This window comes from Sminthopsis crassicaudata, chromosome 4, assembly GCF_048593235.1.
Source record: "Sminthopsis crassicaudata isolate SCR6 chromosome 4, ASM4859323v1, whole genome shotgun sequence".
Lineage (NCBI taxonomy): Eukaryota > Metazoa > Chordata > Mammalia > Dasyuromorphia > Dasyuridae > Sminthopsis > Sminthopsis crassicaudata.
Genome location: NC_133620.1, coordinates 231,169,329 through 231,241,417, shown reverse-complemented (window position 1 = coordinate 231,241,417; position 72,089 = coordinate 231,169,329). Strand labels below are relative to the sequence as shown.

The 72,089-nt window shown below is 34.5% G+C and overlaps 1 pseudogene; it reads right to left on the bottom strand.

The window, feature by feature from the left end:
• Positions 1-47,712: 47,712 nt before the first annotated feature.
• Positions 47,713-48,874, bottom strand: LOC141541239 (nuclear migration protein nudC pseudogene; annotated as a pseudogene).
• Between the last annotated feature and the right edge of the window lie 23,215 nt (positions 48,875-72,089).

Here is a 72,089-nt window from a genome sequence, read left to right as displayed (position 1 = left end):
CTCTATAGGTAAGATCTTTGTGTTTATCAAACTACATTTCTGTGTTCATTTGTTTCTATATATTCAGTATCATTTTGTTTTACTCCTCAACCTCTCTACCTATTACCCAATTTCAAATTATTTTAATGGTACTATGCTACAAATTGTTTTGTAGTATATTTTATAATCTATGGCTATTTTAGTAAACTATTATTCCCACTTTAATAGATTTCTCTGATATTCTTAACCTTTTGTTCCTCTAGATGAATTTTGATTATTTTGGTTCTCTATTTGTCTAGTAAGAAGTTATTAGTAAGTTCACTGATATGTTACTGAAAAAGAAAATTAATTTAAATGGCAATATAAACATTAATATATTGGTTCAGCCTATCCATGATCAATTATATTTTCCAACTATTTTTATCTGTCTTTATCTGTATGAATTTTTTTCATATAAGTTGCTTTGTGTCTTAGAAGGTAGAGTGACAATTATTATTTTATTTTAAATTGAATTTTTCTTTATATAAAGACAGAAATTCTGCTGATTTTTGTGGATTTATTTTATATTTTTTTCTGAAGCTGTTAATTTTTTATTGTGTTTTTTATTGATTAGAATTTTAAAGTAATCTAATTCTGCAAAGAGTGATTTTTTTCATTGTCTGTTTCATCAATATATTTTTCTTGTTATTGTTTTAAATAGTATTTCTAAAAATATTATATAATAATATAATAAGGGGCATTATTGATCTTCTAGGTTACTCCTATTAAAGTATTGCTTGCTCTTGGTTTTTAATAGATATTATTTCAAGGAAACATTGTTATTTCAATGGTTTCTAAGTTTTTTTTTAAATAAGACTGAGCATATTTTGTCAAAAACTGTTTCTACATCTGTTGAAATAATCATATGATCTCATTTTTCCTGATATAATCACTTATACTTCTAATTATCCTAATATTGAAACAGACCTGCATTGCTAGTATAAATGCATCCAGGTCATAGGAAATGACTTTTGTAATACAGTGTTGTAAACTCTGAACTAATACTTTATATTATTTAGACAATTATTCACCTATTATTAAACTATAGCTATAGGTTAAAGTTGTTACCTATTATTTGGATTAAGCTCTTTTTTGTGATCTTTATTTGAAAATTTAAAACATTTGTATTTAAAGTTTTAAATTTCAAATTTTGTTTCTTCCCCTTCAGCATCCAACATTTTCCTCATTTTTAAAGATTAGCCACTTTGATAAGTGTGAGGTGGGCAGGTCTCTTTTTTAGCTACATGTTATTGATTGCATCAGCACCAATGTGTCAATCAATCATAAATATTTGTTAATCTCCCATTATGTATCAGGCACAATGCTAAAAGTTGAGAATATAATAACAGTCCTTGCTGTTGAGTTGATCACAATCTAATAGTACAGACAACATGTAAACATATATGTACAAGCAAAATACAAATATATACACATATATAATTGAAAAATAGTAGATAATAACATTAAGAAAAAATATGAAAGAATTTATATAAAAAGGTACATAAGACTTCTGGAAGAAAACTGGAAAGGAAGAAAGTAAAGGATTATGAATATCTTTGAATAGCAAATATAGGATTTTTTATTTTATCTTGTAAGTTATAAGGAGCTATTGGAGTTTATCAATCATGAATAAATGAGTAGCATATTTGAACCCATATTGGAGAAGAAAGAGGTTGTAATTGAAAGATTTGGTAAAGTGAAAGCAGCAGGCCTTGGAAATGGATTAAGTATGAGGAATGAAAAATAATGAAGAATTAATGATGACAACATGACTGCTAGCCTAGGACACAGGAGGACACTGACATTGTTTCAATGGTAGCGAAGTTTGGAAAGGAGAAGGAGTTTTAGGAGAAATATAATGAATTCCATTTTTGAAAATTTTAGTTTAAATATACAATATATCTTAGAAATATATGACAAGTAGTTGAAGATGCAAAACTGGATGTCAGTAAAAAGGTCACTAAAAATTAGGTCTAGATGAATATATCTGGTATTCATCAGAATACAGATGATAATTGAATCTATGGGATCTGATGAGATCACTAAATGATATACTATAGAGGGGAAAGAGGGCCAAGGGCATAGCCTTGTGGGAGACCCAAAGTTCATGACAACAAACTGCAAGGATTAGAGGAAGTAAACATATGAATCTAATAAGACTATTAAAATCATGTATCTTCATCCAAGAGCACATCTTAGTGATGAATCATATATTCCAAACCAAGGCTACATTTTAAGGTTTTTGTCATAATCCTTCACATGTTGGAGTGAGTCTTATTTCATGGTATTGCCTCAAGTCCCCATTCTTGTGGACATGTGTTTTTCTCCCACAGTTATCTGTCAATGAATAATACCAAATTTCATTTGAGTAATTAACACTAATGAGATTTTACAAAAGCATATTTACTAGAAATATATAATAAAAACACATATAGGAACACTTTTGCTCAACCTCTCGGGGAACAATTTTTCTTATAGAATCAGGTATATATGCTCAGACTGAACACAGTTTTCACTTAGCCTTAGTCTGACAAGCTCATTGGCACCATTGACAATAGATTGATGAGTTGAAATCTCTGCCCTTGCTGGAATGGGTGGATTTTGTGGCTAAGAACTTCACTTCTCACCAATTAGTTCCCAGAAACTTTGACTACAGACTCTAGGTTTCATATTTCTGACATACTGCTCTTCTAATTTGAAAAATATTAGGTCCTTTCGAGTGTCCACCTAAAAGTAAAAGAGAAGAGATAACAGACAAAAGCAACAATAGATGTATGTATTATAAACTTCATGCTTGTTTAGAATGAAAGAGTCCCTGAGTCCTCTCTCACTGGAGATCCATTGCAGCTCATCTTGACTAAGAAATATAGAATGTATTTCTACAGTCATGGAAAATGACTCATTATCCCATGTGGTTAACAGAATAGGAATTAGTCAGAAAATGTATGGGTATGCTCCAAAATAGGGAGTAGGTATCTTCATTGAATGCTATCATATGAGTTATATTTGCTCACTAACTTCATTATACTGATTTCAACTTGCATTCCTGATCTCATTTTATTTTATGTATTTTGAAACAGGAAACATTCATCATGCCTTATATTTCTCTCATTTTCAATCTCTCCCACTCATTTTGCTCCTTTCATGGCACTTGCATGCATGTTTGGGTTTCTTTCATCATAAAAATTTTTCTTTACCTTTCCATTCCCTTAAACTATCAATCTATATCTCCTCTCTCATTCCAAGGCAATTCCATTGAAAAGGTTATCTAAATTTGCCAGGTTCTTAAAATTTGTTCTCTCTCCATGAAACCAGTACTAACAGAATATTGGAGTCTGTTTTTTTATGAACCAAGATAAATAGCAAGGTGGAAGGACCCCTCGTGTCTTCCAGGAAAACTTTCCAGAATGCTCTGACTATACTTCTGGGCTTATCATGATTGAGGGGCTATTTACCATGCCAACATAAGTCCTTTTTTTTTTTTTTTAATATATTACAGTATAATTTAGATACAATATATGTGTGTAGAACCGAATTTTTTGTTGCACAGGAAAAATTGGATTCAGAAGGTAAAAATAACAGTTTACATTCATTTCCCAGTGTTCCTTTTCTGGATGTAGCTGTTTCTGTCCATCATTAATCAATTGGAATTGGATTAGCTCTTCTCTATGTTGAAGAAATCCACCTCCATCAGCATACATCCTCGTACAGTATCATTGTTGAAGTGTATAATGATCTTCTGGTTCTGCTCGTTTCACTCAGCATCAGTTGATGTAAGTCTCTCCAAGCCTCTCTGTATTTCTCCTGTTGGTCATTTCTTATAGAACAATAATATTCCATAACATTTATATACCATAGTTTAACCAACCATTCTCCAATTGATGGACATCCATTCATCTTCCAGCTTCTAGCCACTATGAAAAGGGCTGCCACAACCATTTTGGCACATACAGGACCCTTTCCCCTTCTCTAGTAGCTCCTTGGGGTATAAGCCCAGTAGTAGTATGGCTGGGTCAAAGGGTATGCACATTTTGATAACTTTTTGGGCATAATTCCAGATTGCTCTCCAGAATGGTTGGATTCTTTCACAACTCCACCAACAATGAATCAGTGTCCCAGTTTTCCCACAGCCCCTCCAACATTCATCGTTATTTGTTCCTGTCATCTTAGCCAATCTGACAGGTGTGTAATGATACCTCAGAGTTGTCTTAATTTGCATTTCTCTGATCAATAGTGATTTGGAACACTCTTTCATATGAGTGGAAATAGTTTTAATTTCATCATCTGAAAATTGTCTGTTCATATCCTTTGACCATTTATCAATTGGAGAATGGCTTGGTTTCTTATAAATTAAAGTCAATTCTCTGTATATTTTGGAGATGAGGCCTTTATCAGAAACTTTAACTGTAAAAATTTTTTCCCAATTTGTTACTTCCCTTCTAATCTTGTTTGCATTAGTTTTGTTTGTGCAGAAACTTTTTAATTTGGTGTAATCAAAATGTTCTATTTTGTGATCAATAATGGTCTCTAGTTCTCCCTTGGACACAAACTCCTTCCTCCTCCACAAGTCTGAGAGGTAAACTATCCCATGTTCCTCCAATTTATTTATGATTTCGTTCTTTATGCCTAAATCTTGGACCCATTTTGATCTAATCTTAGTATGTGGTGTTAAATGTGGGTCCATGCCAACATAAGTCCTTATGTTGGCCTTCTACATAGGATAAAATATATGGACATTTTTTAAACCATTAAAGAGAGGAAAACTCAATTTTGTCAGCTACTTTTTCTCTTCTTCACTCACTGTCAAATAAGCCATGGTAGATAAGGCAGGTGCCTATTAAAATATTTAATCATGCCTAATTGAATTAAAAATTCAAAATAAAATTGATTATAACTTTTCCTGGAAGAACGAGTATATATGGAAATAAAACATTAATTATTACTTTAAATATTACTTTCAAACACCTTTATTTCATATATATCTAATATTTGCAAAATGTTTCCTCATATCAAATGAATAAACCCTGTCAGTATTGTTATTCTTAAATCCTTTCAGTCATGTTTAACTCTGTTCCCATTTGGGATTTTCTTGGCAAAGATACTAGAGTGGCTTGCCATTTCCTCCTTCAGTAACTTATATAGATAAGAAAAATGAGGCAGACAGGGCTAAGTGCCTAGTGTCTGAGGCTGGATTTCAGTTTCAGTTTAGGCCTGATTCCAGGCCTGGTACTCTACCTACTGTGCCACAGTTTTAATTAGAGGAAACACAGTATAGTATATAAAGAACTTGTGAGGGAAACCTGGTTTCAATTCTTATCTTTGACACACACTAATTATATATTGATTTATAGATGAGTTGCATAACTTCCCAGTGATCTAAGTAGTTATCTAATTTCATAAATTGTAGATAAAATATCAATCTGCATTCATGGAGAGTTTTTTATCACCTGGAAGTTTCTGACCATGAAATTAGACTCCTATAGTTTTACTGTTTAGAAAACTGAGATTCTGATAAATTACATAATTTGTTCAGACTCATGAAGCTACTAATTCACAGAAGATGGCATTAAGAACAATCTTCTAAATCCTGTCAGGATTGATCTTTTGCCCCCCCCCCAAATCCTAAAATAACTAGTTCTGAGATTTTCATCATAACCTGAAAGAGAGGAATTTTCCCTCAGTACTGCACAGCCAGTATTCCTACTTCCTGGTTGAGAGACAGCCAAATGTTCCTCATTCTTCTTCAAAACATCATACATAGTTTGTAGGACATGCTGTCTACTCTTATTTATTAGTGACATGACATACAGATATAATTTTCCAGGCCATACACCCTGTACATCAATAGTCCTTTCATAGCTCATCCATTATGATTGTGGTCCATTTTCATATTGTTTTGGCAGCAGGAAATGCAGTGGTACCATTTCTGGCAATGCTTCCAGAAGTAATTTAGCCAGTACATAGATTTTTTAAAGAGTTATCATATTTGTAAATTTAGGTTAATGTCTCATGTGTTATAAAGTTTTTTCCTCCTGTATTTTGTTGAAGAAGATTCCAGTATTTTTGGGTTGAAAGTAGGGGCATTTCTCAGATAATGTGTATCTTACAACTCTACAAAGTACATTTCCTAGCAAGCATGAATAATTCTTTTCTAAATGACTTTATTTCTTTGCAATTAAAGTTTCTGTCTGAGACAATAATCAAGATTTATATGTGAAATTATTATTAATAGCAGAAGTAATTTTGGGAGGCATAAGTGGAAATTGATATCTTTAAATCATTAATGTAAACACATTATCTTTATAGAGAGTATTTTTGAAGATTCTGATCATTTAATTGTAGCAAAGACATGTCAGTGGAAATTTAGGAAATGAAAGCACTGTATGTTGCTCCCAGGATTTGGAAAAAGTGAGTAAGAAGTAAAGATAGGAAGTCTTATAAAATCATCATTTGGAAATATTCACTTCTCTATTATCAATTTTCAAAATGGAAATGTGGATATGAATAAGAAGTAATAATCTCTGGCTAAAGATGTCAATTTTAATGTCTTTCTCCATGAAAGTTCAGACTGGATGCATATATGTCCAATCCAACGTAATCTAAAACATTTGTTAAGCAATTGTGATATGCAATGCTTTATGTTAGGAACCAAGGAGACAAATACAAAATGAAAATCATTCTTGTCCTCTAATTCTTTAGGGTAAAATTCAGTGGGCAAGAAGTTGTGTGCAGATGAATACACAGACACACTCAGATTCCTACTCAATAACACTTATGGATACATTTGGTGGTGATATCCATTCTGTTAGTTGTAGACTTTTAAAAATCCTTTCTAGCTTTTTTTCAATCCAGAGACAGTTTTACTTTTATCCCTGAGGCTTCTGCACCTCGTCCAGTGCATAACACAGAGCAGGAACTTGATTATTTTTGTTATTTTGTTGTTCATCTTTCATTCTTGCAGATGACCATGACATCAGGGAGATGATACCATGATATGCAAGTGAATTGGATTTGAGTGAGGAAGTTTTGTGCACAGTCACCTACATCACTTTCCCTTCCAGAGTATCCTGGGTCCAGTGACCAGATATAGATGAGACATATCCAGGCTCAAACCCCTATTTACTGTGCTGTAAAGTCAAAATTCATAGATGCAAATACAAAAGAATTAATAGATGAAGAAATCTATATGTCTATACATGCTCAATCATAACTTAGCTACTTCCAAAGGAATTTGTATCATTTTTTTAAAAAAAAGAATCATTTTCCTGAAACCCAAAGTACATGGAAGACCTATATAAAAAATTAAAGATCTTTGTTATAAACACTATCCCTTTCTTCAAAAACAATATGTGTAACTTGGGAAAAATCATTGAATTTTTAGTTAGAGTGTTCTGCCACTTATTATTTGTCTGATTTTGGCTATATTCCCTAATCCTTCATGACCTCCATTATTCACTAAAGTAATGGGAATAGACTAGGTCAATTCCTTGATCTTTTCTCTGATACTTTGGTTTTATTCTAAATAATGCATGCACATATCCAAACACACACAATACAACACATCACACATCAAAGTTACACCAATGTTAATCCTGGCCAAGTTACTCATTCTTTACATTCATTTCTCCAGTAGTAAAATTGAGATAATAATATGACGTAACTCCAAATTCTCTTGTGAAAATCTAAAACACAAAAATAAAGCATGTTTGAAATCTTACTGTGTTTATAAGGACTAATTGTTATTGCTATTTCTAGTAGATTTCAAGCTTATGATTACATTTAATGATAAATCATACCTTTATTTTTTATATTTTTTATATTTAAATTTTATTAAAGCTTTTTTTATTTTAAAACATATGCATGGATAATTTTCAACATTGATCCTTGCAAAACCTTGAGTCCCAATTTTTTTCTCTACATTCCCCCCCATTCTCTCTCTTAGATGGGCCAAGTCATTCAATATATGTTAAACATATGAAATTCTTCTATACATATTTACACAATAATAGTAATGCAAAAGGAAAATCAGATCAAAAAGGAAAAAAAATAGAAAAAGAGTGAAAATACTATGTTGATATTCACACCACAGTTCTCTTTTTCACTGCAGATAGCTCTCTTCATCACAAGACTATTGGAATTGGCCTGAATAATCCCATTGTTGAAAAGAGCCATGTCCATCAGATTTCATCATTGTATAATCTTCTTGTAGCCATGCATAATGATCTCCAGGCTCTTCTCACTTAACTGAACAGTATTTCATGTAAGTCTCTCCAGGTTTCTCTGAAATCATCCTGCTGATCGTTTCTTCTTTTATTATTATTATTATTATTATTATTATTATTATTATTATTATTATTATAGCTATTTTATTTACAAGATATATGCATGGGAAATTTTTCAACATTGACAATTACAAAACCTTTTGTTCCAATTTTTCCCTCCTTTCCCCTACCTTCCCCCCTCAGATGGTAGGTTGACCAATACAAGTTAACTATGTTAAAGAATAAGTTAAATACAATATATGTATACATGTCCATACAGTTATTTTGCTGTACAAAAAGAATCAGACTTTGAAATAGTGTACAATTAACCTGTGAAGGAATTAAAAAATGCAGGTGGACAAAAATAGAGGGATTGGGAATTCTATGTACTGGTTCATAATCATCTCCCAGAGTTCTTTCACTGGTTCACTTCATTACTGCTCTGTTGGAACTGATGTGGTTCATCTCATTGTTGAAGAGGGCCATGTCCATCAGAATTGATCATCATATCATTGTTGTTGAAGTATATAATGATATTCTGGTCTTGCTCATTTCATTCAGCATTAGTTCATGTAAGTCTCTGCAGGCCTTTCTGAAATCATCCTACTGGTCATTTCTTACAGAACAATAATATTCCATAATTTCCAATATTTCCAGAACAATAATATACCACAATTTATTGAGCAATTCTCCAATTGATGGGCGTCCACTCTGTTTCCAGTTTCTGGCCACTACAAAGAGGGCTGCCACAAACATTCTTGCATATACGGATCCCTTTTCCTTCTTTAAAATCTCTTTGGGATATAAGCCCAGTAGTAACACTTCTGGATCAAAAGGTATGAACAGTTTGATAACTTTGTGAGCATAGTTCCAAATCACTCTCCAGAATGGCTGGATTTATTCACAATCCCACCAACAATGTATCAGTGTCCCAGTTTTCCCACATCCCCTCCAACATTCCACATTATCTTTCCCTATCATTCTAGCCAATCTGACAGGTGTGGAGTGGTATCCCAGAGTTGTCTTAATTTGCATATCTCTGATTAATAATGACTTGGACCATCTTTTCATATGGCTAGAGATAGTTTCAATTTTTTCATCATAGAATTGTCTCTTCATATCCTTTGTCCATTTGTCAATTGAAGAATGACTAGATTTCTTATAAATTAGAGTCAATTCTCTATATATTTTGGAAATGAGGCCTTTATGAGAACCTTTGACTGTAAAAAATGTTATCCCAGTTTATTGCTTCCCTTCTAATTTTGTCTGCATTAGTTTTGTTTGTACAAAAACTTTTTAATTGGATATAATCAAATTTTTCTAGTTTGTGATCAATAATGATCTCTAGTTCTTCTTGGTCATAGATTCCTTCCTCTTCCACAGGTCTGAGAGGTAAAGTATCCTATGTTCTTCTAATTTATTTATAGTCTCATTCTTTATGCCTAGGTCATGAACCCATTTTGACCTTATCTTGGTGTATGGTGTTAAGTGTGGGTCAATCCCTCAGTCTAAAGCCTGCTGTAGATATTAGCAGTTGCCCAGCAAATAGCCCTGCATGGCACCCGAAGTATCTCTGCCCAGGGAGCACAGTCGCACTGGGGAAGAGTGCCCTGGCTCAGTGCCCTGGTATAGCCAGATCCTGTTAAGTTCTGGCATTTTTTAGCCTCTAACTTTGGCTTTAATTTCTTAGCTGGTCTACGGCTTTGCAACCAAAGCATAGCAGTCAGCCTATGACAGAATCCTCTCTGTAAATTTCCTAACCACAGAGGCTGCCCCTGCCTGGTCTGCTCGATATGCTAGCCTCTGGTTCTATTCCTGCTTGTGCTGGTCTGTTCCCACCGCTCAAGACAAACCTTTTCTGGTGATCTTTCAGAATATCTTCAGCTGGTAAGTTGTTGGTGAATTTTACCAGTCAAGCGCTATTTTTGAGGCTGAATTTAATAATTAGTAGCGAAGGTATGAGAGAGGCTCAGAAAGTCTTGTGTGCCTTCTCCTCCATCTTGGCTCATCAGAACAATAGGTTATTAATAAAAGGAAGATTCTTTGACCATCTTTCTAAGAACAAAGACCACTGTGATGGCAGAGTCATAATTTATGTATCATTTCATAGAGTAGATTGTCCTTCAAACAGCAATTGGATCTAATTAACATGATTGAGGATAATATATATATATATATATTTGGCTTTTAATTTATAGATCCCTTGGTACATTCTTTTTAAAAATTATTAAGTACTTTATTTTCCTCCAGATACATGTAAAAACAATTGTTAACATTTGTTTTTAAAACTTTGATTTCCAAATTTTTTTCTTTTCTCCATTTTGCTCTCCCACCCCCTCATTGAGAAGGCAGCAATTAGATATTGGTTATACATATGTAATCATGCAAAACATTTCCTTAATAGTCATGTAAAATAAAACATACTCACACACATCTTTAAAAATAAAAAAACAGCAAGAACAACAACAAAATATGCTTTAATCTATATTCACACATCATCAGTTTTTTTTTTTTTTTTTTTTTTTTTCCCTCTGGGATTGGATATAACATTTTTTCATCATAACTCCATTATAGTTGCTTGGGGTCATTGTATTGCTGAGAATAGTAGTCACTCACAGTTGATAATCTTACAATATTGTTGTTATTTTGTAAACAGTATATTTCACTTTGAATCAGCTCATGGAAGTCTCTCCAGGTTTTTCTAAGAGCATCCTGCTGATCATTTCTTACAGCACAATAGTATTTCATTATAATCACATAACACAATTTGTTCAGCTATTATCCACTTGATAGGCATAACCCAATTCTTTGCAAATAAAAAAGCTGCTTTAAATAATTTTGTATATATAGGTCCTTTTCCTTTTTAAAAAAAATCTGTTTTGTAACAGAACCCTATTAGGGTATTGCTAATGAAAAGTTATAAATAGTTCTATAGCCCTTTTTTCCCAAAGAGCATAGAGCATTTTTCCAAATTCCTCTACTGGTTGAGGAATGGTTGAATAAGTTCGCAAACACCACCAATACATTAATGTTTCATTTTTTCCTCAAATTCTCTCCAACATTTCCCATTATTCTTCTCTGTCCCATTAGCCAATCTAAAAGATATGAAGTAGTACCTCAGAATTGTTTTAATTTGCATTTCTCTAATCAATAGTAAGTTAGAGCATCTTTTCCTATGAGTATAAATAACTTTGGTTAGTTCATCTGAAAATTGTTCATTTCTTTTGAATAATTATTGATGCTGGTGTAGCCCCCTTTAAGATTCTTTTTCTGATCTACAACTTCCTCTGGGACTGACCTTTGATTTACAAGATCTGCTCAAAATCACCCTTTTGTATTCTAAGGGGAAAGATCCGTATCTGAGCCAGTTTGGGCTTGTACCCAGCCCCCACCGGATCTGAGTTGGCTTGGATTTTCTCAACCCCCACCTGGTGGGTTCTGGCTATTAGGAATCAACCTGGGCTCCACCCTGGGCTCCTTCAAGCAAATAAAAGAGCCAAGGTGGAATCATCCCTAGGTGAAGAGTTGAAAGATGCCAGCATCACAGACTCTCTGTCCCGCTGCTTTGGTGTATTTCTTCCTCTATCTAATGACTTTTACTAACCAGACTTTAGCCTTACTTTCAAACCCTGTAATAAACTTTTTTTAAATCAATCTAGGTTTTCGAGCCTGTAAATTTATTTACAGGGGACTCTCGCTGCAGCTAGACCTCATTTAACTTTGTATCCTTGTGCCGAATCCAAAGGGGATGCAGGGGAGCTCCATTTGACTCCCTGTACCCCAATCCTGCCACTAGACCTCAATTAATCCTAATTTTATTGAGGTATAGACCTCATCATTAGGTATATACCCCATCATTATGAATTGGGAAATGGCTCTTATTTTTATAAATTAGACTCAGTTCTCAGTTTGAGAAATGAGGACATTTTCAGAAAAACTTGCTTCAATATTTTTTTACAGTTACTACTCGATATTTCTATCTTATTCTCCTCCCTGTTTATTCTATTCTCTCTTGCCTTTTGCTTTTGACTACCCCCTCTTCTAATCTGTTATTCATTTTTCACTGCTACTTTTTCTTATCTCCTTTAAATCCTAATTTCTAAGCATATATGAGTGTGTATATATTCTCTCTTTGATCAAGTTCTGATGAGAACAAGGTTCCCTCACTTCCTCTTAATTGCCCCTTATTTCTCTCTACTGTAAGTCTTTCCTTGCCTCTTTTATGTGTGACAATTTACTCCATTCTACTTCTCCCTTTCCCTTTCTCCCAGTACTTTCCTCTCTCATCCCATAATTTTATTTTAATATATTATTCCTTCATATTCAACATATACCTCTTTGCTTTATATATGCTCATTATAATTGCCTTAATAATGAGAAAGTTCTTGTGAATTACAAAGATGATCTTTCAATATAGGAACTTAAACAATTTAGCCTCATTTAAGTCCTTCAGGATTTCCCTTTCCTGTTTACCTTTTCATGTTTCTTTTCAGGCTTGTATTTGAAAGTCATATTTTCTATTCTATTCTATTTGTTCCTCCTTCCCCTTATCAAGAATGTTTAGAAGTTCTCTATTTCATTCAATCAATATCCTTTTTCCCTGAAGAATTATTTTTTCCCCAGAAGTTTTACTAAAAAGCAATTATTGGTTGTAATCCTGAGTGGGCTGTATAAAAATTAAGGACTGAGTATCTCTAGAATGGGGAATGTATCTCCATACCAGAATATTCCTAGCTTTAGGCTGTCAGTTCAAAGACTGAATACCTCATTCAAATTTCAGCAGAATACAGTGACTTTCCCATCCTAAATTAAATTCCTTGCAAGACTGCCTGGGGTCTGACAAAGATGAGGAGAATCATTGAAATCTCATTATTATCAATAATGTCTTTCAAGAAAAAAATAGAACTAATGTCAGTACTTTGTGAGAAGTGGGGAATCTGTTAATCTCCTCAAGATATGCATCATAAATATTTTTTTCTCACAGTTAGGTGGTACAGAATGAAGAGGGTTCTGGATTAGGAGTAATAGCACATGAATTTCAAAGGCAGTTCAGCCATTTATCAACTCTATTATCTTTATAAGATCATTTCACATATCTGGTCTCAGTTTCCTTATCTGTAAAGTTAGAAGATTTAATTTGATGAACTTTAGATAAATTTAGATCCTTTCTAGCTCTTAATCAATTGTCCTGTTATGAAAACAACTTTTTGAGGTACAGGGTAAACTCAAAGAAAAGAACTGGATTCAAGTCTGTCTCTGATTAATACTAATTGAAAGACTATGATAAATCCCTGCCTCACAACTACAAAGGTAACTTTCTATGAAGATTGAAATTTGTTTTGTAGTAAAAGAGTTTGAATACCTGTTTCTATGAGAAAAGTCTTCATTTAGGATATTTTTATATAGATGAAATCACAATAATGGATAAAGACAAGTTTTAAGTAACTGTCTGAATGACTTGTCTAATTTTTTTTTTTACTACTTTCAGATGTTTTATGGTATCTTTTCAATTCAACTTCTATTGGGAAATGACTCTCAAGTATTCTGTAATGTATATATATATATATATATATATATATATATATAACAAAATATTAGACATTTTAAATTTCTCATTTCAGGAAAGCTTCAGCATGGTTAACTTGCACTAACAATTCAGAGGTTTTTAAAACTCTTTCTATAATCTGTATCTGTTTTAACTGTGCTGCACATAGTTAGAGTTACAGTTTCTATTTGGAGTCCTCTGTGTTTTTTACATGAATCAATCAGTTGTTAACTGGACCTAAGTGGAAACAGGTTTCATTTTTCTTTTAAGTGTGTTGTGTTTGTGAATTCTTTGACTGCCACCCAATGTATACTGGACCTGAGAACCCTTGAAATGCTTCTTGATTAGAATCCTTTTGGGACCTATAGAAATCAAACCATCTGTTCTTTCAATGAATCCTATTCATTAAAATTCTTCATGCTTGCCACTAATGGCCAACATTTCATTTATATGGGTACCCTTTCCACTGACAAAGATTATGACTCCTCAGTAAATGACATTATAAATAAGTGGTCATGGTAAAATTAAAAAAAAATACCATCTGATAAAAATTTCAAAAAAATTATATATCACCCGATAAAATACCACTTGATAAAAATACAATCAATAATGAACTTATTATACTATTTATAGTCATACTTGATTGCCATAGAGTTCATCATTCCATTCACAAAGTTTTCTGCCTTGATAGATCAGGTAGAGTTTGGATTCATTTACTGCCTAACCACTAAAAACGTGAGTTCACCTCAGTGTACAATGAAACATCAAAGTGGGGATAGTAAGAAGATTCATTGTAAATCATATCCATCTATAAACATAAGTAAATAGGAAAATTGAAGGTGAATTGACTGGTAGTCCCATTGAATATTGTAGACACTTTTGGGAGTGTTACATATATTGGATTTTCCAGAAGCAAAAGCAGAGTGTGTCAGCAACTTTATGATAGCCCCCACAAGCTAATCAGCCAGCCAAAAATTAGAAATATATGATTATATTGTAGGTACAAATTACATTGCAGAAAAAGCAATATTATTTTTCTCAGTCAACTTCATTTCTTTTGGGCATTTCTTTCTGATGAAAATTAGTACTTTTCAAGGGCAAAAACTACAGGAGAATCTATCATTTTATCCAGCTTGCAAAACCCATTAGTTTGTTGTCAATGTGAAATATATGAACGTGAAAACTTTTGGTTTCTCCAAGTCCAGCTATGGTTTGCAAATATGCAATCACCTTCAAACAACCATTATTGTAGAATTTGGTATTCAACAAATAAAATTAAAATAGGATACATGATATAATCGAATGAGCTTGAAAACCCCATACTGAGTCATAGATTTATCCTTTACCATCTGAGTGTTTTAAGGCAATGATTGCCATCAGTTATCTGCTTATACATCAACATCTATCTCTCCAGGTTGCTATGTAAAGCAAACAAGTTAATGTATTGTGATAAGTTTAAATTGTAAAGCTTCTTAAAGTCCATATAAATGCAATTATTATTAAAAAGAGGAAAAGTAAAATAAGTGTAAAATCATATGCCAGTTATTTAACTTTTGTTATAGACTCATAAATTGATCATCTGCAGTTTTTCTTTGCATTGGGAGCAATTTCAAAATCTCTTGCTTTCTATTATACAATGAAGATTCATAGAAAGCCTTTTCATAATATTACTCAATAATAATATTGAGAATGCTTCTTAACTTTCACTTAATTTTGTTAACTTTATTACAGGATTTTTAATAAAAAGAAAAAAATAAAAACATAAAATAAAAAATAAATTTCCAAACATCTATATAAATACCCATTGTTATATATATATATATATATGTGTGTGTGTATGTGTGTATATGTATACATATGTGTATAATTAGCTATCATATGAATGAATCTCTTCACAGTTATCTTCAATTGACATCATCAACTTCACTTATTTCTCTTTTCCTCTTTTTTTCACATTTCCCCTTTTATTTTTCATTCCTCCTCATCTCCTCCTTTTAATTTCTTTTTTTTTTCAGTTTAAGGGAAAATATAGAATGAATTATTTCAGAGATTTTTAGATTTTTCTCTCTTTAAAAGTATTCCAACACAGAATGGATAAATACTTATCAGGTAAGTTATAGAGTGGATTGAAATAGATAACTGCAAATATCCTTTCCAATTCAGATTCGTGGTTCTACAATGAATAAATTCATTGATAGAAAATTAAGTAAGAAAGAAAAAGACATGATTTATATCTTTTATGGGTTTCACAGTGAAAACCATTAAGTTTTAGGTCTGAAGCAAAAGATAAAGAAAACAATAACTCCATCTATATGATATTTTTTGAAAAAGTGCAAATGCTGAATCTGTCCAATATCAGCACAAGTTTGTAACTTTTCAGTATCTTTTCTCTCAAAAAACATTTTTAATTGTGTTCTTGCAATGTATGAGGTATCATTTTTTACAATAATAGTCTTTTACTTTTCTAAATACACACAAAAAAAGCTTTTAAGATTTCCTTTTGCAAAACTTTCGTGCCAGGTTCTTCTACCTCCCTTCTACTCCTAGATAACAAACAAACAATCTGTATAAGCTAAACATGTGCAATTTTCTAAGAATTTTTCCACATTCTTCATGATGTACAAGAAAAATCAGATCAAATGGGCAAAAAGAAAAATTAACAAATAAGAACAATATCAAAAAGTGAAAAGGTGCTTTGATGCACATTCAATCCCCATAGTTCTCTCCCTGGATGCAGATGGTTCTTTCCATCACAAATCTATTGCAATTGCCTTGAATTGTTGCATTGTTGAAAAGAGCCAGGTCCATCACGGTGGATCTTCTTGTTGTGTAAAATGTTGTATACTCACTACATTTAGCATCAATCCATATAAATTTTCCAGGCTTTTCTGAAATTAGCCTGCTCATCATTTCTTATAAAATAATAATATTCAATTATATTCATATGCCATGATTTACTCAGCCATTCCCCAACTGATAGGCTTCTATTGTGTTTGTAATTCCTTGCTGTTACAAAAAGGGATGCTACAACAATTTTTGCATTTGAGTCTTTTTCTCTTTTTTATGATCTCTTTGGGATACTGACACATCATAGATACTGCTAGATCAATGAGTATGCATAATTTTATAGATTTTTGGGAATAGTTACAAACAGCTCTCCAGAATGGTTGGGTCAATTTACAACTCCACCAACAATTCCTCCTATAGTTAGACCACTTTTGCAGGAATTTTTTTCATTAATTCCCTTTAAATTCTTGACCTTTTGTCCTTTCAAATTAATTTTCTAATTATTTTTCTAGTTCTATAAAGTAATTTCTTGACAGTTTGATTGGCATGGTATTGAATAAGTAGATTAATTTGTGTATAGGGGGACAGAGCCAAGATGGCAGAGAAGACACATGCTACATTCTGAGCTCCCTTCTACCCTCACTTACTAATTACCTAATTCAGCCTCAGGAATAGTGCTTGACTGGTAAAATCCACGAATATTGGTTGTATAGCAAATTACCAACTGAAGATAACTTGGAAGATCACCAGAAAAGTTCTGTGTTGATTGGTTGGGAGGAGGCCAGTGCAAGCAGGGAGGCAGAACACAGAGGCTAGCCCAAGCTGAGCAGACTGGAAGCAAGATGCAGTCACCACGGGTGGAGAATTTTCAGGGAGGACTCTTATCACAGGTTGGCTGCTCTGCTTTAATGGCAAAGCAGTAGATCAGCAGAAAAGTTACACAAATGCCAAAGGTAGAGTATACCCCAAAACCCCAAAATTTAACAGGACCTGGCCACACCCAGCCAGCACTGAGAGTGACTCAGCATAATCACAGTGTTGCTGTGCAGCCACAGTCAGAAGCTGAAGGACTCTGCCCAGGACAGTGATGTAAAGGGATGAAACTATGAAAAGGTGTACTTGAATCAGAAAACAAAGAATTTAAGTCTTATTACCTATTAGATATGAGACAATGACTCTTTTAGCATATGTTTGGAAAAATGGCTCTTCTCACTGTTTGGTGCAGCCTCAATGTTTGATGTTAAGATAATCACAGGCAAGGATTAGAAGGTAGGATGAGAAAGGTGAAAACTCACTTTGCAGCAGAATGAGGAGGAGAGAAGTTGGTGGTTAGCTTTGTGGCAGTTTGTCTGTCTCCTTCACTTCTTCCTCTAAAGACCAAGGACTTTAATTTATCCTGACTCTGGTTGATCCTAAGGCCTTCAGAGAGCTAGGTTGGACTTAACATTTTGGCATCCCACATGGACTAAGGACCCTAATTTCACTGAAGAAGTCCCAGTGACTAGGAAAGAGGGTGAGTGTTTTAATAGACAAACAGGGAATTTACTTTGTTAAGAACTAAACTAGTAACTTTCATTTTCTAGCTGAAATGAGACAGATATTAGGAAAAGATACTCCCACACTCCCAACCACAACCCCATCCCTACCCCAAGGGAAATCTACAAGAAGCATACTCAGATAAAGGGGCAAGGTTTGATTGGAACTTGGGAGCATATTGATGGACTCATGGATACATTAGAATGCACATCCCCTTGGTTCTTCAAGGAAGAAGAAATAGAGACAGATAATTTAAAACTAGTAGGAGATCAACTATGTGAATATTATAATGATAATAGGCCTGATTCAATTTCTAAGGAAACATTCTATAAGTACAACATAATACAATTGGCCTTAAAGAATCCCACAAGTTATGGGGGGGGGGAGAAGAAGTTTTAAAAACAGCCACAAAAGGAAGTGTGAGGAGAAAGAGGAAGAGAAAGGAGAGATTAATAAAAATATCACTAGAGGGCATGAGGAGTTAAGTGAACTTGAAAGGCCTGGTGATTCTCACTCTAACAGTTCAGCTTCAACTCCACTTACATCCAAGCAGACTCTTTATGCTTCCCCATCAAATTCACCTTCCTGGATGAAGGGAGGAAGAGGAGTGGGAGGGGCAGTGATACCACCAGGACCTCCCCCCCCCCCCAGCAATCACTTCCTCCTATAACACAATTACAAAAGGCACTACTTAAAGCCAAAGAAAAAGGGAAGAATACAGCTGATTTAAGAATAGAATAGAAATGTGTCCTGTGATTGAATAGCTTAACTCTTCAGGTCAAGAAAATAGAAGATACACTCCTTTTATATAGAAATAATCAAAGACCTGAAAAAGGCTTGCACTCTTTATGGGGTTAAATCATCTTATGTTAAAATGTTATTAGATTCCATCAATGAAGAGAAAATTAGAGAAATAATAAGGAGTTACTTTGCCCAACTTAATGCCAAAAAATTTGATAACCTAAGTGAAATGGATGACTACCTTAAAAAAGATAAGCTTCCCAGATTAAGAGAGGAAGCAAATTGCTTAAATAGTCCCATTTCAGAAAAAGAAATAGAACAAGCTATTCATCAACTCCCCAGGAAAAAATCCCCAGGACCAGAAGGATTTACATGTGAATTCTACCAAACATTTAAAGAACAACTAGCCCCAATGTTATATAAACTATTTGAAAAAATAGGGAATGAAGGAGTCCTACCAAATTCCTTTTATGGCACAGACATGGTACTGATATCCAAACCAGCTAGGTTGAAACGGAGAAAGAAAACTATAGACCAATCCCCTAATGAATATTGATGATAAAATCTTAAATAAAATATTAGCAAAAAGACTACAGAAAATCATCCCCAGGATAATACATCATGATCAAGTAGGATTTATACCAGGAATGCAGGACTGGTTCAATATTAGGAAAACTATCAGTACAATTGGCCATATTAATAACCAAATTAACAAAAACCAAATGATCACTTCAAATAGATGCAGAAAAAGCTTTTGATAAAATCCAATGTCCATTCCTATTAAAAAAAAAAAAAAAAAAAAAAAAAAAAAAAAAAAACATTTGATGGTATAGGAATAAATGGACTTTTCCTTAAAATAATCAGTAGCATCTATTAAAAACCATTAGTAAGCATCATATATAATGGGGATAAACTGCAACCATTCCCAGTAAGATCAGGAGTGAAACAAGGTTGTCCACTATCACCATTACTATTCAATATTGTATTAGAAATGTTAGCTTTGGCAATAAGAGTGGAGAAAGAGATTAAAGGAATTAGAGTAGGTAATGAGGAAACCAAATCATCACTCTTTTCTAATGATATGATGGTACACATAGAGAAGCCCAAAGATTCTACTAAAAAGCTATTAGAAATAATCCACACCTTTAGCAAAGTTGCAGGATACAAAATAAACCCACATAAATCATCAGCATTCTTATAAGTCATTAACAAAATCCAACAGTTAGAGTTACAAAGAGAAATTACATTTAAAGTAACTACCAATAGTATAAAATATTTAGGAATCTATCTGCCAAGGGAAAATCAGGAACTATATGAGCAAAACTACAAAACACTTTCCACACAAATTAAGTCTGATCTAACCAACTGGAAAAATATTAAATGCTCTTGGATAGGGCGAACAAATATAATAAAGATGACAATATTATCTAAACTGGTCTATTTATTTAGCCCTATACTAATCAGATTCCCAAAAAATTAATGACCTAGAAAAAATAACAACAAAGTTCATATGGAAAAACAATAGATCAAGAATTTCAAGGGAATTAATGAAAAAAAAAAAAGATCTAATGAAGGTGGCCTCGCTGTACCAGATGTAAAATTATATTATAAAGCAGCAATTACCAAAACCATTTGGTATCTGCTGAGAAATAGACTAGTTGATCAATGGAATAGGTTATGTCCAAAGGACACAATAATCAATAACTTTAATAATCTAGTGTTTGACAAACCCAAGGACCCCAGCTTTTGGGATAAGAACTCAATGTTTGGCAAAAATTGCTGGGAAAACTGGAAATTAATATGGCAGAAACTAGGCATTGACCCACACTTAACACCATACACCAAAATCAGGTCAAAATGGGTTCATGACCTGGGCATGAAGAATGAGATTATAAATAAATTGGAGGAACATAAGATAGTTTACCTCTCAGACCTGTGGAAGAGGAATAAATTTATGTCCAAAGAAGAACTAGAATTCATTATTGATCACAAAGTAGAAAACTTTGATTATATCAAATGGAAGTTTTCATACAAACAAAACTAATGCAAATAAGATTAGAAGGGAAAAATAAACTGGGAAAACATTTTTACAGTCAAAGTTTCTGATAAAGGCCTCATTTCCAAAATATATAGAAAATTGACTCTAAGTTATAAAAAATCAAGCCACTCTCCAGTCAAGTCAAAGGATATAAATAGACAATTCTCAGATGAAGAAATTGAAACTATTTCTAGCCTTATGAAAAGATGCTGCAAGTCATTATTAATCAGAAAATGCAAATTAAGACAACTCTGAGATACCACTCCACACCTGTCAGATTGGCTAGAATGACAGGGAAGATAATGCGTAATATTGGAGGGGATGTGGGAAAACAGGGATACCTGTAGCGAGCTGTCGTCTCTAGAAGCTGCCGGATCACTCTCTGGGAAGAGATCTGCTGTGTCTTCTACTCAAATCTCTCAGACAGATTCTTCTTCCTGTAGTGTACCGTTGTCTCCAGGCAGTTGCTGTTAACTCTTGTCCAGAGAAGTGACTTCCCTTCCTGCAGAGAGCCCCGTCAAGCCTGATGCAATGCAGAGTCTTCTTCTATCTCTGGGAGTCCTCTCTTTTATTCTCCCAGAGAATGGGCGTGGGATAATGCAAGGGCTTCTGGGAAGAACCACCTCAGCCAATGAGCCTGCTCCTTCCATCAAGTCAACCTGAGTTTTCACCTTGTAATTGTCCAACCTGAATTCTCACCTTGTCACTATCCAGACAACCCGAGTTCTCACCTAGTAATCCCAACATCTCCCCCTTTCTTTTGATTTAGAACATAGGACAGTCATGATCTTGAAACATAAATCCATCAATATGGGAAGTATTACACATAATTACATAAATTACATAAGCACATAGTAACATAGTAACATAATACATGCTAGAAGTATATGACAAATAACATAATCAAATAATCATAAATTGAAAATTTATAAATGTCCATAAGTCCATTAGTCTCATCTTGTGTGAGGAAGTCCAATGATTCTTGCTGGTTTTTAAAGTTCTTTAACAGTCTTCTTATTATCCATGCTCTTTCAGTGTCAGATGTTTCTTAGATCTTCTCCTTTATTTTGAGGTCTTTCTCTTTTTCTGTCTCTCTCTGATGGGCAAGGCGAATATGACTCGTTGGCACCCATCTGATTCCTTTTCCTGCTGAAGAAATACAAGCAAACCCTCTCTCCCAGGCAGTTAACCTATCTAATTTCCTTCTATTTACCACTTTCTAAATCTCTTCTCATCATCTGACAAATTACATTGGAGTTGTTTGCACTGGACACAGCCCTGTTGGTTTAAAAGGCCTGTATTCTCCCCAAGTGTAATCCATTTTTGCAATCTGATTGTCTTTTGGCTGACTGATTGGGTAATCCCTTTCTGCCATGTGATTGCTTTTCTGCTGGTTGGTCAAATCAGAGTCCTGGCCTTCTAAAGGTTCTTTGGGTGTAACATCAGCTGCCATCATGCCCCAAGTCTTTTTTGCCTGGGACCCTGGACCTGGACCCCTCATCCCATTTCCCTGAATTATTCTACACTCTGATGCCCAATGGAGTCCTCTGTTGCATTTTGGACATGGGGTTTTGGTCTTCTTTCACCCTGTCTTCTCACTGTATCTCCATACCTACACTGAGCTCTTAGATGCCCAATTTTTCCACATTGAAAACATCGCCGAGTTTCTCTAGAAGTCCCTTGACAGGAGGGACCCTGCCTTTCCACATTCATCATTGTCGGGTGTAAAAAGCATTTGTTCCCACTGTAGGACAGCGTCTTATGATCTCCTCTAAAGGAGCATCTTTGTCTAATCCCCATATAATTCTTTTGCAAATCTCATTGGCATTTTCCTTAGCCAGATGTCTGGTCATTATTTCTGTAGCTGCATTTTCTCCAATAGTTCTTTTGACAGCAGTTTGCAAACGTCTCACAAAATCTGCAAAAGGTTCATTGGGACCTTGCTGTATTTTAGTGAAAGCCTCTCCACGATCTTTCTGTCCAGGAAGGACACCCCAAGCTTTTATTGCAGCCTTAGCAATTTGTTCATATATTGTCATGGTATAATTAATCTGTTCCGAATTCTCTCCATACTGACCTTCTCCAGCTAAGTGCTCAAAAGTGAATTGTGTGTTAACTCCTATTTCCAAATTGCATCTGACTTGAATTTTACATAATTCATGAAACTCCGCAAGCCATAATAAATTTTCTCCAGGTTCCAGACATGTCCTTGCTATGGATTTCCTATCATTCGGGGTTAGGACTTCATAAGACAAACCATCTAGTAACATTTTGACATAAGCTGATGTAGCCCCATAAAGGGTACAACCTTTTTTCAAATCCTTAATTTTATTCAAATCTAAAGGTGCATAACTTCTCCTTTTATGACCTACAGAATCAATATTTTCAATCACAGGATATGCATGTATAAAATCACTTATATCCTGTCCTTCTTTCTTAGCTTTAACCAATGCTTTTTCTAATCTTGTCATAGGCTTAGGCTGCTTCACAGGCAATTCTGTTTGTGTTTCTGTCTCTTCCTCTCCTCCTTCTTGCTCCACCCCTGAAGGGTTAATTGAGGGAGGAGATGGGAGGTGCTCCTGTTGCTGTTGCTCAGAATTGTACTTAACTTCATTGTTATCTGATTCATCCTTTTCACCTAGTTTAGTTGACACCTCCCCATTTTGCTCCTTCATCTCTTCCTTTAGAATAACATTTTTTAAAGCCATTTGGATTAAATTGTAGGTATGAATTGTATCTTTGGAAACTGAGTTTGGTCTGGAACCAAAGGGTAAAATGTCACAAAGGCAATTGTAGTGTTCACCTAATTGCTCTCCTATTAATTTCCACTCATCTGGATCCAATTCTTTTTCCAGAGAAAAAGAAGGACATATGACCTTCACAGTTCTTAAAAGTTCAGTAATCTCCTCTAAAATTATAATCAATCCTTGGCTTTTCATAACCTTGATGATGCTCTCTAAACATTTTCCTTGAACAGAAGGTGTTTGCCCCATTTCACTATAAGATATTGCTGGTTTAGCCCTTAACAAGTTAAGTTCCTTATTTATCTATTAGCATGCTCACTTAATCTTTAACAAAGTTTCCTCGTTACTCACGGTTCTGGGTCAGAGAGACTGAGATCTAGATCAGAAGCTTTTCCACTGGAATCAGGACCGTGTCTGTCCCTGTTCGGGCGCCAAAATGCGAAGGTCTGGTCTAGCTCCTCTTGTCAGGATAAGCAAAAGTCCTTGCCCCACGTTGGGCGCCAAATGTAGCGAGCTGTCGTCTCTAGAAGCTGCTGGATCACTCTCTGGGAAGAGATCTGCTGTGTCTTCTACTCAAATCTCTCAGACAGATTCTTCTTCCTGTAGTGAACCGTTGTCTCCAGGCAGTTGCTGTTAACTGTTGGGATTACTAGGTGAGAACTCAGGTTGTCTGGATAGTGACAAGGTGAGAATTCAGGTTGGACAATTACAAGGTGAGAACTCAGGTTGACTTGATGGAAGGAGCAGGCTCATTGGCTGAGGTGGTTCTTCCCAGAAGCCCTTGCATTATCCCACGCCCATTCCCTGGGAGAATAAAAGAGAGGACTCCCAGAGATAGAAGAAGACTCTGCATTGCATCAGGCTTGACGGGGCTCTCTGCAGGAAGGGAAGTCACTTCTCTGGACAAGAGTTAACAGCAACTGCCTGGAGACAACGGTACACTACAGGAAGAAGAATCTGTCTGAGAGATTTGAGTAGAAGACACAGCAGATCTCTTCCCAGAGAGTGATCCGGCAGCTTCTAGAGATGACAGCTCGCTACATTTGGCGTCCACACGTGGGGCAAGGACTTTTGCTTATCCTGACAAGAGGAGCTAGACCAGACCTTCGCAGATACCAATACATTGTTGTTGGAATTGTGAATACATCCAGCTATTCTGTAGAGCCGTTTGGAACTATGCTCAAAAAGTTGTCCAACTGTACATACCCTTTAATCCTGCAGTGTTACTGCTGGGCTTATATCCCAAAGAGATGTTAAAGAAGGGAAAGGGACATGTAAATGAAAGAATGTTTGTGGCAGTCCTCTTTGTAGTGGCCAGAAACTGGAAACTAAAGGGATGCCCATCAATTGAAGAATGGCTGAATAAATTGTGGTATATGAATATTATGGAATAGTATTATTCTGTAAGAAATTATTTCAGAAAGGCCTGTTGCTGAATGAAACAAACAGGACCAGGAGATCATTGTATACTTCAACAAGAATACTATATGATGATCAATTCTGATGGATGAGGCCATCTTCAACAATGAGATGAACCAAATCAGTTCCAATTGAGCAGTAATGAACTGAACCAGGTACACCCAGTGAAAGAACTCTGGGAGATACTATGAATCACTACATGGAATTCCCAGTCCCTCTGTTTTTTTCTGCCTGCATTTTTGATTTCCTTCACAGGGTAATTGTATACTATTTCAAAGTCCAATTCTTTTTGTACAGCAAAACAACTGTTAGACATATATTGTATTTAATTTATACTTTAACTTATTTAACATGTATTGGTTAACCTGCCATCTGGGGGGGAGGAGGGGAAAAATTAGAACAAAAGGTTTGGCAGTTATAAAATTACCCATGCATATATCTGGTAAATAAAAACTATTAAATATTTTTTTAAAAAAGTTATTAGAGAATTTGGCTTATGAAAATTTAATCCTAGTGAGTGGAAATCTATAGCAAGGACATGCTTAAAACCTGGACAAAACTTGTGGCTTTCTGAATATAGTGAGTTTTATAGGGTGCAAGCCCTAAAAAATAGGCAAACTGGAGTTAATACTTCAATCACCTGTAACCAACTAACAGGTGTAGGTTCTTATGCAGAAATTTCAGTACAGATTAATTAGCCCATAGCAACATATGAGGAAATTGCTTCTGCTGCTATCAAAGCATGGGGTTTTATACCAAGTCAACAGGACAGAGAAGAGGCCTCCAAAAAAATAGCACAAGGGCCAAATGAACCTTTTGCTGATTTTGTGGGACCTTTGCAGACAGCTGTCATATGAACTATTGGTGAAAATGCAGGAACAAAAATTATGATAAGGCAACTTGCTAAAGAAAATGCTAATGATGTTTGTAAAAGAATTATACTAGTACTACACAAGGATTCTCCTTTAAAGGAGATCATAAGACACTGTGCCACAGTGGGCACAAATAGCTTTTATAGCCAGGCTATGATGCAGACTTCCCAAGATCCAAACATGGGAAGACAGGATCCCTTTTGGCAAGCGACTTCTAGAGAGACTCTTCAATGCTTTCAATGTGGTAAAGTAGGGCATCTGAAAGTTCAATGTTGGCACAGAGACAGAGTGAGAAAACAGGGTGGGAGAATAAGACCCCATGTCCAAAATGCAACAAGCTTCCATTGGGCATCAGAATGTAGACTAATTCAGGGAAACGGGATGAGGGGCCCAGCACCAGAGCTCAAAACAAACATTTCTTGGAACATGATGGTAGCCAATGCTATACCCAGAGTGCCTAAGAGTCCAGTACCTAGACATGACCAATCAGCCAGGAAGCCATCTGATAGGAGAAAGGGATTATGCAATCAATCAGCCAGGAAACAACCTGATGGGAGAAAGAGATTACAATTGGGGAGAAAAGAGTTGTATGCAGCTGGGACAACTGAAATACACCCTGGAGAGGTTAAATCTGTTCCTCTCCACTCTATGGATTCCTTGTCTCCAGGCACAATAGGCTTTACCATTTCACCTCCTGAGAGTACTTACAAAATAGTGCTCATTTATACACTGATGTGGGAAACTGGGGAATGTGTAGATAATATCCCAGTCACTAACAGGTAGACAATGTGTGACCTATCAAGCCTGTACAGCTATGAAGTAGTATCATCAAGTTTACTGATACAGACTCCTAATAAACAATCTAGTGATAATCACCCAGATTCTGACTTCAAACAATAAAATCCAGGAATATACTTGATAGCAGCTGTGACAGCTGACCAAACTATGCTCACTATCTATATAAATGGCATTTAGACACTGGTGCAGATCATACAGTCATTAGAGATGCTATCTGACCCAGTCAGTGGCCAAAGATTAAGGCAGACACCTACATGTCTGGTGTAGGAAGATGAATAGCAGCTGAAGTTAATGCTACTCCTTTGAGATGGATTTTTGAAAGCTAAACAGGAGTTTTTACTACTTTTATAACTGAAAAAATCTCCATCAATCTGTGGGGAAGAGACATTTTACAACAATTAGGATTAAAAATGAGTCCTTCAGTTTTTTTAGGCAGGGCTGCTGTTGAAGGCCTGCCAACACTTTCACCTGTTCCTATTCAATGGAAAACTGATACACCAGTGTGGGTAGAACAGTGGCCCTTAGGTAGTGATAAAATTCAGGACTTATTAGATATAGTACAGGAGCAACATGACCAAGGACACTTACAACCTTCACTAAGTCCTTGGAATTCCCCAGTATTTGTTGTAGGAAAGAAATCTGGAAAATAAATGATGTTGACTAATGTAAGAAAATTAAATGAACAGATGAAAACTAAAGGAATTCTTCAGCCTGGATTTTCATTTCTTATTCAATTACCTGGCCTCTTAGACATTAAGGATTGCTTCTATTCTATCCCTTTGGATAAGGAAGATATGAAAAGATTTGCCTTTTCAGTGGCCAGCATTAACTTATCTGAGACTTATAAAAGATATGAATGGACAGTTTTGCCACAGGGAATGAAAAACAGCCCTACCATGTGTCAAATGTATGTTGCTGCTGCTTTTACTCCAGTAAGAAAAACATTCCCAAAAGTAATGTTATTACATTACATGGATGATATATTGAGATGTGCACCTGAGGAGCAAATATTAGAAGTATGTCTACAAAAGACCATAGAAACACTAAGGAGCTACAAATTGCATATAGCTTCAGAAAAAAATTAAAATGCATGCTCCTTTTCAATATTTAGGATATGAAATATATCCTAAGGTGCTTACAGTACAAAAACTTTCCTTAAGAACAGAGAAGCTAAATGCCTTAAATGACTTTCAGAAATTGATAGGAGATATGCAATGGATGCCTCCAGTGTTAGGCTTGACTACCTATCAGTTGCAACCATTGTATGACATTTTAAGGGAAGACAGTGCTTCAAACTCACCACACTAGCTTACAAAAGAAGCTCAAGAGACTCTGAATGAAGCTGAACTGGCTTTATTCAATGCGATGAAAAAAACCCTTGGAAATATCTATTTTTGCTGCAAAAGAGGCACCCACAGCAGTTCTTCATCAAGGAGACAGTGTGATAGAGTGGGTGAACCTCCCAGCACTACCAGAACAAAGCCTTACTCTTTACCCAGTACTTGTGGCTAGAGTTTTATTAAAGGCCATTAAGCAAACAGTACAATTATCTGGGATAAGACCTGACAAGATATACACCTTTTATACTAATGCACAAATTAATGTATGGTATGAAATGGCAAATTTTATTTTACACACAGGTCTCCATTAAAGATAATCCTACTATTACATAATTGGCAATGGATTCTTGAAGAAAGGTTTCTAAAGTCCCGCTTAAATGACCAACTATCTTTACAAATGCAACCAAACATAATATTTGTGCTGTGTACTCCCGTGACTTAACTAGGAAGAGAGTAGTCAGAATTCCTTTTTAGTCCACTCAGCCAAATGAATTGTATGCAATCATTCTAGCTCTTACTTATCCAGGAGATATAAATATATCTGATTCAGCCTATTCAGTAGGTGTGGTACAAAGAATTGCCACAGCCAAAATAAAATTTGTAGCTTCCAGTATATATCAGCTCTTTAAGAAACTTCAAGAGCAAGTGAGAAAACATACAGGTAAGATTTATATCTTGCATGTCCACTCTCATAGTGGACTTCTAGGCCCTATTTTTGATGGTAATTCAAAGGCAGATAGTTTTCTAACTATGTTGGCCAATACTCCTTTATCTCAGGAAGCCCAAAAATCTCATTCTAAATATCATTAGGCTGCTCGGGCTTTACATATACAATTTGGAATAACAAGAGAAGAAGCTAGGAGTATAGTAAAAGCCTGTACAGCTTGCCTTCCTTTCCATGCTCCTACGCTCCCTCTGGCAAAGAATCATCATTGCTTGAGACCCAGTACAATTTGGCAAATGAACGTGACTCATTATAAATCTTTTGGTCATCTGTCTTTCATCCATATTGTAGTAGACACATTTTCAGGATTCACTTTTGCAATACCAGCAGCAAAAGAGATAGCCCGAGTGGTCACTGAATTCCTTATACAAGCATTTGCAATTATGGGTGTGCCATAAGCAATAAAAACAAATAATGTACCTACTTTTTTTTTTTTTTTTTTTTTTTGAGGCTGGGGTTAAGTGACTTGTCAGGATCACCTCCTTTTTGGGGTTCTCACCTTCCTGAGAAGTCAGGGATGGCATGACCACCTGTGTTCTAAAACAAAAGAAAGCGAGAAATGTAAAGGGCTGAAACTCTGAAAAGGTGTACTTGAATTAAACAACCAAGCACTTAAGGCTAATTATTTATTACAAATGAGACAATTAGCATATGTTTCAAAAAAATGACTCTTCTCACTATTGGTGATGGCTCAATATTTGATGTTAAGATAATTGTAGGCAAGGTTGGGTGAGAGAGGCAATAACTCACTTTGCAGCAGGAAAAGGAGGGGAGAAGTTGGTGGCAAGCCTTGTGGCAATTTGTTTGTCTCCTTCACTTCTCCCCCTAAAGACAAGTGACTTTAATCAATCCTGACTCTGGCTGATCCTGAGGCCTCCAGGGAGCTAGCTTAGACTTAACACAGTGACATTTCCACTGCTCAGCCAGTCGTCCCAGGGCAGCCACTGTTCAGTACAGCAGGGCTATGCCCAGGGCAATCGTGCTTCCTGCACATTGGGGCTCTTTCCAGGGCAGTCATGCTTCTACAGCAGTATGGCCACTCTTTGTAGACCATTCACAGGACAGCTACTGTACATCTATCCCTGTCTGTAGAGGAAGCTGAGAACCTCCTTGCCCTGAAGGCAGAAACTAAGGACTTAAAAAAAAATAAGCAAAAAACTAAGCAAACTCTAACCTGTCACCCTGCATAGCAGTATGGAACACCCAGTTCAGTACTCCCAGCAAGGACTACATTGGCTGCGAAATAGTGTTCAATCATCATAGTGATTGCGTACCATTTAGCTGGACTGTGTAATAATCTCCCAGGGACTGTTCGATTATTCTGGACACTGTGCTACTGAAATTCTAAGTCACAGTATTTATCCAAATGAAGGTGAATATTTCTTCAACATCAAACAACGATATTTTTCTAGGGGGGGTTATTTATAGCTTCTATACAAAAAACAGAGGAGATTTCCAACCCTGAGGAGATTAATAGCAGTCAATCTGCAGACAAAACCCCATGGTCTCCATCACACATAGCTCTCCCAGAAGAAATTAGAAAAAATCTTACAAAAGAGCTAGAAGAAAAATGGGAAAAGGAAAGAGAAGCTGTGCAAGAGACTATGGAAAAGGCAAATCACTCATTAAAAGAAAGATTTGATAAAGTGGAAAAAGAAAACAACTTCCTGAAATGTGAAATAGAAAAGGTAAAGATCTCTCAGGGATACAGATTTCGTGAATTTGAAAAAAAAAAATAAGAACTCTCAAGAAAGTAGGATTTGTGAATTGGAAAAAAGAAAATAACTCATGAAAAAAAAATGAAATGGAAAAAAAATCCATAGAGCAAAACAACTCACTTAAAAACTCAATTGGACATATACAAAAAGAAATTTTAAAAAAAATGTTAAGGAGGAAAATAACTTACTAAAAATCAGAATTGAACAAATAGAAATGCACAATTCATTGAGACATCAAGAATCAGTCAAGCAAAACCAAAAAAAAAAAAAAATGAAAAATAGAATAAAATGTTAAATATCTACTTGGAAAAACAACAGACCTGAAAACTAGATCTAGGAGAAACAATCTGAGGATAATTGGACTTCCTGAAAATTAAAATGAAAAAAAAAAAAAAGCCTAGATACTATTTTACAGGAAACCATCAAAGAGAACTACCAACATGTCATAGAATCAGAAGGTAAAATAAGCTTTGAAAAAATTCATCAAAAGCCTTCTGAAAGAGACCCCAAAATAAAAACTGCAAAGAGTGTCGTGCCTAAATTTCAGAATTTTTACAGTAAGGAAAAAGTATTACAAGCAGAAAGAAAAAATAGTAATAATTCAAATACCAAGGAGCCACACTGAGGATGACTCATAATCTAGCCACTTCCACATTAAAGGATTGAAGGGTCTGGATATGATATTTTATAAGACAAAATAACTTGGAATGCAGTGAAGAATAAACTACCCAGCTAAACTGAACATTTTCTTCCAGGGAAGAAGATGGACATTCAATGAAAGAGGTGAATTCCATTTATTCCTAATGAAAAAGCCAGAGCTAAACAAAAAATTTGACCTCCAAATATAGGACTGAAGAAAAGCATAAAATATAAAAAGAACTCTTGAGACCTGTATTTCTGTTACAGGCATATTTAAAGAATGTGTGCATAATTTGATTTTGCTGTTATACAAAAAAGGGAAGTAGAAGTGGAAAGAAAAAGGGAGATAAAATGCAGGAAATTACAAACCACAAAGAGGCAAAGGAAGCTTATCATATCTAAGAGAATTAAGAGAGGGGGAAGAACATTGTGTGAATCTTACTCTCATCAGATTTGGCTCAAAAAGAAAATATTAGACATATTTGGTTTACAGAGAAACTTCTGTCATTTCATTAAAAAGGGGGAGAGGAAAAGATAAGAGGAAAAGAGTAGGCTAAATAGGAGGGAATACAGAAAAATAAAGGAAAGGTATAAAAAAGAGGGAGGGACTCAAAGGGGGGTTTGAGAGACTCTAAAGAGAGAGAGCTGCATGAAGCAAGTGATGCCCCATAAGTTTAATACTGATGAGGAAGGTAAGAGGGGAAAGGAAAATAAAAGTATAATTTGGAGATAAAAAGATGGCAGAAAATACAGAATTAGTAGTTTTAACCATAAATGTGAATGGGATGAACTCTCCATAAAGCAGAGGTGGATAGAAGACTGGATCAAAAGCCAGAATCTTACAATATGTTGCTTGCAGGAAACACATTTAAAGCAGGGAGGTGCATACAGAGTAAAGGTAAAAGGCTGGAGCAGAATTTATCATGCTTCAGATGAGGTTAAAAAAAAAAAAAGGGAGGGGTAGCCATCCTTATATCAGATCAAGCAAAATCAGAAACTGATCTAATTAAAAGAGATAAGGTAGGAAACTACATTTTGCTAAAGGGTAGCATAGACAATGAAGGAATATCAATACTAAACACATATGCACCAAGTGGTAAAGCATTTAACTTCCAAAAGGAGAAGTTAAGAGATTTGCAAGAAGAAATAGACAGAAAAACAATAATAGTGGGAGATCTTAATCTTACACTCTCAGAATTAGATAAATCAAACCGCAAAACACATTAGAAAGAAGTTAAAGAGGTAAATGGAATATTAGAAAAATTCAGTATGATAGATCTTTGGAGAAAACTGAATGGAGACAGAAAATAATATACTTTCTTCTAAGCAGTTCATGGAACCTATACAAAAATTGACCATATATTAGGACATAAACACCTAAAAATTAAATCCAGGAAGGCAGAAATAGTAAATGCATTTTTTCAGATCATGATGCAATAAAAATCTACATTTAACAAAAAGCTAGGGGTAAATAGACCAAAAAGTAATTGAAAATTAAATAATTTCATCTTAAAGAATGATTGGGTGAAACAGCAAATTATAGACACAATTAATAATTTCACTCAAGGACTTCCGGCCAAGATGGCGGCGTGGAGGCAGACAGCTGCTTGAGCTCCTCGTTTTCTCTCAGAACTTACTTCATGAGAAGCCTCAGACTTAATGCTTGACCCAGAAAGAAAACCACAAATAATCACCAAGAGAAGACATCCTTGAAAGTCGCCAGAAAAGGTCTGTGTTTACTGGGGGGAGGGTCAATCAGACTGGGTGCAGACTGAGGGCAGGCAGCCAGAGCAAGACAGGCAGCTCACACAGCTCAGACTGGAGGGGGAGGGGTGTGATCTCTGCCGTTTCTGTGAAAGGGCTTTTGCCCCAGTGTGGATGCTCCGTCTTGGCAGCAAGCCAGGAGCAGCAGAGAGGGTGTAAACACCAGAGGTGAAGATTAAAACCCCAGAAAGCCAGCGTCTCTCAGAGCCCGGCCACCCCCAACCCCCACCTGGACTGACTCGGTGCGTTCTCGGAGGCTCAGAGCGCAGACTCAGTACAGTCATTGCTGTTCTGTTAGTGGCTCTCTGCTGCACTACCCCCAGTCTGTAGAGGAAGCCCATTAATACCATCCAGCCCCATCCCCCGCAAAACAGACCAATTGTTTCTCTTATCAGTTTGTTTTCTTTGATTCCTACTCTGACAAAATGAACAAAAAATTCAAAAGGGCTCTAACCATTGATAGCTTCTGTGTGGAGAGGGAGCAGATTTCAAATGCTGAAGAGACTAGGAACAGACTGTCCCCAGATGTATCCCCTGGGAGGGATATAAGCTGCTCCTCAATACAAAAGAACCTCATAGAGGAAATCAAAAAGGCTCTCACAAGAGAGCTGGAAGAGAAATGGGAAAAGGAAAGGGAAGCTTGGCAAGAGAGCCTGGAGAAGTCATCCCATGCATTCAAAGACAGAGTGGATAAAGAAATCAAATCATTGAGAAACAAGATTAGTGAGCTGGAAAAGGTAAACAACTCCAAGGAAAACAGGATTAGTGAGCTGGAAAAGGTAAACAACTCCAAGGAAAATATGATTAGTGAGCTGGAAAAAGAAATCAGCTCTCTAAAAAATATAATGGATAAATTGGAAAAAAATCCATAGAAGATAAAAACTCAATTGGACAATTACAAAGAGATATAAAAAAAGTGAGTGAAGAAAATACATTATTGAAAATTAGACTGGAACAAGTAGAAATGAATGACTCAAGGAGAAACCAAGAGGTAGTCAGGCAAAACCAGAGAAATGAAACAATTGAAAAGAATGTCAAGTACCTTACCAGAAAGACAACAGACCTGGAAAACAGATCCAGGAGAGACAATTTGAGAATAATTGGACTCCCTGAAAAATGGGAGGAAAAAAAGAGCTTGGACACCATTTTCGAGGAAATTATCAAAGAGAACTGCCCAGACATTCTGGAAACAGAGGGTAAAATAGACATTGAAAAAATTCATCGATCACCTACTGAAAGGGACCCTAAAATCAAAACACCAAGAAATATAGTGGCCAAGTTCAAGAACCATCAGACAAAGGAAAAGATATTGGAAGCTGCTAGAAAAAAGCAATTCAGATATGGAGGATCCACAATAAGGATAACCCAGGATCTAGCAGCGTCCACATTAAAAGAACGCAGGGCCTGGAACATGATATCCCAAAAGGCTAAGGAACTTGGTATGCAGCCAAGAATAACTTACCCAGCCAGAATGAGCATCGTTTTCCAGGGAAGAAGATGGAAATTTAATGAAATAAATGAATTCCATCTATTTTTGATGAAAAAACCAGACCTACATAAAAGGTTTGATCTTCAAATACAGAACTCATGAGATTTCTAAAAAGGTAAAAAGAAATCTTGAGAACTATACTTCTGTCAAAAAATATGTAAAGAACATATGTACAATTTGTCTTAGAAACTAGAGGTGGAAAGGAGATTATATCATAAAAAAGTATAAAGTGGTGGTACTACATCTCATGAAGAGGCAAAGGTAACCTATTATATCTGAGAGAAAGAAAGGAGGGAGATGAACATAGCGTGTATCAATAGACATATTCGATTTATGGTGAAACTTCTTCCACTTCATTGAAAAGTGAAAGGGAAGGAGTAAGCTAAGGGGAAGGGAATACAGTAACTTCGAGGAAAAGGGGTAAAATAAGGGGAGGATCTTTAAGGTTGGGGAGGGATCCTAAAAAGGGAGGGCTGTGAAAAGCAAGTGGTGTTCACCAGTTTAATACTGGATAGGAGGGTAAAAGGGAAGGAAAGGGGAAAAGCATAAGCAGGGGTTAATAGGATGGCAAGCAATATAGAATTAGTCCTTCTAACCATAAATGTGAATGGGGCAAACTGCCTCATAAAGAGGAAGCAGTTAGCAGACTGGAATAAAAGTCAGAATCCTACTATATGTTGTTTACATGAAACACACTTGAAACAGGGTGAGACATTCAAACTAAAAGTAAAAGGGTGGAACAGAATCTATTATGCTTCAGGAAAAAACAAAAAAGCAGGAGTAGCCATCCTCATCTCAGATCAAGCAAAAACAAAAATTGTTCTAATTAAAAGAGATAAGGAAGGGCATTATATCCTGCTAAAGGGCAGCATCAATAATGAAGCAGTATCAATATTAAACATATATGCACCAAGTGGTGCAGCATCTAAATTCTTAAAAGAGAAATTAAGAGAGCTGCAAGAGGAAATAGATAGCAAAACGATAATAGCAGGAGATCTCAACCTTGCACTGTCAGAATTAGATAAATCAAACCACAAAATAAATAAGAAAGAAGTCAAAGAGGTAAATAGAATACTAGAAAAGTTTGATATGATAGATCTTTGGCAAAAGCTAAATGGAGACAGAAAGGAATATACTTTCTTCTCAGCAGTTCATGGAACCTATACAAAAATTGATCATATACTAGGGCATAAAAACCTCAAAATCAAATGCAGTAAGGCAGAAATAGTAAATGCATCCTTTTCAGACCATAATGCAATCAAAATAACATTTAATAAAAAGCCAGGGGAAAATAGACCAAAAAATAATTGGAAACTAAATAATCTGATACTAAAGAATGATTGGGTAAAACAGCAAATCATAGACATAATTAATAACTTCACCCAAGAAAATGACAATAATGAGACATCATACCAAAATGTGTGGGATACAGCCAAAGCAGTAATAAGGGGAAGTTTTATATCTCTACAGGCCTACTTGCATAAAATAGAGAAAGAGAGGGCCAACGAATTGGGCTTACAACTAAAATTGCTAGAAAAGGAACAAATTAAAAACCCCCAGACAAACACAAAACTTGAAATTCAAAAAATAAAAGGTGAGATTAATAAAATTGAAAGTAAAAAAACTATTGAATTAATTAATAAAACTAAGAGTTGGTTTTATGAAAAAACCAACAAAATAGACAAACCCTTAGTAAACCTGATTAAAAAAAGGAAAGAGAAAAAGCAAATTGATAGTCTTGAAAATGAAAAGGGTGAACTCACCACTAATGAAGAGGAAATTAGAACAATAGTTAGGAGCTACTTTGCTCAACTTTATGCCGATAAATTCGATAACTTAAATGAAATGGAAGAATAGCTTAAAAAATATAGCTTGCCCAGATTAACAGAGGAAGAAGTAAGTAGTCTAAATAGTCCCATCTCAGAAAAAGAAATAGACCAAGCTATTAACCAACTTCCTAAGAAAAAGTCCCCAGGACAGGATGGATTTACAGGTGAATTCTACCACACATTTAAAGAACAACTAACTCCAATGCTATGTAAACTATTTGAAAAAATAGGGATTGAAGGAGTCCTACCAAATTCCTTCTATGACACAGACATGGTACTGATACCTAAACCAGGTAGATCGAAAACGGAGAAAGAAAACTATAGACCAATTTCCTTAATGAATATTAATGCTAAAATCGTAAATAAGATATTAGCAAATAGACTTCAGAAAATCATCCCCAGGATAATACACTATGACCAAGTGGGATTTATACCAGGAATGCAGGGCTGGTTTAATATTAGGAAAACTGTTAGTATAATTGACCATATTAATAATCAAATTAATAAAAACCATATGATCATCTCAATAGATGCAGAAAAAGCATTTGATAAAATCCAACATCCATTCCTACTAAAAAAGCTTGAGAGTATAGGAATAAATGGACTATTCCTTAAAATAATAAGGAGCATATATTTAAAACCTTCAGTAAACATCATATGTAATGGTGATAAACTAGAACCTTTCCCTGTAAGATCAGGAGTGAAACAAGGTTGCCCACTATCACCATTGCTATTCCATATAGTACTAGAAACTCTAGAAAAGAGATTCAAGGAATTAGAGTAGGAAATGAAGAAATCAAATTGTCACTTTTCGCAGATGACATGATGGTATACTTAGAGAACCCCAAAGACTCTACTAAAAAGCTATTAGATATAATTCAGAATTTTAGCAAAGTCGCAGGATACAAAATAAATCCACATAAATCCTCAGGATTTTTATACATTACCAACACAACCCAACAGCAAGAGATACAATTAGAAATTCCATTCAAAATAACAGTCAATAGTATAAAATATTTGGGAATATATCTACCAAAGGAGAGTCAGGAATTATATGAGAAAAATTACAAAACACTTGCCACAAAGATAAAGTCAGATTTAAATAATTGGAAAGACATTCAGTGTTCTTGGATAGGCTGAGCGAATATAATAAAGATGACAATACTCCCCAAACTAATCTATTTATTTAGTGCTATACCAATCAGACTCCCAAGAAACTATTTTAATGACCTAGAAAAAATAACAACAAAATTCATATGGAAGAATAAAAGGTCGAGAATTGCAAGGGAACTAATGAAAAAAAAGTCAGAGGAAGGTGGTCAAAGTGTATCTGATTTAAAGCTATATTATAAAGCAGCAGTCACCAAAACCATTTGGTATTGGCTAAGAAATAGACTAGTTGATCAGTGGCATAGGTTAGGTTCACAGGGCAAGATAGTGAATAAAAATAGCAATCTAATCTTTGACAAACTCAAAGAACCCAAATTTTGGCATAAGAATTCATTATTTGACAAAAACTGCTGGGAAAACTGGAAATTAGTATGGCAGAAACTAGGCATGGACCCACATTTAACACCACATACTAAGATTAGATCGAAATGGGTCTAAGATTTAGGCATAAAGAATGAAATCATAAATAAATTGGAGGAACATGGGATGGTTTACCTCTCAGACTTGTGGAGGAGGAAGGAGTTTGTGTCCAAGGGAGAACTAGAGACCATTATTGATCACAAAATAGAACATTTTGATTACACCAAATTAAAAAGTTTCTGCACAAACAAAACTAATGCAAACAAGATTAGAAGGGAAGTAACAAATTGGGAAAACATTTTTACAGTTAAAGGTTCTAATAAAAGCCTCATCTCCAAAATATACAGAGAATTGACTTTAATTTATTTATAAGAAATCAAGCCATTCTCCAATTGATAAATGGTCAAAGGAAATGAACAGACAACTTTCAGATGATGAAATTAAAACTATTTCCACTCATATGAAAGAGTGTTCCAAATCACTATTGATCAGAGAAATGCAAATTAAGACAACTCTGAGATATCATTACACACCTGTCATATTGGCTAAGATGACAGGAACAAATAATGATGAATGTTCGAGGAGCTGTGGGAACACTGGGACACTGATGCATTGTTGGTGGAGTTGTGAAAGAATCCAACCATTCTGGAGAGCAATCTGGAATTATGCCCAAAAAGTTATCAACCTGCATACCCTTTGATCCAGCCATACTACTACTGGGCTTATACCCCAAGGAACTACTAAAGAAGGGAAAGGGACCTGTATGTGCCAAAATGTTTGTGGCAGCCCTTTTCATAGTGGCTAGAAGCTGGAAGATGAATGGATGTCCATCAATTGGAGAATGGTTGGGTAAACTATGGTATATGAATGTTATGGAATATTATTGTTCTATAAGAAATGACCAACAGGAGAAATACAGAGAGGCTTGGAGAGACTTACATCAACTGATGCTGAGTGAAACGAGCAGAACCAGAAGATCATTATACACTTCAACAATGATACTGTACGAGGTTGTATGCTGATGGAAGTGGATTTCTTCAACATAGAGAAGAGCTAATCCAATTCCAATTGAGTAATGATGGACAGAACCAGCTACATCCAGAAAAGGAACACTGGGAAATGAATGTAAACTGTTATTTTTACCTTCTGAATCCAATTCTTCCTGTGCAACAAAAAATTCGGTTCTACACACATATATTGTATCTAGAATATACTGTAATATATTTAACATATATAAGACTGCTTGCCATCTGGGGGAGGGGTTTGGGGGGGGAAGGGAAAATCTGAATAGAAGTAAGTGCAAGGGATAATGTTGTAAAACATTACCCATGCATATGTACTGTCAAAAAATGTTATAATTATAAAATAAAATAAAAATTAAAAAAATAATAATAATTTCACTCAAGAAAATGACAACGATGAGACATCATACCGAAATTTGTGGGATGCAGCCAAAGCAGTAATAAAGGGAAATTTTTTATCTCTAGAGGCTTATTTGAATAAAAGAAAGAGAAGAGAAATGAATTAGGCTTGCAACTTAAAAAGCCAGAAAAAGATTAAATTAAAAACCCTCAATCAAATGCTAAATTTGAAATTCTAAAATTAAAGGAGAAATTAATAATATTGAAAGTAAAAAAAAAAACTATTGAATTAATAAAAAAAATTAGAGTTGGTTTTATGAAAAAAACAACAATGTAAATAAACCTTTTGTAAACTTGATTAGAAAAAGGAAAGAAGAAAATCAAATTGTTAATTTTAAAAATGAAAAGGGAGCACTTTCCACCAATGGGGAGGAACTTAAAGCAATAATTAGCAATTACTTTGTCCAACTTTATGCCTATGAATTTAAAAACCTAAGTGAAATGTATGAATACATTCAAAAATATAGGATTCCCAGATTACCAGAGGAGGAAGTAAATTGCTTAAATAGTTCCATTTCAGAAATAGAAATACAACAAGCTATTTTTTTGTTTTGTTTTTATAAGCTTTTTAAAAATTACTTTATTAATTTTATAATTATACATTTTTGACAGTATATATGCATGAGTAATTTTTATAACATTGTCCTTGTATTCATTTTTCCAGATTTTCCCCTCCCTCCCTCTACTACTTCCCCTAGATGACAGGCAATCTCATACATTTTACATGTGTTACAGTATAACCTAGATATAATATATGTGTGCAAATCCAATTTTCTTGTTGAATGTTAAGTATTGGATTCTGAAGATATAAGTAACCTGGGTAGATAGACAGTAGTGCTAACAATTTACATTCACTTCCCAGTATTCCTTCTCTGGGGGTAGTTGTTTCTGTCCATCATTGATCAGCTGGAAGTGAGTTGGATCTTCTTTATGTTGAAGATATCCAATTCCATCAGAATACATCTTCAAACAGTATTGTTGTTGAAGTGCATAGTGATCTTCTGGTTCTGCTCATTTCACTCAGCATCAATTCATGCAAGTCTCTCCAAGCCTTTCTGAATTCATCCTGCTGGTCATTTCTTACAGAGGAATAATATTCCATAGCCTTCATATACTATAATTTACCCAACCATTCTCCAACTGATGGACATTGATTCATTTTCCAGTTTCTAGCCACTACAAAAAGAGCTGCTACTAACATTTTGGCACATACAGGTCCCTTTCTAATCTTTAGTATTTCTTTGGGATATAAGCCCAGTAGTAGCGCTGCTGGGTCAAAGGGTATGCACAGTTTGATAACTTTTTGGCATAGTTCCAGATTGCTCTCCAAATTTGCCGGATTCTTTCACATCTCCACCAACAATGTATTAGTGTCCAAGTTTTCTCACATCCCCTCCAACATTCATCATTATTTGTTCCTGTCATCTTAGCCAATCTGACAGGTGTATAGTGGTATCTCAGAGTTGTCTTAATTTGCATTTCTTTGATTGGTAGTGATTTGGAACACTCTTTCATATGAGTGGATATAGTTTCAATTTCATTATCTGAGAATTGTCTGTTCATATCCTTTGACCATTTATCAATTGGAGAATGGTTTGATTTCTTATAAATTAGGATCAATTCTCTATATATTTTGGAAATGAGATCTTTATCAGAACCTTTAACTTTAAAAATATTTTCCCAATTTGTTACTTCCCTTCTAATCTTGTTTGAATTAATATTGTTTGTACAGAAACTTTTTAGTTTGATGTAATCAAAATCTTCTATTTTTTGATCAATAATGATCTCTAGTTCTTCTCTAGTCACAAATTCGTTCATTCTCCACAGGTCTGAGAGGTAGACTATCATCTGTTCCTCTAATCTATTTATGATCTCATCCTTTATGCCTAAATCATGGACCCATTTTGATCTTATATTGGTATATGGTGTTAAATATGGGTCGATATCTAATTTCTGGCATACTAATTTCCAGTTTTCCCAACAGCTTTTTTCCAGATAATGCATTTTTATTCCTAATGTTGGTATCTTTTGGTTTATCAAACACTAGATTGCTATAGTTGTACCCTTTTTTGTCCTTTGTACCTAATCTGTTCCACTGATTGACCTGTCTATTTCTTAGCCAATACCAAATGTTTTGGTGTCTGCTGCTATATAATATAGTTTTAGATCAGGTATACCTAGACCACCTTCATCTGACTTTTTTTCATTAATTCCCTTGAAATTCTTGACCTTTTATTTTTCCATATGAACTTTGTTGTTAATTTTTCTAGGTCACTGAAATAGTTTCTTGGGAGTCTGATTGGTATAGCACTAAATAAATACATTAGTTTGGGGAGTACTGTCATCTTAATTATATTCGCTTGGCCTATCTAAGAACACTGGATGTCTTTCCAATTATTTAAATCTGACTTTATTTCTGTGGCAAGTGTTTTGTAATTTTGCTCATAAAATGCCTGACTTTGCTTTGGTAGATGGATTCTCAAATATTTTATACTCTCAACATTTTTTTGGAATGGAATTTCACTTTGTATCTCTTGCTGTTGCATTTTATTGATGATGTATAAAAATGCTGAGGATTTATGTGGATTTATTTTGTATCCAGCAACTTTGCTAAAGTTGTGAATTATTTCTAATAACTTTTTATTAGAATCTCTGGGGTTTTCTAAATATACCATTGTAACATGCTGTTGTCTCCAAAAACTGCCAATTGCTCTATCTGGTCTGGAGGAGAGACTTCTTCTTTCTCCTGAAGAGTCACCTTAAGTCTGTTCCAGACAAGACTCTGTATCTCTGGAGTGCCGCCCTCTTTTATCCTCCCAAAGAATGGGTGTGTGCTAAGGCAAAGGCTTCTGGGAAAAATTACTTCAACCAATGAACTTGCTCCTCCCCAGGAGTTCACAAGTAAAACTCCCAGTAAAGGCCGGAACTAGAGACTTGTTAAGTACCTACTTAGCACTTAGTAAGAACCTAACATACCACCATATCATCTGCAAAGAGTGACAGTTTGATTTCCTCATTACCTACTCTTATTCCTTGAATCTCTTTCTCAACTCTTATTGCTGAGGCTAACATTTCTAATACAATATTGAATAGTAATGAAGATAGTGGGCAAACTTGTTTCATTCCTGATCTTACTGGGAAAGGTTCCAGTTTATCTCCATTGCATATTATGCTTACTGACGGTCGTAAATATTTGCTTCTGATTATTCATTTATTCCTATACTCTCAAGCATTTTTAGTAGGAATTGATGTTGGATTATATCAAATGCTTTTTCTGCATCTATTGAGATGATCATATGGTTTTTACTAATTTGATTATTAATATGGTCAATTATAAAAATAGTTTTCCTAATATTAAACCAGCCCTGCATTCCTGGTATAAATCCTACTTGATCATAGTGTATTTTCCTGGGGATGATTTTTCTGAAGTCTTTTTGCTAATATCTTATTTAAGATTTTAGCATCAATATTCATTAAGGAAATTAGGCTATAGTTTTCTTTCTCAGTTTTCAACCTACCTGGTTTAAATATCAGTACCATGTCTATGTCATAAAAGGAGTTTGAAAGGACTCTTTCATCCCCTATTTTTTCAAATAGTTTATATAACATTGGGGCTAGTTGTTCTTTAAATGTTTGGTAGAATTCACATGTAAATCCTTCTGGTCCTGGGGATTTTTTCCTGGGGAGTTGATGAATAGCTTGTTCTATTTCTTTTTCTGAAATGGGACTATTTAAGCAATTTATTTGCTCCTCTGTTAATCTAGGAAGCCTATATTTTTGGAGGAAGTCATCCATTTCACTTAAGTTATCAAATTTATTGGCATAAAGTTGGGCAAAGTAACTCCTTATTATTTCTCTAATTTCCTCTTCATTGGTGGAAAGATCCCCCTTTTCATTTGTAAGACTAACAATTTGATTTTCCTCTTTCCTTTTTCTGATCAGATTTACCAAAGGTTTATCTATTTTATTGGCTTTTTCATAAAACCAACTCTTGGTTTTATTTATTAATTCAAAAGTTTTTTTTACTTTCAATATTATTGATTTCTCCTTTAATTTTAGTATTTCAAGTTTGATTTTTGGTTGGGGGTTTTTAATTTGGTCTTTTTCTAGCTTTTTAAGTTGCAGGCCCAATTCATTCATCTTCTCTTTCTCTATTTTGTTCAAATAAGTCTCTAAAGATATAAAATTTTCCCTTATTACCGCTTTAGCTGCATCCCACAGATTTTGGTATGATGCCTCATCATTGTCATTATCTTGGGTGAAATTATTAATTGTTTCTATAATTTGCTGTTTCACCCAGTCATTCTTTAAGATGAGATTATTCAGTTTTCAATTACTTTTTGGTCTATTTACCCCTAACTTCTTATTGAATGTAGTTTTTATTGCGTTGTGATCTGAGAAGAAGGCATTTATTATTTCTGCCTTCCTGCATTTAATTTTGAGATCTTTATGTCCTAATATATGGTCTAATTTTTGTATAGGTTGCATGAACTGCTAAGAAGAAAGTATTTTCCTTTGTATCACCACTCAATTTTCTCCAAATATCTATCATACCTAGTTTTTCTAATGTTCTATTTACTTTTAAAATTTCTTTCTTAATTTTTTTTTTTTTTGTGGTTTGATTTGTCTAAATCTGAGAGTGCAAAGTTGAGATCTCCCACTATTATAGTTTTACTGTCTATTTCTTCTTGCAACTCTCTTAACTTTTCCTTTAGAAAGTTAGATGCTATACCACTTAGTGCATATATGTTTAGTATTGATATGGCTTCATTGTTTATGCTACCTTTTATCAGGATATAGTTTCCTTCCTTATCTCTTTTAATTAGATCCAATTCTGCTTTTGCTTGATCTGAGATAAGGATGGCTACCCCTGCTTTTTTGGCTTTACCTGAAGCATAATAGATTCTGCTCCAACCTTTTACTTTTATTCTGTATTTATCTCCCTTCTTTAAGTTTGTTTCCTGTAAACAACATATTGTAGGGTTCTGACTTTTGATCCAGTCTGCTATCCATCTCCTTTTGATGGGATAGTTCATCCAATTCACATTCACAGTTAAAATTACTAATTCTCTATTTCCTGCCATCATATTATCCCCAGATTATGCTTTTTTCCCTTGACCCCCCTGAACCCCTTCCCCAATATTTAATTTATAGACTCCACTTGTGATATACAGCCCTCCCTTTTTAGTATCTCTGTCCCCTCCTCCAAGTCCCTTCCCTTATTCCCCTTTCCCTTTTCCCTTTTCCTCTCCCCCCTTTTAATGAGGTGAGAGAGAATTCTCTGAAAAACAAATATGTCAATTATTTACTCTGAGCTTATTCTGATGAGAGTAAGATTCACACAATGTTTCTTCCTTTCTCTAAATTCCCTCAGATGTGGTATATTTTCTATGCCTCTTCCTGGGATGTAGTTTCCTTCTTTTTATCATTCCTTCCCCTTTTTGTGATACTACCCCCTTCCCTTTACTACTCCCCCCTTTTTCATATCAGTAAAATCAAATTATCCGTGTGGACTTTCTATATATCCACAACAGAGCTCCAGTTCTCAAGAGTTCTTTTGACCTTTTTCTGTTTCTTTTCAGTCTTGTGGATGTAGATCAAATTTTTTGTTTGAGTCTGGTTTTTTTCTTAGAAACAAATGGAATTCCTCTGTTTCATTAAATGACCATCTTATTCATGGAAGAAAATGCTAAACTTAGCTGGGAAGTTTATTCTTAGTTGCAATTCTTGATCTTTTGCCTTTCGGAATATCAGGTCCAAGGCCCTTTGATCTTTTAATGTGGAGGCAGCCAGATCTTGAGTGACCTTTATTGTGGCCCCTTGATATTTGAATTTTTTTTCTATCTGCTTGCAATATTTTTCCTTTGTTTTGTAGTTCTGCAGCTTAGCCACAATGATCTGTGGAGTTCTTTTTTTTAGGGTCTTTTTCAGAAGGTGTTTGATGTATTCTTTGAACCCCTATTTTCCCTTCTGTTTCTATTATCTCTGGTCAGTTCTCTTTGATGATTTCCTGTAAAATAGAATCTAGGCTCTTTTTTTGATTATAGCTTTTGGGAAGTCCAATGATCCTCAGATTTTCTCTCCTAGATCTATTTTCCAGGTCTATAGATTTTCCCAGTTAGTATTTGACATTATTCTCCAGCTTGTCATGTTTTTTGTTTTGTTTGACTGATTCTTGGGTTCTCAATGAATCATTCATTTCTATTTGTTCTGTCCTGATTTTTAATGAGTTATTTTCTTCATTCACATTTTTAGTTCTTTTTGTATAAGCCCAATTGAGTTTTTAAATGAATTATTTTGCTCTATTGATTTTTTTTTCCATTTTCCTAATTTTTTAGAGAGCTATTTTCTTTTTCCAATTCAGAAATTCTACTTTCTTGAGACATTTTTATCTTTTCCAATTCAGAAATCTTACTTTCCTGTGATTTTTTAACCTTTTTTAATTCACAAATTTTGTTTCCCTGCATCTCCTGTGAATTCTTTATTTTTTCCAACTCAAATTTCAGGACATTGTTATTCTCTATCAAAGTTTGTCTTTCCTTTTCCCATTTTTCTTCAAACTGTCTTAACTTTTTAATAGTCTCTTCTAGGAGAGAGTTATGTGATGGGTTGCAGGTATCATTCCCCTTTAGAGTGTTATCTGCTGACTCTCTGCTGTTAACTTCTACGGGGTTGGATACCCACTCTTTCTCTGTGTAGAAGGAATCAATAGTTCTCTTCAGCTTTTTACTCATTGTTAAAAATCTTTATGGGTCTGCCCTTGGTGTAAGAAGTTTATTTATTTACTTATTTTCCTCCCAGACTGGATGGATGCAGCAGCTCTTGTGCCTGAGCTAAGAGAGAGCTCTGGGAGAGAGTTCCCCCCCCCTCTTCCCGGAAATGCCTCAGAGGTGATACGGCTACTATGAGGGTTGCCCAGTGAAGGACCCCACTGTGTGTTCTAGCAACTTCCCTGAGGTTTAAGCTGAACAGTAAAAGTGACACAAAGCCCCGCCAATGCGTCCCGTAAGCAATGGATATCAGCAGCTGAAGTGAAAAGCCCCTGCGCTCAAACTGTAAGTGTCTGCCCAGAAACAGCGGTCCCTATTTCAAAGGTTCCACATCTCTAAGAGTTCTGCTTCTCTGGAAATTCCCAGGCTGCTAGAGCTCCCTAGCCTCAGGCCAAGTCTGGCTCTGTGTGGATTAGATGTTGCCTCAGGTTGTGTCCCTGCTGTTCAAGCTCTTAACTACCCCAAAGTGAAGCCCTGCACAGCAGAAGGCGGCTTCACAGCCATGCTGAGATCTATTAAGTCACTTCTGGATTGGAGTAGTTCTAGGATCTAGCTTTATATTTTAAAGTGGCTTGATTTCTCTTCTGGACTGCTGTTTTATAAGCAGAGAAGAGGTAATAGCCTCTATCTCAGTGACTTCTCTGATCTCAGAGTTCTCCCCAGCCTGATCGGCACAGTGTGCTAGCACTTAGCCATCTGTGCTGGCCTTTTTTCTTCCTCCCCTTGGAACTGACCTTTTCTGTAGAGACTCCAGATTCTCTTCAGCTGGTATGTTGTGCTTTTAATCATTGTGGTTTCTATCAATCCAGCATTATTTTTGAGACTGACTTAACTAATGAGGGAAGAAGGAAGCTTACAAATTCACGTGTATCTTCTCCGCCATCTTGGCTCCACCCCCACAACAAGCTATTAATTAGCTTCCTAAGAAAAAAATCCCCAGGACCAGATGGATTTGCATGTGAATTCTACCAAACATTTAAAGAAAAATTATCCAATGTTATATAAACTATTTGAAAAAATAGGGAATGAAGGACTCCTACCAAATTCCTTTTATGACACAGACTGATACCTAAATCAGGCAGGTTGAAATCAGAGAAAGAAATTTATAAACCAATCTCCCTATTGAATATTGATGAAAAAATCTGAAATAAAATATTAGCAAAAACAACTACAGAAAATCATCCCCAGGATAATATACTAAGACCAAGTAGGATATATACAAGGAATGCCACTGGTTCAGTATTAGGAAAACTATTAGCATAGATGATTATATCAATGACCAAATTAACAAAAAAATATGATCATCTCAATAGCTGCAGAAAAATCATTTGTTAAAATCCAACATCCATTCCTATTAAATATACTTTAGAGTATAGGAATAAATGGGCTTTTCCTTAAAATAATCAGTAGCATCTATTTAAAACCATCAATAAGCATCATATATAATAGAGAAAGACTGCAAGCATTCCCATTAAAATCAGGGGTGAAACAAGGTTGTCCACTATCACCATTACTATTCAATATTGTACTAGAAATGCTAGCTTTGGCAATAAGAGTAGAGAAAGAGAATAAAGGAATTAGAGTAGGTAATGAGGAAACCAAATTATCACTTTTTTTTTTTTTTCAAGGTCAAATGATCTTTTACTTCTTTAACAGGCGGAGTGGGGATTGCAAGCTTTCTCCTCCCACCTTGGAGGCTCCAGGTTCAGTCCTGGGAGGTACATTTGGGGCTGAAGGCCCACCCTGGGTTTAGGGGTCCTGTGCCTGTCCCTGCATTACAATCCCTTCTCCTGGGGGAAAAGGTGTCCCGAGAAGTCAGGCAAGGGGAAGGAGGGGCATAAAATCCTAAGGGAAAGAAAGTTGGGGGTGCCAAGGTGCTAGTTGTATTTGGCTTTGGAAAAGTCAATTTCTGGATGCTGCTCCATAAACTTTTTCAGAATCTCCTGCTTCTTCTGTTCTTCCGAGGTCGGCAGGCCCTTGGATTTCTGCCACTGATTGTACATCATCTTCTCCACCATACTCCTGGTCTCGCTGTCGATGTCAGACAGCTTAGAATTCTCTGGGTTGATCTTCTTAGTGTTGATCTCAGGGTCACTAGACACTAAGCGGCTCCACCACTACATCTTGTTGATCTTTTCCAGGTGCACAGTCACCACCTTGCCATCTTCAATGAACCAAGAGCTCTCCTCCACTTTGACCTCATTGCAGAGCTCACCATCAATGAGTGGGGGCTGCCCCTTGAGCCCCACCTGCAGATGTCTCCGCTGAATGTCCATGACCACATCCTTGCCCTTCAGCAGGAAGATCACAGGAAAAGGCACAGCCAGATCCAGGTCAGATAGGGTTAGGGTTTGTGTCCACCGATATTGAGGTGGAGTCCGTTGTCTGCATTAGGCCTCAGTTTCCCTTTGTCCTGAAAAGGGACAAGTCTTCCTCCTCCTCATCATCATCCTCCTGTTTCCCAGCAGAGTTGGAAGTATTCAGAGGCTGAGCTGGTCTGTCCCCCCATTGTCCTCTTTGCCTTTCCTCTGGTCGATCTCCAGCTGGAGCCTCTCTGCCTCCTCATCTGTCAGTTCCTTAATTTGGGGCCCAGAGGCCTCCTGCTGAGTCTCCTGGGTCAGTCTTGCTGCCCGCTAGGCCTTCTCTCGCCACTCAGCCTCCTGCCATGCCTCCTTCTCTCGCCACCCCTTCTGGGCCAACTGGTTGTGGTGGTGGAAGCTCTCTTTGATGAGCTTTTCGGCTATCTTCTCCTCGCCTCTGATGAAGAAGTCCATTTTGCGCCCCAGGAAGCTGAAGAAGGTGTTGACAAGTTCCTGCACACCGCCTTCCTGCTGCTGGGCCATGGCCAGCAACATTCAGTTGAAACCCTCCTCTTCCTGCTCCCTGCCCATCTCGCTGGCCCTCACCTCAGCCACTCACACTGGATCCCGACCTTGGACCCCCTCCCACTCCCGGGGCCGCTCGAAGGGCTCCCTGAGGCCACCTCCACCTCCGCCTTCCTTCCACAGTCAAACTGGAAACCCAAATTATCACTCTTTACTGATGGCATGATGATATACTTAGAGAATCCCTTAGATGGTATACTAAAAAGCTATTAGAAATAATCCACTCCTTTAGCAAAGTTGCAGGATATAAAATAAACCTATATAAGTCATGAGTCATGAGCATTCATATATATAAGAAAATTCAATATTTAGAGATACAAAGAGAAATTCCATTTAAAGTCACTGCCGATAGTATAAAATGTTTAGGAATCTATCTGCCAAGGATATATATGAGAAAACTATAAAACACTTTCCACAAAAATAAAGTCGGCTCTAACCAATTAGAAAAATATTAAGTGCTCTTGGACAGGTCCAGTAAATATAAAGATCATAATACTACCTAAAGTAATCTATTTATTTAGTGCTATACCAATAGACACCCAAAAAGTATTTTAATGACCCAGAAAAAATAACAACAAAATTCATCTGGAAGAACAAAAGGTCAAGACTTTCAGTTCAAGGGAACTAATGAAAAAAAATCAAATGAAAGCAGCCTATCTGTACCATATCTAAAATTATATTATAAAGCAGTGGTCACCAAAACCATTTGGTGTTAGTTAAGAAATAGATCAGTGGAATAGATTAGGTTCACAGGACAAAATAATCAAGAACTTTAATAATCTAGTGTTTGACAAACCCAAAGACCCCAGATTTTAGGATAAGAATTCACAGTTTGACAAAAACTGCTGGGAAAATTGGAAATTAGTATGACAGAAACATTGACCCACACTTAACACCATACACCAAGTTAAGGTTAAAATGGGTTCGTGATCTACATAAAGAATGAGAGTAAAAATAAATGAGAAGAACATAGGATAGTTTACCTCTCAGACCTGTGGAAGTAGAAGAAATTTGTGACCAAAAAAGAACTAGATATCATTATTGATTAGAAAATATTGATTATATCATTTTAAAAAGCTTTTCTACAAACAAAACTAATGCAGACAAGATTACAAATGAAGCAATAAAATAGGTAAACATTTTTACAGTCAAAGGTCGGATAAAGGCCTCATTTCCAAAATATATAGACAATTTATCTGATTTATAAGAAATCAAGTCATTCTCCAATTGATAAATAGTCAAAGGATATTAACAGACAATCTTCAGTTGAAGAAATTGAAACTATTTCTAGCCATAGAGAAATGCAAATTAAGATAACTCTGAGATACCACTACATATCTCTCAGATTGGCAAGGATGACAGAAAAAGATAATGCTGAAGGTTGGAGGGGATGTTGAAAAATTGGGACACTGATACATTGTTGGTGGAATTGTGAATGAATCCACCCATTTTGGAGAGCAATTTGGAACTATGCTCAGAAAGTTATCATACTGTGCATCCCATTTGATCCAGCAATGTCATTACTGGGTTTATAACCCAAAGAGATCTTAAAGAAGGGAAAGTGACTTGTATGTGTAAGAATGTTTGTGGCAGCCCTCTTTGTAGTGGCCCAAAACTGGAAATTGAATGGATGCCCATCAATTGGAGAATGGCTGAATAAGCTGTGGTATATGAATGTTATGGAATATTATTGTTCTGTAAGAAATGACCAGCAGGATGAATACAGAGAGGCTTGGAGAGACTTACATCAACTGATGCTGAGTGAAATGAGCAAGACCAGGAGATCATTATATACTTCAACAACAATACTGTATGATGATCAATTCTGATGGATGTGACTCTCTTCAATAATGACATGAACCAAATCAGTTCCATTTGTTAAATAATGAAGAAAGCCAGCTATACCCAGCAAGAGAAATAAGTATGAACCACAACATAGCATTTCTACTTCCTCTGTTTTTGTCCACTTGCATTTTTTATTTCCTTCTCAGGTTATTTTTACCTTATTTCTAAGTCTATTTTTCTTATGCAGCAATTAACTGTATGGATATGTATACATATATTGTATTTAACATATACTTTAACATATTTAACATGTATTGGTCTACCTGCCATCTAAAGGAGGAGTGGGGAGAAGAAGGGGAAATTTGGAACAGACGGTTATATAAGGATCAATGCTGAAAATATTACCCATACATATATCTTGTAAATAAAAAGCTATAATAAAGAAAATAAATAAAATAATTGAGTATAATTTCCATTTTTATTATATTAGGTTGTCCTATCCATGAAGACTTAATATGCTTTCAGTAGTTTAGATTTAACTTTATTTGTGTGGAAAGTGTTTTGTAATTGTTTCATATATAGTTGCTGGATTTGTCTTGACAAGTAAACTACCAAATATTTTATATTAGCTAAAGTTTTTTTTTTTTTTAATGGGATTTCTCTTTCTATATTTTGCTATTGGATTTGTTAGGAAAATTTAAAAATGCCAATGATTTTTGGGAGTTTATTTCATACTGTAATTTTGCTAAAGTTGTAAATTATTTCAAGTACTTTTTAGGTGTTTCTCTAGGATTCTTTATATATACCATCATGTCATCTGCAGAGGGATAATTTTGTTTCCTTATTACCTGATCCAATTGCTTCAACATCCTTTTCTTTTCTTATTGCTTCTTTTAACATTTCTTGTAGACTATTGAATAGTAATTGTGAAAGGAGGCAACATTGTTTCACCTCTGATTTTACTGGAAATGGTTTCTGTTTATCACCATTGCATATAATGGTTGCTGAAAGAGAGTTTTAGAGAGATGCTACTTTTCATTTTAAGGAACACTGCTAAATAAAAAGATATGCACAGTTTGATAACTTTTTGAACATAATTCCAAATTGCTCTCTAAAATGGCTGGATCTGTTTACAGTTTTACCAACAATGTATTAGTGCCCCAGTTTTCCCACATTCCCTTCTACATTCATCATTTTCTTTTCCTGTCATCTTAGCCAATATCAGAGGTTTGTGGTGGTATCTCAGAGTTGTTTTAATTTGCATTTCTCTGATCAATAGTTATTTAGAGCACCTATTCATATTAGAAATAGTTTTAGTTTCTTCATCTGAAAATTATCTGTTCATATCCTTTGGACATTTACCAATTAGAGAATGGTTTAAATTCTTATAGATTTGATTCAATTCTCTATATATTTTAGAAATAAAGCCTTTATCAGAAATCTAAAGTGAAAAAAAATGTTTTCCCAATTTATTGCTTCCCTGTTGAGCTTGTATTCATTAGTTTTATTTATACAAAATCTTTTTAGCTTAATATAATCAACATTATCTGTTTGGTGTTCAGTTATGTGGTCCAGTTCTTCTTTGGACACAAATTCCTTCCTTCTCCACATATCTGAGACTTAAATTATTCTATGTTCTTCCAATTTGCCTATAACATCACTCTTTATGTCTAAATAATGAACCCATTTATGTCTTATCTTGATATGTGTTGTAAGATGTGGGTCAAGCCCGAATTGTTTCCATACTAGTTTCCAATTTTTCCAAGCAGTTTTTTTCTCAAATAGTGAGTTCTTATCCCAAAAGCTGCTGTTTTGGGTTTTGTCACACACTAGATTGCTATAGTTATTGAATATTTTGTCTTATGCTCCTAACTTATTCTATTGATTGACTAGTCTATTTCTTAGTCAGTACCAAATTGCTTTGATGATGGCTGATTGATAATATAGTTTTAGATCTGGCACAGCTAGGCCACCTTCATTGGTACTTTTTTCATTAGTTCCCTTGACATTGTTGACCTTTTGTTCTTTATACTTATTCAGATGAACTTTGTTATTATTTTTAAAAGATCTGTAAAATAATCTCTTGAGAGTTTGATGGATATGGCAGTAAATAATTAGATTTATTTAGATAATATTGTCATTTTAAAAATATTTGCTCAACTTACCCATGAGCACTTGATATTTTTCAAACTAATTAGATTTGACTTTATTTATGTGGAAAGTGTTTTGTAGATGTGTTCATATGGTTCCTGACTTGTCCTTGGCAGACAGATTCCCATATATTTTATACTATCAACAATATTTTGAATGGAATTTCTTTATGCATCTCTTGCTGCTGCACTTTGTTGATAATGAGTAAAATCTTGATGATTTATGTGGATTTATTTTGCATACTAAACTTTGCTAAAGATCTGAATTGTTTCTAGTAGATTTTATTTGCTTTTCTAGGTTTCTCTAAGTATGCCATCATATCATCTTCAAAGAGTGATAATTTTGATTTCCTACTTGAATTCGTTTAATTTCTTTTTCTTCTCTTTTGCCAAAGCGAACATTTCTTTTTTTTTCTTTTTCCTTTTCTTTTTTATTAATTTTATAATTATAACATTTTGACAATACATATGCATAGGTATTTTTTTTAATTATTTAAATTAATTTTATAATTATAACATTTTTTGACAGAACATATGCATAGGTAATTTTTTTACAACAATATCCCTTGTACTCCCTTCTGTTTTGAATTTTTCCTCTCCTTCCCTCCACCCCCTCCCCTACATGGCATGCATTCCCATACATATTAAATATATTATAGTATACCTAGGTACAATATATATGTGCAGAACCAAATTTTGTTGTTGTTGTTGTTGCAAAGGAAAAATAGGATTCGGAAGATAAAAATAACCTGGGGAGAAAAACAAAAAATGCTAACAGTTTACACTCATTTCCCAGTGTTCCTTCTCTGGGTATAGCTGATTCTGTCCATCATTGATCAATTGGAATTGAATTAGGTCTTCCCTATGTTGAAGATATCCACTTCCATCAGAATACATCCTCATACAGTATCATTGTTGAAGTGTATAATGATCTCCTGGTTCTGCTCATTTCACTCACCATCAGTTGATGTAAATCTCTCCAAGCCTCTCTGTATTAATCTGTTGGTCATTTCTTACAGAAAAATAATATTCCATAATATTCATATACCATAATTTACCCAACCATTCTCCAATTGATGGGCATTCATTCATTTTCCAGTTTCTAACCACTACAAAAAGGGCTGCCACAAACATTTTGGCACATACGGGTCCTTTTCCCTTCTTTAGTATTTCCTTAGGATATAAGCCCAGTAGTAGCACTGCTGGATCAAAGGGTATGCAGGTTGATAACTTTTTGGGCATAGTTACAGATTGCTCTCCTGAATGGTTGGATTCTTTCACAACTCCACCAACAATGCATCAGTGTCCCAGTTTTTCCACATCCCCTCCAACATTCATCATTATTTGTTCCTGTCATCATAGCCAATCTGACAGGTGTGTAGTGGTATCTCAGAGTTGTCTTAATTTGCATTTCTCTGATCAATAGTGATTTGAAACACTCTTTCATATGAGTGGAAATATTTTCAGTTTCATCATCTGAAAATTGTTCATATCCTTTGACCATTTATCAATTGGAGAATGGCTGGATTTCTTATAGAGTCAATTTTCTGTATATTTTGGAGATGAAGCCTTTATCAAAACCTTAAACTGTAAAAATTTTTTCCCTTCTAATCTTGTTTACATTAGTTTTGTTTGTGAAAAAGCTTTTTAATTTGATGTAATCAAAATCTTCTATTTTTTGATCAATAATGATCTCTAGTTCTCCTTTGGACAAAAATTCCTTCTTCCTCCACAAGTCTGAGAGGTAAACTATCTTATGTTCCTCTAATTTATTTATGATCTCTTTATTTATGCCTAAGTCATGGACCCATTTTGATCCTATCTTAGTATGTGGTGTTAAGTGTGGGTCCATGCCCAGTTTCTGCCATATTAATTTCCAGTTTTCCCAGCCGTTTTTGTCAAATAATGAATTCTTATCCCCAAAACTGGGATCCTTGGGTTTGTCAAACACTAGATTGCTATTTTTATTCACTATCTTGCCCTGTAAACTTAATCTATTCCACTGATCACCTAGTCTATTTCTTAGTCAATATCAAATGGTTTGGGTGACTGCTGCTTTATTATATAGTTCTAGATCAGGTACAGCTAGGCCATCTTCATTTGATTTTTTTTTTCATTACTTCCTTGAAATTCTCCACCTTTTGTTTGTCCATATGAATTTTGTTGTTATTTTTTCTAGGTCATTAAAATAGTTTCTTGGGAGTCTAATTGGTATAGCACTAAATAAAGGGAATAAATAAATAATAGGGAGTATTTTCATCTTGATTATATTTGCTCGGCCTATCCAAGAGCACTTAATATTTTTCCAATTATTTAAGTCTGACTTTATTTTTGTGGCAAGTGTTTTGTAAGTTTGCTCATATAATTCCTGACTTTCCTTTGGTAGATATATTCCCAAATATTTTATACTATCGATCATTATTTTGAATGGAATTTCTCTTTGTATCTCTTGCTGTTGGATTGTGTTGGTAATGCATAAAAATGATGAGGATTTATGGGGATTTATTTTGTATCCTGCAACTTTGCTAAAGTTCTGAATTATTTCTAATAGCTTTTTAGCAGAATCTTTGGGGTTCTGTATGTATACCATCATGTCATCTGCAAAAAGTGATAGTTTAATTTCCTCATTATCTACTTGAATTCCTTGAATCTCTTTCTCGGCTCTTATTTCCGAGGTTAGCATTTCTAGTACAATATTGAATAGTAATGGTGATAGTAGGCAACCTTCTTTCACTCCTGATGTTACTGGTAAAGGTTCCAGTTTATCGCTATCACATATGATGTTTACTGATGGTTTTAAATATATGTTCCTGATTATTTTAAGTAATAGTCCATTTATTCCTATACTCTCAAATGTTTTTATTAGGAATGGATGTTGGAATTTATCAAACAAAGCTAACATTTCTAATACAGTATTGTATGGTAATGGTGATAGTGGGCAACCTTATTTTCCTCTTGATCTTATTGGATTTGGGTTTAATTAGTCTGCATTATATATGATGCTTTCTAATGGTTTTAGATACATTACTGAACATTTTAAGGAAAAAGTCATTTATTCCTCTGCTCTGTAGCACTTTTAATAGGGATATGTGTTAAATTTTACCCAATGCTTTTTCTGAATCCATTGAGATAATCAGATGGTTTTTGTTTGTTTGATTATTGATATAATCAATTATACTAATAGTTTTTTCTAAAATAGAACCATCCCTGAATTCCTGGTATAAATCCTACTTGGTCATAGTGTATCATCCTGAGGATCATTTTCTGTAATCTCATTTCTAATATTTTATTTAAGATTTTTGCATCAATATTCATTTGGGAAATTAGTGTATTATTTTCTTTCTCTGTTTTCACCCTACCTGATTTGGCTATCAACACCATAAAAGGTTTTTGGTCATAAAAAGTGTTTGGTAGGACTCCTTTCCATATTTTTTCAAATAGTTTATATAGTATTGGAATTAATTGTTCTTTAAATGTTTGATAGAATCCACATGTAAATCCATCTTATCCTGAACATTTTTTCTTAGGAGGTTGATTAATAGCTTGTTCTATTTATTTTTTCTAAAATGGGAGTATTTAAGTAATTTATTTACTCTTCTGTTAATCTGGTCAATCTATATTTTTGTAGATATTCTTCAATTTTAATTAGATTATCAAATTTATTGGCATGTATTTGAGCAAAATAACTTCTCATTATTGTCATGATTTCTTCTTCACTGGTAGAAAGTTCTTCCTTTCAATATTTGAGACTAACAATTTGATTTTCTTCTTTCCTTTTTCTAATCACATTAACTAAAGATTTATCTATTTCATTGTTTTTTTTTTCATAAAACCAACTCTTAGTTTTATTTATTAATTGAATACTTTTTTATTTTCAATTTTTAAAATTTTTCCTTTAATTTTCAGAATTTCAAATTTAGTATTTAATTGAGGGTTTTTTCTTTTTTTTTTCTTTTTCTAGCTTTTTTAGTTGCAAGCCCAATTCACTGATCTTCTCTTTGTCTATTTTATGCAAGTAAGCATCTAGAGATATAAATATTCCCCCTTAACACCACTTTTTCCACATCCCACAAACATTGTGCAATTCCACAAACAAAAAATGTGCTTTTTAAATTGTCATTCTCTTGGATGAATTTGTTGATTGTGTCTATGATTGGTTGTTTCACCCATCCATTCTTTTTATCATAATAAAATCAAATTATATCCATACTCTCTAAGTATACCCATAACAAAAATATAGTTCTCAAGAGTTCTTCCCTTTTTATGTTTTTTCTTGAGTTCTGTGTTTGGAGATCAAATTTTTTGTTCACTTCTGGTCTTTTCATTAGAAAGAGTATAAATTCGCCAATATCATTGAATATCCATTTTCTTCCCTGAAAGATAATGCTTATTTTAACTGAATAGCTTATTCTTGGCTGTAATCCAAGTTCCTTTGCCTTTTGAGTATCAGTTCCAGACCCTACAATCCCTTACAGTGTAAGATGCTAGGTCCTGAGTCATTCTAATTGTGAATCCTTGGTATTTAAATTATTTCTTTCTGGCTGCTTGCAATACCTTTTCCTTGGTAAAATAATTTTAAAATTTAGCTCACAATATTCCTTGGAATTTTAATTTTGGGTTCTCTTTCAGGAGGTGATTAATAAATTCTTTCAATGGCTACTTTACCTTCTGATTCTAAGATGATTCTAAGACATCAGAGTAATTTTCCTTTATGATTTCCTTTAATGTAATTGCTATGTTTTTTTTTTTTTTTGTTTTTTTTTTTTTTTTTTGTTGTTTTGTTTTGTTTTGTTTTGTTTTGTTTTGGTTTGGTTTTCTTATGGCTTTCAGGAAGTAAATAATTAAATAAGTTTAGGTTGCCTCTGCTAGATCTATTTTCCAGGTCAATTTTTTTTCTGTTTTTTTTTTTTTTTTCTTTTTTGTAAGACATGATGTGCCTTTTTCCCATTTCATCAAAAATGTTTTGTAGGGAGTCTTTTGCTATCCCTTCTTGAAAAAATATAATTTATTTATCCAGTTTTCTTCTAATTCTCTTTTGAGATACATTAAGCAATCTTCCAAGAAAACCTTGTTAAATGCGGACCAGTTCATATCTCCCTTTTGGGGCATCATCTGGAGTTAATTTGTCTTTAAAAATCTTAGGTCTGTTCTTTGAGGTCTGTTCTTCTTTTTCTCCATAAAAAAAAAAAAAAATGAGGTCTGATCAATGCAAAGGAACAAAAGCTGTTTTAATTTGCCCTGGGGTAATTCTGCTGATTTACCTCTGGTGCTGGGTAATCAAGGCTTTGTCTCAATTTTTTCCAGGGCTTAATGGTTTATACTTTGTCTTTTGTAGCAAATCTGCCAAATCACCTATTTGCAACCAGGCAGAATGTCCTAAGAGGCTCATACAAGATTTTCAGGTACATGTAAACTGCAACACTCTGACTCTCTTCCCCAGCTCTTTGCCCCAGTCTTCTGTGGTACAATGTAGGCTTGGCAGACTGTCTTCCAGTCCATTTGAAATAGACTTGTCTGAAGTTCTTCCAATTCCTAATTAATTCTTTAATTTCCTTTTTGTTGGTGGTAGGTATACCCTTTTCAATTTTGATGCTGGTAATTTGGCTTTCTTTTTTCCTTTTTCTAAACAAATTAATTAAAATGTTATCTATTTCGTTGGCTTTTTTTTATCACAATTAGTTTTGTTTATTCATACAATAGTTTTTTTTTATTTTAAATTTTAATAATCTCACTTTTGATTTTATAATTTGTAATTTGGTATTTAATTGGAGTTTTCTAACTTTTTTAGTTACATGGCCAATTCATTGATCTTTTCTTTCTCTATTTTATTCATGTAAGCATTTAAAAATATTATATTTCTCCTAAGAACTGCTTTTACTGCATGTCATAAGCTTTGGTATGTGGTTTCATTATTTCCATGCTGTTGGATGAATTTGTTGATTTTTACATGATTATGCTTTTCTGTAGTCTTGTATTTAAAGATCAAATTTTCTGTTCATCTTTGATCTTTTCATACAAAAAAAAAAATAATAATCCCCTATTTCATTGAATGTCCTTCTTTTCCCCTGGAAGGCAATTCTTACTTTTGTTGAGTAGTTGGTTTTTAGTTGTAATCCTAACTATTTTCCCTTCTTGAATATCATATTCCAGGTACTTCAGGAATTTAAAGTGGAAATTTCTGGATCCTGGGTAAGTCTTATTGTTACTCCTTGATATTTAGGTTTTTTTTTTTTTTTCTTTCTGGTTGATTGCTATATTTTCTCTTTGATTTGACAATATTCACATTTAGCTACAAAATTCATTAGAGCTTTCATTTTTGGGCTTTCAGAAGGTGAGCAGGAGATTCTTTCAAAAACTATTCTACTCTTTGGTTCTTTGATATCAGGGAAGTTTATCATTGTGATTTATTAAAAAAATATTGTCCAGATAGTGAATATTTGTGTGGAAATTTATGCTTCAGTCTATATTCAGACACCATCAGCTGTTCTCTAAGGATGAATGCATTTCCATCATAAGGTCTAACAATTGTCTTAGGTCATTATATTACTGAGAATGCTAAGTCATCCACAGTTCATCCCCTTACAATATTGTTCTTACTTTGTAGAAAATACATTTGACTTTGAATCAGTCCATGAAAGTCTTTCCAGGTTTTTCTTACAGCATCTGGCTTACCATTTCTTACAGCAGAATAGTATTCCATCATAATCACATGCCACAATTTGTGCAGCCATTCCCCAGGATATGGGATTCTCCTCAATTTATTTTTTTTTTTGTGCGCAGAAAAGAATTGATATAAATATTTTGAACATATAAGTTCTTTTCCATTAAAAAAACAAAACAAAAAAAAAAAAAAAACCCAAAAAACAAAACCTCTTTTGGGATACAAATTTAGTAGGGGTATTACTATATCAAAGGGTTTTATGACCCTTTGACCATAATTCAATATGCCTTACAGACTAATCAACTCACAATTCTACCAACAATACATTATTGTCTAATTTTTTTCCAAATCCCCTTTTTCCATTTGTCATTTTTTAAAATTTTCTGTTCTGTTAGTTAATTTAAAAAGTATGATATAGGACCTCAGAATTATTTTAACTTGCATTTTCCCAATCAATAATGAATTAAAGCATTTTAAAATATAGCCATAGATAACTTTGATTACTTCTAGATGCTCTTTTCTGACACAGGTTGTCACAGTGAATAAAATAATGAGACTGAGAATAAAGAAGACCTACTTTTCATAATATGTAATGGAGATAAACTGGAACCTTTCTAAGTAAGATCAGGAGTGAAACAAGGTTGCCCAATATCACCATTACTATTCAATATTGTATGACAAATGCTAGCCTCGGCAATAAGAGCTGAGAGAGATTAAAGGAATAAGAGTAGGTAATGAGGAAATCAAACTGTCACTCTTTGCAGATGATATGATGGTATACATAGAAAACCCCAAAGATTCTAATAAAAAGTTATTAGAAATAATTCACAACTTTAGCAAAGTTGCTGGATATAAAATAAATCCACATAAATCCTCAGCATTTTTATACATCACCAACAAAATTCAACAGCAAGAGATACAAAGAGAAATTCCATTCAAAACAAATGTCGAGAGTATAAAATATTTGGGAATACATCTACCAAAGAAAAGTCAGGCATTTTGTGAGCAAAATTACAAAACACTTGCCACAGAAATAAAGTCAGATTTAAATAATTGGAAAGACATCCAGTGCTCTTAGATAGGCCAAGAGAATATAATTAAGATGACAATACTCCACAAACTAATCTATTTATTTAGTGCTATACCAATCAGACTCCCAAGAAACTATTTCAGTGACCTAGAAAAAATAACAACAAAGTTCATATGGAAAAATAAAAGGTCAAGAATTTCAAGGGAATTAATGAAAAAAAAGTCAGAGGAAGGTGGTCTAGGTGTACCTGATCTAAAGCTATATTATAAAGCAGCAGTCACCAAAACCATTTGGTATTGGCTAAGAAATAAACTAGTCGATCAGTGGAACAGATTAGATACACAGGACAAAATAGGGTACAACTATAGCAACCTAGTGTTTGACAAACCCAAAGATACCAACATTTGTGATAAGAATTCATTATTTGAAAAAAAAAGCTGTTGGGAAAACTGGAAATTAGTATGCCAGAAATTAGATATCGACCCATACTTAACACCATATACCAATATAAGATCAAAATGGGTCCATGATTTAGGCATAAAGGATGAGATCATAAATAGATTAGAGGTACAGAGGATAGTCTACCTCTCAGACCTGTGGAGAATGAACGAATTTATGACTAGAGAAGAACTAGAGATCATTATTGATCAAAAAATAGAAGATTTTGATTACATCAAATTAAAAAGCTTTTGTACAAACAAAACTAATGCAAACAAGATTAGAAGAGAAGTAACAAATTGGAAAAATATTTTTACAGTTAAAGGTTCTGATAAAGGCCTCATTTCCAAAATATATAGATAACTGACCCTAATTTATAAGAAATCAAACCATTTTCCAATTGATAAATGGTCAAAAGATATGAACAGACAATTTTCAGATGATGAAATTGAAACTATATCCACTCATACAAAAGAGTGTTCCAAATCACTACTGATCAGAGAAATGCAAATTAAGACAATTCTGAGATACCACTCCACACCTGTCAGATTGGCTAAGATGACAGGAACAAATAATGATGAATGTTGGAGGGGATGTGAGAAAACTTGGACACTAATACATTGTTGGTGGAGTTGTGAAAGTATCCATCCATTCTGGAGAGCAATTTGGAACTATGCCCACCAAGTTATCTACTGGGCTTATATCCCAAAAAATACTAAAGATTAGAAAGGGACCTCTATGTGCCAAAATATTTGTGGCAGCTCTTTTTGTAGTGGCTAGAAACTGGAAAATAAATCAATGTCCATCAATTAGAGAATGGTTGGGTAAATTATGGTATATGAATGTTATGGAATATTATTGCTCTGTAAGATATAACTAGCAGGATGAATACAGAGAGTTTTGCAAAGACTTACATCAACTGATGCTGAGTGAAATGAACAAAACCAGAAAATCACTATACACTTCAACAACAATACTGTATGAAGATATATTCTGATGGAAGTGGATATCTTCAACATAAAGAAGAACCAACTAACTTCCAGTTGATCAATGATGGACAGAAACAGCTACACACGGAGAAGGAACACTGTGAATTGAATGTAAACTGTTAACACTACTTTCTTTCTACCCAAGTTACTTATACCTTTGGAATCGAAGAAAATTGGATTTACATACATATATTGTATCTAGGTTATACTGTAACAGATATAATATGTATGGGTTTGCCTGACATCTAGGGGAGGGAGTAGAGGGAATGAGAGGAAAATTTGGAAAAATGAATACAAGGGATAATGGTATAAAAAAAATTACTCATGCATATGTACTGTCAAAAAAATTATAATTATAAAATCAATTTAAAAAAGACCTGCTTTCAAGTATATCCTTAATAACTCTTGTAAATGTTTAAGTGAGCATAAACTTGACTTTTTTTTTTAAGATAAATTCACGTTTCGCATTGGAACTACATAGCTAGTCTATCAGAGCTTTCTTCAGTAGTGTTTGAATGTCAAAAGTACATTTTTTTTTAAAAAAAGAACAAGGAAATACTCACATGGAGGTCAGAACTAGTAAAAGGAGGACAGTGATACTCTCATGGTCTCTCTGAAGAACATCATTATTATGTGACATGGGAGACACTGGCCCACAGCCACCTATCATGGCATGCCTTTTTCAGTGAAGGCAATATTTTCTATAAGCAAAACAGAATTGCAGTAACACAAAGGAAATAGTCTGGAACTATCTTCACAAATGTTCAAATGAAGTATTTGTGCCTATCCTGTGGTAAAACCTTCTGAGTTCATATTGGACTATAAATTATATAACTTTAATGTAACATGGAAGCATTTGTTTCTTTTCAATCTTTTCTTACACTACTTTCATATACTACACTGATATATCTATGAGTTCAGAATGCTTTCAGGTAATTGAAGTCAGAAAATATGGTTAATCTGAGTCTTCAGAGATTATTTTTTCCTATTTCCCCTGATTCTAGGCAGATTTATTTCTAAAAGAAAAAAGAAAAAAAAAAAACACTTTCTCATTTAAAAATAAGTCCAGAGAAGAGGAGCATTTCCCCTCCACACATTTACATAATTCACAACATTCTTTGATTAGACACCCAAAAATGTAAGGAACCTGAAAATTTACCCATTTCTTTTGTGAACATGACAGTGCAGCTTTTGTTGCTTTCCCATGCTTTCAAAAAAAGGCTTTTCCTAACCAAGTGTCCACTTGGATGCTATTGACAGCATTTTCTGATGGGTCTGTGCTCCATCTGTATTTCAAAAGTTTTAATAACAAGCTAATAAGGCTGAGACCAAGCAACATCTGTCTCTAATCAAACTCATATCTTTTAAATAGGGAATCTTATGGTAAGATATAAGGAATGTCAAACAGAGTTTCCTAAATAGATTTTATTAGCTATTAATATCAACAAGTGAGGCCACAACTCAGTACCATCCTAAATATTTAAGAGTAACAGCTTACTTTAGTGGCTTAGTTTATAATTTCTTCCAATATATTTTTAAAGTCCTTTTTCTTTTATGTTGATTTTTGTCATCTAGACAATTATAGATAGATCTTTCTGGTGGCATGTCTTGTATAATCCCTGAAGTTGGCATTGATAGTCAGGTTTTGATTCTTCACATATTAATGTGATAAATGTTATGCTAGACAATGAGGAATGTGAACAGCATGCCATTGTGCTTTCTTGCCACTTTGTCCTTTTTTAATAGAAAAAAGAACAGGAAGCTTCCTAAAAGAATGAATAATAAAAGAGAAATATAGTTGTGATATTAACTGAAAAGCCTTGAGGCACTAACTGCCTCTAAATTTCTAAATTGAATAGAACTAGAATCAGTCTTATACCAGGAATATACTCTTTTAGGTGAAAAACAGACATATGTCTCCTTGTTCTCTGGTAACCCACAAAAGATGGCAGGAAATAGATGCTTATAGACTACTTTATCCAGCTTTTAGGAAAGGATTTTCCAACCTGTATAAGAAAAACTAAAACAAAACAGAACAAAGAAAAAACAATCATATCTGAAAAATTAACTCCAAAATGAACTAAAAAATGCAATGCTTAGCATTGCATTAATTATATTGCTAGGGATAGAGATACAAAGTATGAATGGCAAGATGACTGATATATTTTTAAAATTCACTGGACTTGGAGTCAGTAGATGTGTTTTGAAATCTCATTGTCATTTTTCTCAGTTGCATGACCTTCCGGACTAATAGTTTGCTGAACTCAAATTTCTTACCTGTAAACATCAATATATAAATGAATCCATAATCCCATTAAGAGGGATTCTCTCAGTCTTTGCAGAAAATCATAAGAGCATAGATTAAAAATTGAAAGGGACTTTAAAACCATCTAGATCAACCCCATTGTTTAACTGAAGGGGAAATTTAAGATGAGGGGTACAGGAACATTTTCAAGGTCAACCAGATTTTAATCTAGTTTATTTGACTCCTAATTCAAGGTCTTTTCTAATATATTGTGCTGCAACCCATCCATATGAAAAGAGCATTTTGGGACCAAGTACAAAATTTGAGTAATTTACCTTGGGACAAAGGAGCACAGTTAATACCTTTTTGAGTAATGATGAACATAGTCAATAAACTCTTAATTTTTGTTCCATATGAACATTAGTACTCTAGCCCAATGATCTAAAGGACCAAGAATGAGACTAAACAAGAACTCAATTCAGCTCTCAAGGACTCAATCACAAAAATATTATGTGCCAGAACTGCAAAAGATCATAAGTCCTAAAAAGCCAAACAATCAAAGGGCCTACAATTCTGTGAGTAATAATTCAGTAAGAATTGACTTAGTATCTGCTATAAGCCACACACTATTTTAGGTGCTAGGATACAAAGACAAAATAATCACATCAACAACACCATTCTTTCCCTTAGGAGCTTGCATTCTATGAACATGGGAGTGGGGAAGGGCTATTAAACAGTGTTCACACAGATAAATAGAAATAAAATATGGAAAAATAAAATTTCAAATAATTTTGAGAAGAGAGGAAGAACTATTGAGGACATTAGAAAAGACCTCATATACAATGTGACTCAAATTGACACTTAAAAGGAATGAAAGATTCTGAGGTATGCAAATAAAGTATAGAATCACACAGATATCTGTGCAAAATAGAATATGTTATATAAGAAAAAACAAGATCAGTTTCACTGATAAGTGAAGTATATAAAGGATAGGAATCTATAATCATCTGGGAATTAATTCTGGAATGAATCTGACTCTGCCTCCCACAGTGGGCTCATGGGCTTCTGTGGGCTTGTGGGCTCCTGCTTACATATACTCTCTTAAAGGTGTGAACTCTAATAAGTACTAAGTACATAATCATTGTCTCTATCAATTCCAGTGACTTAGCACCTTGTTTCAAGTTCTGGCCCATAATATTGGAAGGTCAATTTGGCCTCAAGATGGAGCATGAAGCTTGGCAATAAGAGGCTGGATACCTGTAGATAGTCACTAATAAAGCCCTGAGGAGGGGTGAAAAGTACTTTAATTAGGGAAGTGACCATCTGAATTCTGAGTAAGGGAAAGAAGAAGGATATTGTAGATATAGAATTAGCAAAACTTGGTGCCCAATTAGTTATAGGAAATACATAAAAATGAAAAGTTAAGGTTTTCAGAGTAGGGTTGATGAAATTCTAAGACATGATTCAATTATGTTAAAGACTAGAAGTGAATTAAGTTATGATCAAAGAATTTCTGAACTCAAGATCATGTGAGTATAGTTAGTAGTAGTGATAAAAAAAACATTTTGTAATGGAAATTACATATTAATCATGTTGTAAAGGAAAATATACACTCCCTCAAAATAGAACAAAAGAAAAATAAAGTACAAATATGTATGATTTGAGCTGTAGTTAGATATCCTCAGTTCTTTTTCTGGGTTTGAATAGAATTTTCCATCATAAGTCCCCAGAGTTATCTTGGATCCTAATATTTCTGAAAATAAAAAGACATAGTTATTCTGAGAATAACTAAGAATAACTAAGCCAATCATCTTACAATATTGTTGTTACTGCATACAACATTCTCCTGGTTCAACTCATCTCATTTTGCAATAGTTCCTGCAAGTCTTTCTAGATTTTTTTGTACTCTTCTACTCATGTTTTCTAGGTATATTTTCACACTGATGATGATATGGTTGGTAGAAAATTTCTCTCAGGTTTCTGAAGAAAAATATTTTATTGTATTTCTCTTGTGATGCTATTTCATTAAATATCATGGTATACTAATAAAATTCTTTGGATAATTCATAAAAGTGAATGTGAAAATATAGATTGAAAGAGTACCTTGAACCTAGGTTGGTCTTTTCTGAATAACTTTAGCTATGAAAAAAAGGAGGCCCTATGTGTTATACAAGGATATGGTTTCTTAAAATGTAAGTTAATTGTTAGTTTTGTTTCTGGGGACAATTTAATTAATCTCCTAGAGCTTTAGTTTCCTTATTTGTAAACTGGAAGTAACAATGATTTAAGTATTACATAATGTTTTAATTTCTAGATATGATGAAAATAATATTAATAATAAGGAATCATTATTTCATTTTAAATTGACTCAACTAAGTTTTCACTATTGGCAGTAACTACATATCAATAAAATGGGAAGAAATATTTTAAACACAAATCTACAAGAATCTGACTGTGCTTTGAAATAGACATAAATAACATGTTAGCTATAGCTATTGTTAAATCTGAGCTTTTACAGTACAAAACTCATGCCATCAGTTACTTTCAGAGAATATTCTTTCCAGTATATAATGAGGATATTAATATTAAGATGCATTTGAATTACAAGATTCATTATCCTTTCCTGTATACTGATAGAAAATATGAATATAGCTTAACATGTCCAAGAAAATGTTACTGTTGGAGGGTAAAATAGACATTGAAAAAATTCATTGATCACCTAATGAAAGGGACCCTAAAGTCAAAATGCCAAGAAATATACTGGCCAAGTTCAAGAACCATCAGATGAAGGAAAAAATACTGGAAGCTGCTAGAAAAAAGCAATTCAGATATGGAGGAGCCACAATAAAGACAACCCAGGATCCAGCAGCGTCTACATTGAAAGAACGAAGAGCCTGGAATATGATATTCCAAAAGGCTAAAGAATTTGGTATGCAGCCAAGAATAACTTACCCAGCAAAAATGAGCATAGTTTTCTAGGGAAGAAAATGGATATTTAATGAAATAAATGAATTCCATCTATTCTTGATGAAAAAATCAGACTTACACAAAATGTTTCAAATACAGAAGTCAAGAGATTTCTAAAAAGGTAAAATGAAATCTTGAGAACTATATTTTTGCCATAAAGCTATGTAAAGAACACATGTATAATTTGTCCTAGAAACTAGAGGTGGAAAGGAAATTACATCATAAAAAAGTGTAAAGTAGTGGTACTATATCTCATGAAGAGGCAAAGGTGACCTATTATATCTGAGAGAAAGAAAGGAGGGGGATGAATATAATGTGTATCAATAGAAATGTTCGATTTATGGTGAAACTTCTTCCACTTCATTGAAAAGTCAGAGGGAAGGAGTAAGCTAAGGGGAAGGGAATACAGAAATTGTGAGAAAAAGGGGTAAAATAGGAAGAGGAACTTTAAGGTGGGGGAAGGATACTAAAAAGGGAGGGCTGTGAAAAGCAAGTGGTATGTACAAGTTTAATACTGGGTAGGGGGGTAAGAGGGAAGGAAAGGAGAAAAGCATAAGCAGGGGTTAACAGGATGGCAAGTAATATAGAATTAGTCATTCTAACCATAAATGTGAATGGAGTAAATTCCCTCATAAAGAGGAAGCAGTTAGCAGACTGGATTAAAAGCCAGAATCCTAGTATATGTTGTTTATAGGAAACACACCTGAAACACTGCCATACATTCAAACTAAAAGTAAAAGGGTGGAGCAGAATCTACTATGCTTCAGGCAAAGCCAAAAAAAAACAGGGATAGCCATCCTCATCTCAGATCAAGCAAAAACAAAAATTGATCTAATTAAAAGAGATAAGGAAGGGCATTATATCCTGCTAAAGGGTAGCATAGATAATGAAGCAGTATCAATATTAAACATATATGCACCAAGTGGTGCAGCATCTAAATTCTTAAAAGAGAAATTAAGAGAGCTGCACAAAGAAATAGACAGCAAAACTATAATAGTGGGAGATCTCAACCTTGCACTCTCAGAATTAGATAAATCAAACCACAAAATAAATAAGAAAGAAGTCAAAGAGGTAAATAGAATACTAGAAAATTTTGATATGATAGATCTTTGGTGAAAGCTAAATGGAGACAGAAAGGAGTGTATTTTCTTCTCAGCAGTTCATGGAACCTATACAAAAATTGATCATACACTACCGTGTTTCCCCGATAATAAGACCTATCCTGAAAATAAGACACCCACATACTCTTTAATATTCCGCTAAAATAAGCCCTCCCCCGAAAATAAGCCCTATCGAACTTACTATGAAAACGGTCATCATGGTGATCCCCTGCGCTATATGCTGCGTAGCGGTACCTTCAGTAAGCAGCGCCGCCCTCCCCTCCCGGGTGAAACGCACGTCGCGCTCCGAGCTGCATCCAATCAGAGCTGCAGCAGTGAGCGCGTCATCCTCTTCTTCCCTGGTGATTTGCTTGCTGGCGCTACTGAGAGCAGCGCCGCGGAGTAGAGCTGAGACAGGACCATCTAAAAACTCGGTAAGTTCAGTAAGCGATGGAGAATAAAATAAGCACTCAGGGGGCATGATGGAGGCTAAAAGGGGCATGATGGAGGCTAAAATGGGCATGATGGAGGATAAAAGGGGCATGATGGAGGCTAAAATGGGCATGATGGAGGATAAAAGGGGCATGATGGAGGATAAAATAAGCCCTCCCCTGAAAATAAGCCCTCTGGTGTTTTTTAGTCCCAAAAAAATAATAAGACAGTGTCTTATTATCGGGGAAACACGGTAGGTCATAAAAACCTCAAAATCAAATGCAGTAAGGCAGAAATAGTAAATGCATCCTTTTCAGACCACAATGCAATGGAAATTATATTTAATAAAAAGCCAGGGGAAAATAGATCAAAAAACAATTGGAAACTACATAATCTTATACGAAAGAATGATTGGGTAAAACAGCAAATCATAGACATAATTAATAACTTCACCCAAGAAAATGGCAATAATGAGACATCATACCAAAATGTGTGGGATACAGCCAAAGCAGTAATAAGGGGAAGTTTTATATCTCTACAGGCCTACTTGCATAAAATAGAGAAAGAGAAGGTCAACAAATTGGGCTTATAACTAAAAATGCTAGAAAAGGAACAATGTAAACCCCCCAGACAAACACAAAACTTGAAATTCTGAAAATAAAAGGTGAGATTAATAAAATTGAAAGTAAAAAAAAGAAACAAAACAAACTATTGAACTAATTCATAAAACTAAAAGTTGGTTCTATGAAAAAATGAACAAAATAGACAAACCCTTAGTAAATCTGATTAAAAAATGGAAAGAGAAAAAGCAAATTATTAGTCTTGAAAATGAAAAGAGAGAACTCACCACTAATGAAGAGGAAATTAGAACAATAGTTAGGAACTACTTTGCTCAACTTTATGCCAATAAATTCATTAACTTAAATGAAATGGAAGAATATCTTCAAAAATATGGCTGGCCCAGATTAACAGAGGAAGAAGTAAATACTGTAAATAGTCACATTTCAGAAAAATAAATAGAACAAGCGATTAACCAAATCCCTAAGAAAAAATCCTCAGGATCAAATGGATTTACATGTGAATTCTACCAAACATTTAAAGAACAACTAAGTCCAGTGCTATATAAACTATTTGAAAAAATAGGGATTGAAGGAGTCCTACCAAATTTCTTTTATGACACAGACATGGTACTGATACATAAACCAGGTAGGCTGAAAACAGATAAAGAAAATTATAGTCCAATTTCCCTGATGAATATTGATGCTAAAATCTTAAATGAAATATTAGCAAAAAGACTTCAGAAAATCATCCCCAAGATAATACATTATGACCAAGTGGGATTTATACCAGGAATGCAGGGCTGGTTCAATATTAGAAAAATTATTAGCATAATAGATGATGTCAATAACTAAATTAACAAAAACCACATGATCATCTCAATAGATGCAGAAAAAGCATTTGATAAAATGCAACATCCATTCTTACTAAAAACACTCGAGAGTATAGAAATAAATGGACTTTTCTTTAAAATAATCAGGAGCATATATTTAAAACCCTCAGTAAACATCATATATAATGGCGATAAACAGGATCCTTTCCCTGTAAGATCAGGGTGAAACAAGGTTGCCCACTATCACCATTACTATTCAATACAGTACTAGAAACGCTAGCCTTGGCAATAAGAGCCAAGAAAGAGATTCGAGGAATTAGAGTAGGAAATGAGGAAATCAAATTATCACTTTTTGCAGATGACATGATGGTATACTTAGAGAACCCCAAAGACTCTGCTAAAAAGCTAATAGAAATAATTCAGAATTTTAGTAAAGTTGCAGAATACAAAAAAAATCCACATAAATCCTCAGCATTTTAATACATTACCAACACAATCCAACAGCAAGAGATACAAAGAGAAATTCCATTCAAAATAACGATTGATAGTATAAAATATTTGGGAATATATCTACCAAAGGAAAGTCAGGAATTATATGAGCAAACTTACAAAACACTTGCCACAAAAATAAAGTCAGACTTAAATAATTGGAAAAATATTAAGTGCTCTTGGATAGGCAGAGCAAATATAATCAAGATGAAAATACTCCCTAAACTAATCTATTTATTTATTGCTATACCAATCAGACTCCCAATTAACTATTTTAATGACTTAGAAAAAATAACAACAAAATTCATATGGAAGAACAAAAGGTGGAGAATTTCAAGGGAAGTAATTTAAAAAAAAATCAAATGAAGGTGGTCTAGCTGTACCTGATCTAGAACTATATTATAAAGCAACAGTCACCAAAACCATTTGATATTGACTAAGAAATAGACCAGGTGATCAGTGGAATAGATTAAGTTCACAGGGCAAGATAGTGAATAAAAATAACAATCTAGTGTTTGACAAACCCAAGGATCCCAGTTTTGGGGATAAGAATTCATTATTTGACAAAAACTGCTGGGAAAACTGGAAATTAGTATGGCAGAAACTAGGCATGGACCCACATTTAACATCACATACTAAGATAATTTCAAAATGGGTTCAAAATTTAGGCATAAAGAATGAGATCATAAATAAATTAGAGGAACATAGGATAGTTTACCTGTCAGACTTGTGGAGGAGGAAGGAATTTGTGTCCAAAGGAGAACTAGAGATCATTATTGATCAAAAAATAGAAGATTTTGATTACATCAAATTAAAAAGCTTTTTCACAAACAAAACTAATGCAAGCAAGATTAGAAGGGAAATAACAAATTGAGAAAACATTTTTATAGTTAAAGGTTCTGATAAAGGCCTTATCTCCAAAATATACACAGAATCGACTTTAAATTATAAGAAATCAAGCCATTCTCCAATGGATAAATGGTCAAAGGATATGAACAGACAATTTTCAGATGATGAAATTGAAAATATTTCCACTCATATGAAAGAGTGTTTCAAATCACTATTGATAAGAGAAATGCAAATTAAGACAACTCTGAGATACCACTACACACCTGTCAGATTGGCTATGATGACAAGAACAAGTAATGATGAATGTTGGAGGGGATGTGGAAAAACTGGGACACTGATGCATTGTTGGTGGAGTTGTGAAAGAATCCAACCATTCTGGAGAGCAATCTGGAATTATGCACAAAAAGTTATCAAACTGTGCATACCGAGGGGCAGCTAGGTGGTGCAGTGGATAAAGCACCAGCCTTGAATTCAGGAGGACCAGAGTTCAAATCTAGTCTCAGACACTTAACACTTCCTAGCTGTGTGACCCTGGGCAAGTCACTCAACCCCAGCCTCAAAAAACCCCCCAAAAAACTGTGCATACCCTTTGATTCAGCAGTGCTACTACTGGGCTTGTACCCCAAGGAAATACTAAAGAAGGGAAAGGGATTGGGACCTGTATGTGCCAAAATGTTTGTGGCAGCTCATTTTGTA